The 70,950-nt window shown below is 45.3% G+C and overlaps 3 protein-coding genes across 11 annotated transcripts in view; 2 read left to right on the plus strand and 1 right to left on the minus strand.

Moving 5' to 3' along the window:
• FMNL3 (formin like 3) overlaps window positions 1-5,914 on the minus strand; it is a 62,861-nt gene extending 56,947 nt beyond the window's left edge. For all 7 annotated transcript variants that reach the window (XM_008003159.3, XM_008003158.3, XM_008003157.3 and 4 more), the window contains exon 1: window positions 5,501-5,914. In XM_008003159.3, the coding sequence (XP_008001350.1) occupies window positions 5,501-5,626 (126 nt within the window). In that variant the 5' untranslated portion in view covers window positions 5,627-5,914. The remainder of the gene's footprint in view (window positions 1-5,500) is intronic.
• Window positions 5,915-16,782: 10,868 nt separating this feature from the next.
• Window positions 16,783-17,322, plus strand: LOC103238280 (large ribosomal subunit protein uL15-like). Its single transcript, XM_008003174.3, has one exon. The coding sequence runs from the start codon at window positions 16,804-16,806 to the stop codon at window positions 17,248-17,250; it is 447 nt and encodes a 148-aa protein (XP_008001365.2). The 5' UTR covers window positions 16,783-16,803; the 3' UTR covers window positions 17,251-17,322.
• A 12,901-nt stretch (window positions 17,323-30,223) lies between these two features.
• On the plus strand, window positions 30,224-55,301 carry TMBIM6 (transmembrane BAX inhibitor motif containing 6). Of its 3 annotated transcripts, none has more exons than XM_008003175.3 (10): window positions 30,224-30,343; window positions 42,881-42,966; window positions 43,385-43,493; window positions 45,972-46,092; window positions 48,289-48,337; window positions 48,449-48,546; window positions 48,752-48,831; window positions 49,310-49,410; window positions 52,095-52,170; window positions 53,269-55,301. In XM_008003175.3, exons 2-10 carry the CDS (start codon window positions 42,911-42,913, stop codon window positions 53,290-53,292), a joined length of 714 nt encoding a protein of 237 aa, XP_008001366.1. In that variant the 5' UTR covers window positions 30,224-30,343; window positions 42,881-42,910; the 3' UTR covers window positions 53,293-55,301. The 3 variants fall into 3 exon arrangements, with proteins under 3 accessions (XP_008001366.1, XP_072876819.1, XP_072876818.1); XM_073020718.1 differs by lacking the exon at window positions 30,224-30,343 and adding an exon at window positions 30,800-30,820; XM_073020717.1 differs by lacking the exon at window positions 30,224-30,343 and adding an exon at window positions 36,103-36,123.
• Window positions 55,302-70,950: the final 15,649 nt, after the last annotated feature.

The raw sequence follows: 70,950 nt of genomic DNA on the forward strand, positions 1-70,950 counted from the left end.
AACACAAGCAAAAAACCTAAATGTCTAAGAAAAGGTGTATAGGTAAGCAAACAAAGGTACATTCACTTGATGTACCATCATACAAGCATTTAAATGTTTACAGGCCAGGCTCGGTGGCTCTTGCCTGTAATCCCAGCACTTTGGGAGGCCGAGGTGGGCAGATCACCTGAGGTCAGGAGTTTGAGACCAGCCTGGCCAACATGGTGAAACCCCGTCTCTACTAAAAATAGAAAAATTAGCCAGTCGTGGTGGCAGGTGCCTGGAATCCCACCTACTTGGGAGGCTGAGGCAGAAGAATCGCTTGAGCCCAGGAGGCAGAGGTTGCAGTAAGCAGAGATAGTACCACTGCACTCCAGCCTGGGTGACAGAGTAAGACTGTCTCAAAAACAAAACAAAACAAAACATTTACAATTACTAACCTGGGAAAACTAATGAAATAACAAAAGCAAAAAACAAACAAACAAACAGGATAAAAAACATATATACCGGCAGGGCATGGTGGCTCATGCCTAAAATCCCAATACTTTGGGTGACTGAGGTGGGAGAATCACTTAAGTCTAGGAGTTTGAAACCAATGTGGGCAACAAAGCAAGACCCCATCTCTACAAAAGATGAAAAAATTAGCCAGGCATGGTGGTGCACGCCTGTGGTCCAGCTACTCAGGAGGCTGAGGCAGGAGGCTTGCTCGAGTCTGGGAGTTCAAAGCTGCAGTGAGGCACAGTGAGCCGTGATCATGTCACTACACTCCACCATGGGTGACAGAGCGAGACTCTGTCTTAAATAAATAAATCAAGTATCAAAACATTGTATAAAACTCTATGCAGAGAAAAAAATATAAAGGTTTTAAAGCACATCAGCTGCATTTGGTAAATGAACTAAGAAAATATTTGCATTTGGTAAAGAAACTAGAGAAAATATGGATGTTTTTCTTTAACCTAAATCTTTAGTCTTTTCTTCTTTCTGAATTGTCCCACACTTTCTTTAGAGAATAAGTATTACTTTAAGAGGAAAAAAACAAAAAATGCTGAATCTCCCTCTGGGCAATGAAAACATTCCCAAATGACAGAGTCCACTCTATCAGTCCCTTCCCAACATGCAGGCTTCCCCCAGACTAAAGCAGGGTCATATCAGGAGGTCAAGGGAACAAGACTCCTCTCTGTGGCCTAGGGTCTTCTCTGTGGGGTCTCTGAACAAAAAGAAGGTTCCTCTGACCAGCTGCTGTCAAAGGCCCTTTCCCCGCCCCCTCCCAAGTTCTATTCCAGCCTGAACTAATTCACCACAATCCTGAGGGCTGGGAAAAAAATTTCCACCATGGCGATTTGGAACCTGATATTTAGTCCGTTTTTCCCAGCCCCTTTCTGTGTCAAAGGAGGCCCCTCAAAGCCTCTTAGACAACTAGCACCCAGGCCAACTTAGCTCCCACATCAATGCTACATTTACAGAAAAACCCCCAAGTTGTCAGTCATCACCAGGGAAATGTGAGAGGAGGAACTGCAGCAGGGATAGCCCCTGTCACACAACCCTACCCTCATGCCCTGAAAGCCTCCTCCTGAGGGATACGCAGGGCTTTTTCTGGCATCAGAACTTTTGAGACTCCATTTCAAGTCTGTACTAAATCAACAAAGAGAAAAATCAGAGTACAATCACAACAAAGACAGAGAGCTATCCTTTCAAAGACCTTAAAGCCCTCTGCCTCCTTTCTCTAGGGAAAATCCAGTACTGGCCAGAATACTAGCTTCTGAGCAACTGAGTTTGGGTAGTAATCTAGTTTGGACCAAAACACAGACTTGGACTGTATCAGACCAGAGATTGGCTCTCATTCTGGTAGTCATAAAGATGAACTCCATTAATTGCCCCAACCCCAAACTTCTCAATACCCAACAGAATGGGAAGTGCTGCTCAGATAGGGGGTAAGGAAGGATGCCAAGAAGCAGTGTAACACAGCAGCTTCACAACCTTTTTCACATCGAGGCACACCTAGAAAATAATACTGTTTGTACAGTACATGGAGTAGAAGCTGATCCCATCCAGAGGGAACTGACTGGGAACTTTAGCTGCCCCTAGGAATAAGGGGATCAGTATCCCAGCACACCTGTGACCCATCTGCAACACACCAGTAGGGAAGCCCTGAATTAAGGCACTGGGCTGGGTTAGGATTCTTGGAATCAATGTCCTCATCAAATCTTCTCATAGGCCTCATCTCAAGCTCTTCAACTTGGGCTGACAGATCATATGTCTGGAACAGAAAGCTGGGAGCCTGTGGTCTTGACTCAGCACTGATACAACTTCCCCAGCGGAGGATACTCTTCAGGGGGTTTTCCACAGACACACTGGGGCTGAGGAAGCCCTCCAGCTTACAGCAGCAGCCATATTCTGAGACTGGATATACACAACAGGGTAATTGGTTTTATCAGATTTCTAAACTTTAAAACCCCTTTTTGGGAACACAAGTGATCTCAGATCTGAGTCACTGCTGAGAGGTACAAACTTAAAAGCTACCATTTACTAAGCATATAGTAGATGCCAGACTCTGCTAAGTATTTGACTTCCAATTTCATTAAATCCACACAACAACCTCATGTGGCAAATGCTATTATTATCCCCATGTATAAGAGGAGACTGGAACTCAGATTAAGTAGCTTGCTTGAGGTCAAACACTCTTCTAACCGAAGACTATGGATGAAACAGTATTTGAATCCACTCTGATTTGAAAGTCCATATGCTTAACCAGGACACCACTATGTCACCTCAACAAACCTCCCAAATAGCTTTTTCAAAAAACCAAACCAATTATAATGAAGCTGACAATCCGGGAAAGAAAAAGGTGATAAAGGAACAACTTATCTGACTGTTTCAAGCCAACAACAAAAATAAGCTAATCTGGCCAGGCACCGTGGCTCATGCCTGTAATCCCAGCACTTTGGGAGGCCAAGGCGGGTGGATCGCCTGAGGTCAGGAGTTCGAGACCAGCCTGGTCAACATAGCAAAACCCCATCTCTACTAAAAATACAAAAATTAGCCAGGCATAGTGGCACGCGCCTGTAATCTCAGCTACTGCGGATGCTGAAGCAGAATTGCTTGAACCTGGGAGGCAGAGTTTGCAGTGAGCTGAGATCGTGCTGCTGCACTCCAGCCTAGGTGACAGAGTCAGACTCCATCTCAAAAAAAAAAAAAAAAAGCTAATCTATATTAAGTACTTACTGAGTACTTACTACATTGAGCACCTTATATACAGGGGCTCACCTAATTCTCACAATCTCACCAGAACAGGATTACCTCCATTTTACAGATGAGGAAAAAGTCTAGGCTCAGAGAAGTTAAGATACTTGCTAAGCCAGAGTCCTTGCTTTTTCAACTACACTATGCTTCTCCTGACTGTTCAGGAAATACACTTGAGCCTGTACCTGGGTCAAACATCTAACTCACAGCCAGTACTATTCCCAAAGCATGGTAGAAAAGGTACCTTTCAGAACAGTGGACACAGGGACACTTATGAGCCCCCAGAGAAGAACTCAAATCCCCAAGAAGGGATAATTTCCCTGTATTGGAAAACTGAAGTGAAATCTCGTCTCCTGAGACAACTAACTAGCTCTGGCCTGCCCTGTTCCAACCCTTCATCAGCAGCAGCTCAGGCACACAAAAACAAGACCAAAATAAAAGGCACAAGAAAACAAATCAAAATTTTATAAAGAAAAGCAGGCAGGCAAGTGGGTGGTCCAGTCCCCCGTTTGACCTGGGTTCTCCTGGTGCTCTGGTGTTCTGGTTAACTAGGACACCACGTGCATTTTGTGAATATTAAGCCATGCGTTTGCTAACTAAACAAATTGGTCAACCAAGGGCCAAGGAGAACATGATGGATTCTGGTTCTGAGCTCTCACAAAAAATGGCCTGGCAGCTCCTACCTAAGGCAGCCTTCCACCCAATCCACCTCACCCCATCCCTTTCTCCCCAATTTCTATAGCTAACTTGTGTCAGCTTGCTGGGGGTTTTCACACCCCCACTGGAGTGCAGATCCCCTCCCACTCTTTTCCCCAACAGTTGGGCTCTTGTTCTCAAGGCCACTAAGTCTGTCTCTCTTCCTCAGCCTGTGAGATGGTCACAGCACATTGGTAATCACTGACTCACCCGATCCCCCTGAGGAGGCTGGGGGAAATGCAGAGGGCCACAGGATGTATGGCCCACATCCCTTTGGCCCTTTGCAGAGCTGGCAGGCAGAGAGGTGCCAGCGACACCACTTCCCCTTGGAACACTGTAGACCCTCTTTGAGCCAGCTCTGGTACCAGTGGGCTGATGTCAGGCTCTCTACCCTCGAAGAGGCCAAGATCTCTAGACAGCTCCACTGTTGCCAATAGATCTAATCTCCTTATTCCAAGGCAGATGAAATCCAATAAGGCTGCTAAGTCCACAACTTATCCCTCCTCACGGGCAGAGGCAAAGGCAAAGTCGGCCCTTCAGGCCATACCAACAATAACGCCAGAATTATTACTGCTTCTCAGATAACTATTTGGGGAACTGAGAACTATTTCCCCAAGTTTCTCAAAGATTAACCCTGGTTTACCAATGTTTTCGCTCTGCAAAGATTCATTTTCAGCGGCAACATTTTCTCTGGCTTCTTCCCAGTGATACCAGCTCAGAACCTCTCGCTTCATAGAGCCACTGACATCAATGTCCAATTCCCATACCAAAGAAGAATCCCAAAGTCAGCTCTAAAAATCCATTTACACAGACCGTTTGAAATCTACAGAAAGACTAAAAAGCACAGGCTAAACAACACAAACCAGTCACTGTGGCTTAACATGAAAAGGGGGGGGGGGAGGAGGCGGGATGGTGTGTGTATTGTTTCACTTGGAAAAATACCCCAGTGAAATGGTTTATCCACATGTTCAGCCTTTTAGGCAAATCCACTATAACTTAGCAGGATGCCTGCAGGCCGTTCTGAAAAGAAGCAGAATGGCACACTCCTTATTCCACCCCTTCAGGAGCTGCCAGCCCCTTCCCTATCCCCCTGTCCCCCCAAACATCTGGTCTGGGCTGGGAGCGGGACCCACTCCCTGGGAAGCCTCCATGTTCGCAGGAGAGGCGGTGTCCTCACTCAGGGAAGCCTAAGAACCTGGCCGCGCTTCTGAACTCCCCCCACCGTGAGAGGCTCCTGGCTGAGAATGCTAGGGACAGGGAGCCTGGCGAGGAAGCAGGGAGACTGCAGAAGGGCAGCAGAAGGGGGAGGAAGAAGGAGGGAGAAGCCTGGTTCCCAGGACGGTCCCGAGCTGGGGACTTCTCCTAAGCGTCCAGCGGTGGAGGCGTCGGTCCCGAGATCCCCCACGGGACTGTCCGGGCCGGCCAGCAGCTGCTCAGAGGTTCCTGGGAAGAAACTGGAGGCTGAGATCCGTCCGGGACCCCGACTGAAAGGGTGGGCGGGACGGGGGCTCAGGACAAAGTCCCAGCTCGGGCGTCGGGACCTGAGGGGCGGTAGGCGGGGGAAGGGGCTGGGCTCAGCTCTCACCAGCACCAGGGCGAACCTTTCCTCCAGCTCACAGGGCTCAGGCATCGGCATCTTGCCGGGCGGCAGCAGCAAAGGGACAGAGGGCGGCTCTCCCGGGCCCCCCTCGGCGCTCTCCAGGTTGCCCATCGCTGCGGGGCCCCCTCAGGGGCCTCGGCCCCCCACCTCCACGCCCCGGAGCTTTCGGCTCCGCGGCTCCGACCAGGCTCCTCCTTCAGCGCCGGCTCCCCTAGTCCCGACTCCTCGGCCCCGTCGGGGTCGCCGGTGGTTCCCTGGAGTCCCTCAGGAGGCGGCGCGCGGCGAGGGCGAAGGCAGCGTAGCGGACAGCCGCACCGAAGCGAGGGGGACGGACGCAGCCGGCTCTTGCTCACACCCGCCGCCTCGCCGCGCTCGGCTAGCCGCCCGGGCGCTGCCCCTCCCCGCCCCCCGCGCTCTTTCCCTTCCCCCCCACCCAACGTCGCTTCCTCCCACCCACTCCCTGCCGGGACTCGGGCTTCCCCCGCGAGCGCCGACTGCAGCCAGCCCGCCGCGCGCCCCATTCATGCAGGCCCCGCCTCCCTCCCAGAGGCCTCCCAGGCGACCCGGCCCGACCCGCCTGCGCCCGATTGACGGCCGCTTCTGCCAATCACAGGTCCTCCCGCCCTTGACGGCCTCGTGCAGGGCGCCGAGCGCTCCCTGGCGGCCTCAGCCGGGTGGAATCACCGCGGTTCCCAGAGGGCGTGAGGCGCTGGCCTGGACACCCCGGGAATGGGCCGTACCCTTTTTCACAAGGAACTCATGATGTATACAAGTAAGTAAAATATTATACAAGGCATGGCGTACAAAACTACAAGAGAAGTAGAAACAAGCAGGATACTCAGAAGAGGGAGAGAGGCAGTATCCGTTAAGAGTCGGGGTGAGGGGCCGGGCGCGGTGGCTCAAGCCTGTAATCCCAGCACTTTGGGAGGCCGAGATGGGCGGATCACGAGGTCAGGAGATCGATACCATCCTGGCGAACACGGTGAAACCCCGTCTCTACTAAAAAATACAAAAAACTAGCCAGGCGAGGTGGCGGGCGCCTGTAGTCCCAGCTACTCGGGAGGCTGAGGCAGAAGAGTGGCGTAAACCCGGGAGGCGGAGCTTGCAGTGAGCTGAGATCGGGCCACGGCACTCCAGCCTGGGCGACAGAGCGAGACTCCGTCTCAAAAAAAAAAAAAAAAAAACCAGTCGGGGTGAGGGAGATCATAGTTGGACCAGGCATTGAGGGATGAGGAAGCCCTTGCCCGACAGAGGCAGGGGAAAAGACATTTAGGAGGAGAGGAGCTTAACCATGGTCACAGGCTCATCTGGCTGCGTGTGAAAATGGAGAGGCGGGAGAAGAACGCTGTTCTGGGCTCAGTCGGCGGGTGGGTCGTTGATGATGCGGTGGACATTTGTTGTCTAGCCGCCATCTTCTTCCAGTGATAGCATCCCCTTTTCTTTTAGGAAACCACCTCTCCCCTCTTCTCAGTCTAAATGGAGCTGAACTTTATCCCCGGTTCCGAAGGGCCCCAAGACCCAGGCCCAGTCAGTTACAACGTTTTCCTCCTCTACCCTTAGACTCTGTTTTAGGGATTGTCACTTGACCCAAACCCAGACAATATGATATATCCAAGGCTTTCTCTGTAACAATTAGGAAAGAGGCACTCACTCTTTCTCCGTTTAGGCTGCAAAATTGTTAGAATGTAAACCTGCAGCCGCTGGTGGTCTCTTATCATCACCTGTAACACATCAAGCCTGCTTGAGAATGAAGCCAATGCAGAGGAAAGGCTACGAGACAGAAGAAAATTCTAGTGACATGCCAAAAACCTGGATCTAACCATGCCTGAAGTTATCACCTAGATTTTTCATTGATTTATTCAACAAACATTTATTTGAAAAAGCTTATTCTATGCCAGATACTATTCTGGGCATTGAAGATACATCTGCAAACAGCATATACATTGTGTCCTCTTAGAATTCACAATCTGTGTAGAAGGAAAGATAGACAATAAACTAGATGAGTAAAATGTATAGATGTTAGTGATCAGTGGTATTAAAAATAAAACTGAAAGGGGATAGAGATGGAAGAGGCATTAAGATTTTAAATAGAGTTGCTTACTTGGGAGGCTGAGGCAGGAGGGTCAATTGAACCTAGGAGGTTGAGGCTGTAGTGAGCCATGTTCATGCCACTCCACTCTAGCCTGGGTGGCAGGGTGACTCTGTCTCAATAAATAAGTAAATAAAGCTGCTGCTTGTCACAGGCATGATGGCTTCCAGGTTAGTTTTCAGAGCTGGAGCGCCAGCCACATAGGCCTGAGGGCTTACAGCCCCAATGGGGTGGTTGCAGCATGCTTCATGGCATCTGGAGGTGGTGTTCCTACTGATGACGAGCAGATGACTGGGCTGGAGAGGGAGGTCATGATAGCCATGTATGAGACTGGACCCATACAATATACTACCCCAAAAGGCAGCTTCAGGCACCAGGGAAGACCCTAACAGCTCCCTCCATCACCAAGAGAATAGCGAGCTGCATCTGTGAAGAGGACAACAGTGCTGTCAACTGGTTCTGGCTGCACAAAGGCGAGACCCAGCAATGCTCTAAGTGTGAACCCATTACAAGCTGATGCCCCACCAGTTTGCCCAGTGAGCCCTGGCAGTAATTGCTCAAAAATGTGCTGTAAAGTATCTTCTCTCCAATAAAGACTAGCAATTGCATTGGCTCCTTCTTCCCCTCCCTCATAATAAATTTTTTAAATAGGATGATCAAGGAAGGACTCACTAATAAGATAGCATTTGGGTAAAGATCTGAAGAATGTAAGGAAATAAGCTATATGACTATCTAGCGAAGAATTATCCAGACAAAGGGAATGGCAAGTGCATACTATGCCTGATGTATTAGAAGAACAGCAAAGATGCCAGTGTAGCTGGAGTGCAATGTGCAAAGAAAAGAGTAGTGAAAGATGAAGTCAGAAAGGTAACCAGAAGCCATATTGTGTAGGATATTGTAGGTTATTGTGTGAGGACTTTGGTTTTCTCTAAGTAGGATAGGTAGCCATTGGAGGATTTTGAGCAGAGGAGTGATATGATCTAACATGTTTTCTAACAGGGATCATTCTGGCTCTTGCATTGAAAACAAACCAACTGAAGTATGCACAGGGAGACTAGTTAGCAGGCTAATCCAATCATTTGGGTGAGAGATGGTTTGCACCAGGGTGGTAGCTGTACCAGTGGAAAGAAATGGTCAGATTCCTTATAGACTTTAAAGTAAAGCTGATGGAATTTCTTGATAGTTTGAATGTGGAGGGTGAATGAAAGATAACTGCAAAGTATTTGACTTGAGCAACAAAGACGGTGGAGTTTTCACTAATTGAAATGGGGAAAATGATAGGAGGCCTAGGTTTGGTGAGGGGAATTGGAAAGGGAAGGTCAGGAACAAGTTTGGGCCATGTTGAGTTTGATTTGCCTTTCGAACATCCAAGTAAAGATAACCACTAAGCAATTGGATATATATGAGTTTGCTTTTCAGACTCATATATGTCTTATTGCAATTGCACCCTACTGGGACTGCAAGCCCTCAAAGCCTACATGGCCAGCGTTCCAGCTCTGCAAAGTAACCTTGAAGCCATCATGCCTGCGACAAGCAGCAGCTCTACTTATTAATTTCTGCAATTTGGCAATGTAAATTTGGAAATCATCATCATATAGATGCTATTAAAGCTAGTAAATTCTTTTTCTAACTCACTCTGCATTGGGTTCCTGTTGTTTACAACCAAGAGGTAGAAACTAGAGGTAGAAATGGTCTTTCCAAACCATTGAAACCCTTTTCTGTGAAGCTCAGCCTCTTCTAATCAGTGAAAAAATTAATCAGTTCACATCTTATCCCCTTTCTTCCTCTCTATTTCTTAGCCTAAATACGTGCTTTCCCAACTGCTGTAGCAGACTCATCTAAGCAGAGGTGTTATACCAAGACTGTAGACTTCCACTAGACAAAAATTGAGAATTCAAGAAGGGAATAATTCATCAGTCATTTATCATGGATGCACAAGGAACATATAGCAAAAAGAAGAAACTTGATAGGACAGCGAATAGCAGTGTATTCACCTTTGTGTGGTCTCTTGATCCCTAGCCTTTTAATTCTGTTTTTGCTTACCTCAAGCATAACCACCAGATTTATATACTCTAGGGTCTTTGGGGGTCTGCTAGATTACTGCTTTCATTGTTAACTCCCTGTTCACCCACCTTCAAATGCTTACTTTCTATAGGATAAAACTAAAACTCCTTACTCTGATATTCGAGGGTCTGTATTATCTCCAAACTCTAATGTATTCTAATCAAATCAGCCCTTTGCTTCAGCTGGAAAGGTCCATCTCCAAACATTAGTTGCTCATTCTTATGTCCAGCTTTGCTCTTTGTGGTAGACAGAATAATGGCTCCCAAAGTATCTGTATCCTAATCCCCAGAACCTGTGTATATGTTATCTTATGTGGCAAAAGGGACTTTGCAAATGTGATTAAGTTACAGATCTAGAGATAAGAGGATTATCCAGATGATCTCAATGTGATCACAACAGTCTGTATAAGAGGAAAGGCCAAAATGAGGGAGGGGGATGTGATGACAGAAGTAGGGGTCAGGGTGAGGTGGGGCCATAAGCCAAGGAATGCAGTAGCTTCTAGAAACTGAAAAAAGTCAAGGAAACAGATTCTCCTTTCAATTCTCTATAAGGAATATGACCCTGTCAACACTTTAATTTGAGCCCTGTTAGACCTAATTTCAGACTTCTGATCTCTAGAACTATAAAATCGTAAATCTGTGTTGTTCTTAGCTACCATTTGTGATAATTTGTTAGAGAAGCAACAGAGCCGGGCGCGGTGGCTCAAGCCTGTAATCCCAGCACTTTGGGAGGCCGAGACGGGCGGATCACGAGGTCAGGAGTTCGAGACCATCCTGGCTAACACGGTGAAACCCCGTCTCTACTAAAAAATACAAAAAACTAGCCGGGCGAGGTGGCGGGCGCCTGTAGTCCCGGCTACTCGGGAGGCTGAGGCAGGAGAATGGCGTAAAAACCCGGGAGGCGGAGCTTGCAGTGAGCTGAGATCCGGCCACTGCACTCCAGCCTGGGCGATACAGCGAGACTCCGTCTCAAAAAAAAAAAAAAAAAAAAAAAAAAAAGAGAAGCAACAGAAAACTAACACATTCTTGCTGCGTCCCTGATCTGGATTTCTTCTTCCTTCTACTCCATCTATCCAAATCCTACCCAGGCTTAATACAATCGTTAGGTTTATTGGGTGCTTATGTACAAAACATCTGGCTAGATACCAGTAGATAAAGAAAGAATTCAAGATAAAAAGATGAACAAGAGACCTGCTGCCAACTTCAAAAGAGCTCCAAGTCTGCAGCAGGGGAGGCAAGGTAGAGAGGAGGAGTATGGACCCAGTTTGAAGGAACCACATAAGATCATTGGTATTATATTGGTGGGTGCCAAGTTTCAAATCCCATCCTGGAGTTTCCCCAAATTCAAATGATCATGACTCTTGTTTCCTCTACTTTTCATTTAGAACTTATAGATATGCAACTCTTGGTTCCTTTACTTCCTTGTTGTTTAATTTTTTTTTTTTTTTGACAGAGTCTCACTCCGTTGCCCAGGCTGAAGTACAGTGGTGCAATCTTGGCTCACTGCAGCCTCCACCTCTGGGTTCAAGTGATTCTCCATCCTCAGCCTCCTGAGTAGCTGGGATTACAGGTGTGTACCACCACATCCAGCTAATTTTTGTATTTTTAGTAGAGACTGGGTTTCACCAATGTTGGCCAGGCTGGTCTCCAACTCCTGGTGATCCACCTGTGTAGGCCTCCTGAAGCTGTTTAATTTTTTGTCTATGTCTTGTCTGGTCTGTGGAGCTTATTTGTTTATTTAAACATATATATACATATATATATCCAGTACCTCTTTTGTTTCAGGTACTAAGGAAGATCCATCTATGAATAGGTGTCTTTCTTCCCTGTGCTCACAACCTAGTAGGAATCTAAAAGCCTCTCAAACTAATGTTTACAAAACAGTATGATAAGTATTGTCATAGAGGGGCATGCAAAGTGCTACTGAGAGAACTGGGGAGTGGATAACACTTGAGCCAGTGCTTATGGGCAAATAGATGTGCCAAATGGAAAAGAGAGAACAGTGTGATGAGAAGGTGATGCAAAGAAGGATGATCAGGAAGGAGAAAAGGCATTCCAGAAGGGGGAACGATACAGGTGAAAATGGATTGTTTGAGCAATAGTAAGAAATTCAGTGAAGCTGAAGAGTAGGGTGTGTAGCAGGAAGAGAGGAGATAAATCTAGAAAGACAGGTCAGATCAAGTTCAGAAAGAGCCCTATGCTAAGGTAAGAAGTTTGTCCTTTTTTTTTTTTTTTTTTTAGAGACAGGGTCTTGCTCTGTCACCCAGGCTGGAGTGCAGTGGCGTAATCTCTGCTCACTGCAACCTCAACCTCCTAGCTCAGGTGATCCTCCCACCTCAGCTTTCCTAGTACCTGTGACTACAGGTGTGTGCTATCATGCCCAGCTAATTTTTGTATTTTTTTGTAGAGATGGGGTTTCACCATATTGCTCAGGCTGGTCTCAAGCTCCTGGGGTCAAATGATCCTCCTGCCTCAGCCTCCCAAAGTGCTGGGATTATAGGCACAAGCTACCATGCCCGGTTGAGTTTGTCCTTTATTATGTAGATAGTAGCGTGTCCTAGACAGTTTTTAAGTAAGATCTATGGAAAAATTTCTTTAGGAGCACTTGAAAATATAGAGGGTCTACAGAAATGACATAGAGAAGATAGAAGCCTGAACCAAATTAGAGCAGGGGGATGAACAGAAGTAAAGCTGGGGAAGGAGATATACCTGAGATACAATCAACCAGACTTCATTGCTTATTACATAATAATACTGACTGGTGGGGCTGGGTATGGTGGCTCACGCCTATAATCCCAGCACTTTGAGAGGCAGAGGCAGGCAGATTGCTTAAGGCCAGGAGTTCGAGACCAGCCTGGCCAAAATGCTGAAACTCCGTCTTTACTAAAAATTAAAAAAATTAGCCAGGTGTGGTGGCGCACACCTGTAATCCCAGCTACTTGGGAGGCTGTGGCAGGAGACTCACTTGAACCCAAGAGGGGAAGGTTGCAGTGAGCTGGGATTGTGCCATTGCACTCCAGCCTGCACAACAGAGTGAGACTCGATCTCAAAAAACAAAAACAAAAACAACAAAAAAAATTTAACCCAGCAATCCCATTACTGAGTATATACCCAAAGGATTATAAGTCATTCTCCTATAAAGGTACAGGCACACGTATGTTTATTATGTGCACACTGATCGTTTGCAATAGCAAAGACTTGGGACCAACCCAAATGCCCATCAATGATAGCCTGTATAAAGAAAATGTGGCACATATACACCATGGAATACTATGCAGCCATAAAGATGAGTTCATGTCCTTCGCAGGGACATGGATGAAGCTGAAAACCATCATTCTCAGCAAACTAATACAAGAACAGAAAACCAAACACCGCATGTTCTCACTCGTAAGTGGGAGTTGAACAATGAGAACACTTGGACACAGGGAGGACACCGGGGCCTGTCTGGGGGTGGGGGGTTAGGGGAGGGATACCATTAGGAGAAACACCCAATGTAGATGATGGATTGATGGGTGCAGCAAACCACCATGGTACGTATATACCTATGTGACAAACCTGTACGTTGTGCACATGTACCTCCCCAGAACTTAAAGTATAATTTAAAAAAAAAAGTGACTGGTATTACTATAGTGTTTTACAATTTTCAACATTTTTTCACATCCATTATCTAATTAGATCTTTACAACACTATACAATGGAGATATTATCATTATCCTTATCTTATAGATGAGAAGGCAGATTTTAAAAAGTGAAGTCATATGAACAAGATCACCTAGTGAGTAAGTGGTATCCCTGGCTCTGAACCCAGGCTTTGTTTCAGAATTCCATGCCATCTGATTATCTAACGAGAACTGAGGAAGTAAAGAAGACTGAAGAGTTTAGGACAGGTTAAGGATGCCCTACCTTTAGTCTCTAGGGAAGCTCTTAGGTCAACTGCTTCCCTCTCCTTACTGATAGCACTTTCAAACTCCAGCCTCCACCCCTGTCCTACCCATCGAAGAAGCTTCTACATTGTCCCTACCTCCTAGTCTAGCGCCTAGTCTTTAGAAATACACACCTCCTCTCCCCATCTCTTTCCTAGGAAGGTGTGGGAGAAGCGTGAACACAGATATTTAAGAGTTTTACTTAATAATTTGCCCTAGCAAATTATTACAGGCGGTGGCTTACACCTGTAATCTCAGCACTTTGGGAGGCTGAGGAGGGAGGATGACTTGAGCCTAGGAGTTTGAGACCACCTTGGGCAACATGGTGAAACCCCGTCTCTACAAAAAATACAAAAATGAGCTGGGCATGGTGGCATGCACCTGTGGTCCCAGCTACTTAAGAGGCTGAGGTGGGAAGATCACTTGAGCCTGGGAGGTCTAGGCTGCAGTGAGCCATGACTGCACCACTGCACTCCAGCCTGGGGGACAGCAGAGATCCTGTCTCAAAAAATAGTAATAAAATAATTTTCCCTATTGCAGATAGAATGCTCTTCCCCTTCTTTGCTGGCCGATTCCTACTCATCTGTTAAAATCAAGCTTAGAGGTTACCTCTTTGATGACATCCTACCAAGTCTGATTGAGAACATCTCTGTGAGCATATAGTATTCTAACATATCTCTATCATCATACCATGAAATCATCAGGTCATGTAAGCTCCTTCAGGGAAGATAGGTATTCTTGATATCTAGCTATGGCACCCATTCCATGTCTGTTACATGCTTGTTGAACAAATGAATGCATTTCCACAGTCCCATTTTTCCCACGATAGAAGATGTTTTGTTCTTTTTTTTTTTTTTTTTTTTGAGACAGAGTTACTCTGTGGCACAGGCTGGAGTGCAGTGGCATGATCTCAGCTCACTGCAACCTCCACTTCCGGGGTTCAAGCGATTCTCATGCTTCAGCCTCCTGAGTAGCTGGGATTACAGGCACGTGCCACCAGGCCTGGCTAATTTTTGTATTTGTTTTTAGTAGAGATGGAGTTTCACGATGTTGACCAGGCTGGTCTCAAACTCCTGGCCTCAAGTGAACCGCCCACCTTGGTCTCCCAAAGTGCTGGGATTATAGGAATGAGCCACTGTGCCCAGCTGAAGATGTTGGATTCTTTATCATTCCTCCCAGATACATCCTGATTGCATGTATCACTCAGGATAGTTGGAGGGGATTTGGTGCAGAAAACAGAAACCCCTGCAACTATCTTAGGGATACAAAGAATTAAGTGCTTACAAAATCCTTCAGAAAGTCTAGAGGAGCGGCCGGGCACGGTGGCTCATGCCTGTAATCCCAGCACTTTGGGAGGCCGAGGCAGGTGGATCACGAGGCCAAGAAATGGAGATCATCCTGGCCAACATGATGAAACCCTGTCTCTACTAAAAATACAAAATTTAGCTGGGATTGGTGGTGCATGCCTGTAGTCCCAGCTACTCAGGAGGCTGAGGCAGGAGAACCTCTTGAACCCGAGAGGCAGGGGTTTCAATGAGCCGAGATCATGCCACTGCACTCCAGCCTGGTGACAGAGCAAGACTCCGTCTCAAAAGAAAAAAAAGAAAGAAAGAAAAGAAAGTCTAGAGGAGCTAGCTTTGGGTTGAAACTCCAAGAACAACCACCGGAACATAGTAAGGGAAGCTGCTACCTCTACCACTGTCAGGGAGGGTGAAGCACCTGAAAGTCTCCACTAATTGGGTTTAAGAATAAGGGGCTGCAGCTGTGATCCAGGGAGCTGGCAGCTGTATCAGGACATTGCCACTGCTACACTCTGATGCAACCACCTCTCAATATTTGCAAAGCTAGAGACCTAACAGTATCACTGCAATAGAAACATGACACTTCTCTACAACCTTGCTTGGCCAGGAGAAATAGTCAAAGTAGCAGGGTGATGGCCTTTGTCTCACTTCTACATTCTATTATATATATTTTTTGAGACAGAGCCTCACTCTGTCATCTAGGCTGGAGTGCAGTGGCGCAATCACAGCTCACTACAGCTTTGAACTCCTGGGCTCAAGCAATCCTCCCACCTCAGCCTCCCAAGTAGCTGGGACTACAGACATGTACCACCACACTGGCTAATTTAAAAAAAAAAAAAAAGTTTGTAATACAGGGTCCTATTGTGTTGTGCAGGCTGGTTTCAAACTCCTGGGCTCAAGCAACCATTCTGCCTCAGCCTCCCAAATTACTAGAATTACAGGTATGAGCCCAGCCTCACTTCTGCATTCGAAATCTCACCTAAGTACATGTGACTGGCTGTAAGGCATTCTGAGACATATAATCCTTAGCTTTTTAGCCTCTTCAGGAAAGTATGCTAAAAGGAGATGAAAATGGATGCTGAATGCTAACCAATCATATCTACCACATTGCTTGTCTGAAAATCCACCCAACTGTCTTACCATCCACAACTGAATCTCTTCCTCTACACCTACACCCCTTGCCCAGTACCTGCCCCGGTGGCTAGTTTAGTCTCTGATTCTTGCCCTTAGTCAGCTCCTTCAGGCTACAGTTTGATATTTTCTGCAACTTGGTTTAGGCAAAATGTCTTAGCTATGATTCCAGAAGCACAATCTGTAAAAGAGCAATTGATATATTGGACTCTATCAGAATTAAAAATTAATACTCTTTGAAAACTACTGTTAGGAGAACTAAAAACAAATCACAAGCTAGGACCGGGAGGAAATATTGCAAATCACCTATCTGACAAAGGATTTGTATCCAGAGTATATAATGAACTCTCAAAACCTGGCTGGGCACAACGGCTCACGCCTGTAATCCCACCACTTTGGTGAGGCTAAGGCAGGCGAATCACTTGAGGTCAGGAGTTCGAGACTGGCCTGGCCAACATGATGAAACCTCGTCTCTACTAAAAAATTCAAAAATTAGCTGGGGGTGGTGGTGCGCGCCTGTAATCCCAGCTACTCGGGAGACTGAGGCGGGAGAATCACTTGAACCTGGGAAGTGGAGGTTGCAGTGAGCTGAGATTGTACCAATGCACTCCAACCTGAGTGACAGAATGAGACTCCATCTCAAAAAAGAAAAAGAAAACAAACACCCAACTCAATAGCAGCAGGTATTAAGCAGCCTCTGCAAAAAAAAAAAAAAAAAAGAAAAAAAGAATAAACAAAGAGCTCAATTAAAAATGGGTGCTTTTTCGTCTGGGCTGCCAACATGCCATCCAGACTGAGGAAGACCCGGAAATTATGGGACCACGTGAGCCATGGCCACGGCCGCATAGGCAAGCACCACAAGCACCCCGGAGGCTGCGGTAATGCTGGTGGTCTGCATCACCACCGGATCAACTTCGACAAATACCACCCAGGCTACTTTGGGAAAGTTGGTATGAGGCATTACCACTTAAAGAGGAACCAGAGCTTCTGCCCAACTGTCAACCTTGACAAATTGTGGACTTTGGTCAGTGAGCAGACACGGGTGAATGCTGCTGAAAACAAGACTGGGGCTGCTCCCATTATTGATGTGGTGCAATCGGGCTACCACAAAGTTCTGGGAAAAGGAGAGCTCCCAAAGCAGCCTGTCATCGTGAAGGCCAAATTCTTCAGCAGAAGAGCTGAGGAGAAGATTAAGGGTGTTGGGGGAGCCTGTGTCCTGGTGGCTTGAGGTCACATGGAGGGAGATTCATTAAATGCTGACTACTTTAAAAAAAAAAAAAATGGGTAAGAAAAAAAAAATCGGCCAGACACAGTGGCTCATGCCTATAATCTTGGCACTCTGGGAGGCCAAGGCTGGAGAATTGCTTGAGTTGTTTAAGTCCAGGAGTTGAGGACCAGACTGGGCAAAAATGGAATCCCATCTCTATAAAAAAATTAAAAATAAAGTTAGCCAGGTCCATGGCACACACCTGTAGTCCCAGCTACTCAGGAGGCTGAGGTGGGAGGATCACTTGAGTCCAGGAATTTGAGACTGCAGTGAGCCATGATTGTACCACTTTACTCTAGCCTGGACAACAAAGTGAGACCCAGTCTTAAAAAATGATAGCAATTTTTCAAAAATTAAGTCTAAAATAAAGGCCGGGCGTGGTGGCTCACACCTGTAATCCCAGCACTTTGTGAGGCCGAGGCAGGTGGATCACGAGGGTCAGGAGTTCGAGACCAGCCTGGCCAACATGGTGAAACCCTGTCTCTACTAAAAATATGAAAAATTAGCTGGGCGTGGTGGCGGGTGCCTGTAGTCCCAGCTACTCGGGATGCTGAGGCAGGAGAATGGCGTAAACCTGGGAGGCGGAGCTTGCAGTGAGCTGAGATCCGGCCACTGCACTCCAGCCTGGGCGACAGAGCAAGACTCCGTCTCAAAAAAAAAAAAAAAAAATTGTTCAACATCACTAATTATCAGGGAAATGCAAATCAAAACCACTAATTATAAGGGAAATGCAGTACCACCTTACTCCTGCAAGAATGGCCATAATCAAAAAATCAAAAATAACAGATTTGGCATGGATGTGGTAAAATGGGAACACTTTTACACTGTTGGTTGAATACAACCACTATGGAAAACAGTGTGGAGAGTCCTTAAAGTGCTAAAAGTAGATCTATCATTTGATCCAGCAAACCCACTCCTGGGTGTCTACTTAGATGAAGTCATTATATGAAAAAGATACTGACACATACATGTTTATGGCAGCACAATTTGCAATTGCAAAAATATGGAACCAGACCAAATGCCCATCGATCAATGAGTGGAAAAAGAAAATAATACACACACACACACACACGCACACACACACACACACCATGGAATACTACTCAGCCATAAAAAGGAACTAAATAATTGTATTTGTAGCAACCTGGATGGAATTGGAGACCATTATTCTAAGTGAAGTAACTCAGGAATGGAAAATCAAACATCGTTATATTCTCCCTCATAAGTGGGAGCTAAGCTTTGAGGATACAAAGGCGGAAGAATGACACAGTTGGACTTTGTGGACTCGGGAAAGGGTAGGACAGGGGTGAGGGATAAAAGACTATACAGTGGTTACAATGTACACTGCTTTAGTGATGGGTGTACCAAAATCTCAGAAATCACCACTAAAAAACTTATTCATGTAACCAAATACCACCTATTCCCCCAAAACCTATTGAAATAAAAAATAAATAAATACAATTTTTAAAAAAGAGAGTACACTGTTTCAATATCTATGCAACCCCAAACTTGGTGGCATAAAACAACCACCATTTTATTTGGCTCATAGATTTTACGCAACAGGAATTTGGACTGGGCACAGCAGGGTATTAGCTGGAGGGACTCAGATGACCAGAATAATCTGGAGTCTCTTTCATTCACATGTGTAGCATCTGGGCTAGGATGACTCAAAAGCTGGGTTTAGTTGGGATTGTTGACCCGAGCACCTAAAGATGGCCTCTTCAAGTGGCTTGGGCTCACAAGTTCATGGCTGGGTTCTAAGAGGAAGTATCCTAAGAGCAAGCATGTTCCAAGAGACTTAGGCAGAAACTGAATAGCTTTTTATGACACAACCATGGAAGTCACACAGCATCACTTATTCTGTAGTCTGTTCATTGAAACAGCCACAAATTACCCACCTTCATGGAGAGAGGATATGGACTCAACTTCTCAATGAAATCTATGTCAAAGCATTGAAGATCATGTTTAAAAAACCATCTTGTGCGGGCCGGGCACGGTGGCTCAAGCCTGTAATCCCAGCACTTTGGGAGGCCGAGAAGGGTGGATCACGAGGTCAGGAGATCGAGACCATCCTGGCTAACACGGTGAAACCCCGTCTCTACTAAAAAATACAAAAAAAAAACTAGCCGGGCGAGGTGGCGGGCGCCTGTAGTCCCAGCTACTTGGGAGGCTGAGGCCGGAAAATGGCGTGAACCCAGGAGGCGGAGCTTGCAGTGAGCTGAGATCTGGCCACTGCACTCCAGCCGGCGACAGAGCGAGACTCTGTCTCAGGGAAAAAAAAAAAAAAAAAACTATCTTATTTGCCTGAGGTCAGGAGTTCGAGACAAGCCTGGCCAACATGGTAAAACCCCGTCTTGCCAGGCGTGGTGGCTCATGCCTGTAATCCCAGCACTTTGGGAGGCCAAGGCGGGTGGATCACGAGGTCAGGAGATCGAGACCATCCTGGCTAATATGGTGAAACTCCGTCTCTACTAAAAAAATACCAAAAAAATTAGCTGGACTTGGTGGCGGGCGCCTGTAGTCCCAGCTACTCGGGAGGCTGAGGCAGGACAATGGTGTGAACCCAAGAAGCGGAGCTTGCAGTAAGCCGAGATGGCACCACTGCACTCCAGCCTGGGTGACAGAGCAAGACTCCGCCTCAAAAAAAAAAAAAAAAAGAAACCTCGTCTCTACCAAAAATACAAAAATTAGCCAGGCATGGTGGTGGGCACCTGTAATCCCAGCTACTCGGGAGGCTGAAGCAGGGGAATCACTAGAACCTGGGAGGCAGAGGTTGCAGTAAGCCAAGATCGCACCACTGCACTCCAACCTGGGTGACAGAGTAAGACTCTGTCTCAAAAAAAAAAAAAAAAAAAGACAATAACAAATGTTGGCGAGGATTTGGATGGAGAAAGAATAATCCACATACTGTTAGAGGGAATGTATGTAAATTGGTGTAGCCACTATAGAGAACAGTATGGAGATTCCTTAAAAAAATTAAAATAGAGCTACCCCATATGACCCAGCAATTTGAAATCTGTTTTGTCTGATATAAGTATAGCTACTACTGCTGGCTTATACATCCAAAAGAAAAGAAATCAGTGTATTGAAGAGATATCTACACTCCCATATTTATTGCAGCACTATTCACAATAGCCAAGATATGGAATCAACTTAAGTGTCCATCAATAGACGAGTGAAAAAAGAAAATGTGATACTAATACACAATGTAATATCACATCATAAAAAGAACGAAATTTTATTATTTGCAACAACATGGATGGAACTAGAGGACATTATGTAAAATGAAATAAACCAGACACAGAAAGACAAAAAATAAATAAATAAATAAAACCATCTCAAATGTGGCTTCTAATTCTGCTGCTGAGAGAGTAACCAGGACTGGGAACAATTGAAGTACAGCATTTTGTATGCATAGTCAAAAGATGTTTATTATCTGTAGGACATTGTTTAGAAATTTGCTCTACTATTTAATTTGTGATAAATGATTAGTAAACATGTTTATCAGTGTAAAACTCATAGAATGACAAAAACAAAACAAAACAAAACAAAAAAACCTACCTCAAACAGTTTTAATTTCCGGAAGTATGCTTTCCCCCATTTGGGGGAAGCATTAGCCTTCCAAGTATTTTATTTTTTCCATTTGAAAAATCGGTGTAAAAAACTGCAGTTGATGGCAACTCCATCCTTCTAGGTGCTCAAGTGGTGGCTGTAAATATTTTCTTAGATTCTTTGATATCCCATCTTCAAAAGGTATAGTCTAATTCCCTTCCCTTCGAAAGTAGACAAAACTCAGTAATGGAAATAGGGCCAGTCTTACAGTGTGTGGGTCCCCAGGCAAATTTTTTTTTTATGAGATCCCATCTATATAAATGATTTGATTTAAACTGTATTACATTCTTAGATATGACACATAAAGCTCAAGCAGCACAGATTTTATCAAGCCACCAAAGAAAATGGATAAATTGGATTTCATCAATATTAAAAATGTTCTGGCCGGGCTCAGTGGCTCACGCCTGTAATCCCAGCACTTTGGGAGGCCAAGATGAGGGGATCACAAGGTCAGGAGTTCGAGGCCAGCCTGGTCAATATGGCGAAACCCCGACTGTATTAAAAATACAAAACAAAGGCTGGGCACAGTGGCTCACGCCTGTAATCCCAGCACTTTGGGAGGCCAAGGTGGGTGGATCATGGGGTCAGGAGATCGAGACCATCCTGGCGAACACGGTGAAACCCCATTTCTACTAAAAATACCAAAAAAAAAATTAGTCAGGCGTGGTGGTGGGAGCCTGCAGTCCCAGCTACTTGGGAGGCTGAGGCAGGAGAATTGCTTGAACCTGGGAGGCGGAGGTTGCAGTGAGCCAAGATTGCGCCACTGCACTCCAGCCTGGGTGATAGAGCAAGACTCCATCTCAAAAAAAAAAGGGCCAGGCCCAGTGGCTCACGCCTGTAATCTCACCACTTTGGGTGGCTGAGGCAGGCGGATCACGAGGTCGGGAGATCAAGACCATCCTGGCTAACACGGTGAAACCTTGCCTCTACTAAAAATGCAAAAAATTAGCTAGGCATGGTGGCACGTGCCTGTAGTCCCAGCTACACAGGAGGCTGAGGCAGGAGAATAGCTTGAACCCAGGAGGTGGAGGTTGCAGTGAGCCGAGATTGTGCCACTGCACTCCAGCCAGGGCAACAGAGTGAGACTCTGTCTCAAAAAAAAAAAAAAAAAAAAAAAAAAAGTTCTCATTTCAAAGAATCACTAAGAAGAACTTAAAAAACATCCCATGGAATGGGAGAAAAATATTTGCAAGCTATATATCTGATAAGTATCCAGAATATATAAAGAACTCTTAATATCTCAACAATAAAAAGACAACCCAAGTAAAAAATAATGGGCAAAAGTCTTGAATAGACATTTCTCCAAAGAAAATATACAATGGCCAATAAGATACTCGACATCGGCCGGGCGCGGTGGCTCACGCCTGTAATCCCAGCACTTTGGGAGGCTGAGACGGGCGAATCACGAGGTCAGGAGATCAAGACCATCCCGGCTAACATGGTGAAACCCCGTCTCTACTAAAAATACAAAAAAAATTAGCCAGGCGTAGTGGCGGGCGCCTGTAGTCCCAGCTACTCGGGAGGCTGAGGCAGGAGAATGGCGTGAACCCGGGAGGCGGAGCTTGCAGTGAGCTGAGATGGCGCCACCCGCACTCCAGCCTGGGCGACTGAGCAAGACACTGTGGCTCACGCTTGTAATCCCAGCACTTTGGGAGGCCGAGGCGGGCGGATCACAAGGTCAGGAGATCGAGACCATGGTGAAACCCCGTCTCTACTAAAAAATAGAAAAAAATTAGCCGGGCGCAGTGGCGGGCGCCTGTAGTCCCAGCTACTCGGAAGGCTGAGGCAGGAGAATGGCGTGAACCCGGAAGGCGGAGCTTGCAGTGAGCCGAGATTGCGCCACTGCACTCCAGCCTGGGGGACAGAGCGAGACTCCATCTCAAAAAAAAACAAAACAAAACAAAACAAAACAAAACAAACAAACAAACAAAAAAAGATACTCAATATCATTAGTCATTAGGGAAATGCAAAGCAAAAACACAGTGACATATCACTTCATATCTAATAAGATAACTGTAAACAAAACCATGGGTAATAAGGAATGTTGGCAAGGATGTAGAGAAATTAGTGACCAGAAACTGCTGATGAGAACATAAAATGGTACAGCAACTTTGGAAAACAGGTTGGCAATTCCTCAAAAAGTTAAATCTAAAGTTATCATATGGCCAGGCACGGTGGCTCATGCCTGTAACCCCATCACCTGAGTTTGGGAGTTCGAGACCAGCCTGGCCAACATGGCAAAACCTCATCTCTACTAAAAATACAAAAAAATTAGCTGGGCCTGGTGGCAGGCGTCTGTAATCCCGGCTACTTGGGAGGCTGAGGCAGGAGAATTGCTTGAACTCAGGAGGCAGAAGTTGCAGTGAGCCGAGATTGCACCATTGCACTTCAGCCTTGGCGACAGTGAGACTCTGTCTCAAAAATAAAATAAAATAAAGTTACCATATGATCCAGCAACTCTACTCCTAGGTATATATCCAAAATAAATGAAAGCATATGTCCACACAAAAATTTATACATGAATGCTCATAGCAGCATTATTCATAAAAGCCAAAAAGTGGAAATAACCCAAATATCCATCATTGGACATTTAAAGTGAATGGACAAACTAAATGTAGTATAGTCATACAATGGAATATGATTCAGCCATAAAAAGGAATGAAATACTGATACATGCTACAACATAGATGAACTTTAAAATATTATGCTAAGTTAAAGAAGTCAGATACCAAAAGCTACATATTGTATGATTCTATGAAATTTCCAGGATAGGCAAATCTAGAGACAGAAAGGAAATTAGTAATTGTTGGGGTTGTGGAGAAAGAGAGAAGGAAATTAACCCTGCTAATGAATGGAGGGATTTTTTTGGAGCGTAATAAAAACATTTTGGGGTCTGGGCATGGTGGCTCATGCCTGTAATACCAGAATTTTGGGACATCAAGGCTAGAGGATTGATTGAGTCCAGGAGTTCAAGACCAGCATAGGCAACATAGTGAGACCCTGTCTCTACAAAATTAAAAAAAAATTTTTTTTAATTAGCCAGGTATGGTGGTGCACACCTGTAGTCCCAGCTACTTGGGAGGCTGAGGTGGGAGGATTGCTTGAGCCCAGGAGGTCAAGGCTGCAGTAAGCCATTATTGTACCACTGTACTCTAACCTGGGCAACAGAGCGACTCCCTGTCTCAAATATTTTAATGTTAAAAATATTTTTAAAATGAAAATAAGGTTCTGGAATTAGTGGTGATTGCACAATCTTGGGAATATTCTAAAAATGACTAAAACGTACACTTTAAAGGGGTGAATTTCACATTGGGAGGCTGAAACAGGAGGATCACTTGAGTCCAGGAGTTGGAGACCAGCCTGGGCAACATGGCGAGATCCCATCTCTACAGAAAAAAAAAAAAAAAATTGTTTTGTTTTGTTTTTGAGATGGAGTCTTGCTCTGTCGCCAGGCTGGAGTGCAGTGGCACCATCTCGGCTCATTGCAACCTCTGACTCCCTGGTTCAAACAATCCTCCTGCCTCAGCCTCCCAAGTAGTTGGGATTACAGGCACACTCCACCACGCCCAGCTAATTTTTGTATTTTTAGTAGAGATGGGGTTTTGCCATGTTGGCCAGGATAGTCTCGATCTTCTGACCTCGTGATCCATTCGTCTCAGCCTCCCAAAGTGCTGGGATTACAAGTGTGAGCCACTGTGCCTGGCCAAAAAAAAAAATGTTTTAAATTGCAAGGCATGGTGGCACACACCTGTGGTTCCTGCTACTCGGGAGGCTGTGGCAGGAGGATTGCTAGAGCCCAGGAGTTCAAGGCTGCAGTGAGCCATGTTTGCACCACTGCACTCCAGCCTGGGTGACAGAACTAGACCCTACCTCAATTAAAAAAATAATTGGCCTGGTAATTTATAATAATTAAACAATAAATGGTAATTTTTTTTTTTTTTTTTTTTTTTTTCTGAGATAGACTCTCACTCTGTCACCCAGGCTGGGGGTAGAGTAGCACAATCTTGGCTCATTGCAATCTCCACCTACTGGGTTCAAGTGATTCTTGTGCCTCAGCCATCTGAGTAACAGGGATTACAGGTGTGTGCCACCATGCCCAGCTAATTGTTGTATTTTTAGTAGAGATGGGGTTTCACAACATTTTCCAGGCTGGTCTCAAACTGCTGGCCTCAAGTGATCCACTCACCTTGGCCTCCCAAAGTGCTGGGATTACAGGTGTGAGCCAATACACCTGGCCTAATTGGTAAATTTTATGATACGTGAATTATGTCTCAATTTTTAAATTTATTACAAATACATTTTAAATATTTTAAATGTATTAAAAAATTATAAATGTAAACAAAAGTTTATGAGGCTATGTGAAGCATAATGACATATAGCAAAATGATATATCAATGAAGACTTAGAATAATGGGTAGAAAAGAGGTATCAGCTTATTGTCCATATCAGAGCATATGATGATTCTTCATAGTGTGCAGGTACCACCTTTTCTTGTTCAGGTCCAAAAATCATGTTCTTCATGTTCTTTATTGTCAAATGTGCCATTCCTGGCTAATTTCATATCTCCCACCAAGAGAAAAAGGTAGTAACTCTGTTATTATAATTCCATGGGTCTTTGGAACCTGTTTGTATTGAAACAATATAGACATTTTTGTTTCTGGAGTTCCTTAATACTCTTGGTTACAACATTACTCATGATACATTATTCATGATGTTGTCCATGACTCTCTCAAAAATTATTATTGTATTTTCTTTTAAAATTTTTTATTTTATTTCATGTTATTTTATTACTGTGTTTTCTTGATTATGATCACAAATGCAAGTCTTATCTGGAGAATGCCCAAAAATGTGAACAATAATTTGTTTTATGGTCATGTTAAATTTTCACTCAGAATTTTATGTAATAAACATAGAGCATCACTTCTTCTAACCCTATCTTCTTTTGCACACTTTAAACCATAATTACAACATTCCTAGACTATCAGTTATTTGAATGTTGACCACATCCCTATCTTTTGGACACCATCAACAACCGGGAAGATGTGTGAAGGGCCCACAGGTGCAGCAAGAGGAGCGATCCCATTCCTGCATGCCTCATTTGGCATGACTTAAGACAAACATGGAGGGAGCATTGCATCACCACATCAGTCAGAAGCAAAAGAGGACATCGGTTGGAAAGGGCTCTTTGGCACTGTGTAGCAACAATACCAAAATCATTCATCTTGGAGGAGAAAGGTTATACTACCCCGGGAGGACTGCCTGACACCTGTCATGGAATCTTCTGTGGGGGTGGGGTAACTACCCTGGGTGCGAGTGATGGGGCAGAAGGGAGATGGCATGCAGTCATACATGGAATAAAAGATGTCTGCTACCACCCTGTAGTCCCCAGTTGCTGTGGACCACCAGCAGTTCCACAGTCAGAACACTGACAAGGGAGGGCCAGCACAAGGTCCCCAAAACATGGCTCATGACTGAGGGTTGGCCCTCTGAGTTCAGAGACCTGAACTTATCTTGAGTTTGACCCCAAATAAGCATGTCAACACTATTCTGGAGACCCAATTACACACTATTTTATGAAAGAACTGTGCTGGCCAGCAAGAGTGACTGACTGACTTACCTGCAAGGTGCTCTCAAATTCTTGTTTTCTTTTTTGTAGAGATGGCATCTCGCTTTGTTGCCCAGGCTGGTCTTGAACTCCTGGCTTTGAGGGATCCTCCGACCTCGGCCTCCAAAAGTGCTAGGATTACAGGCATGAGCCACCATGCCTTGCCTCAAAGATAACATAATGAATGATTATTGTTTTAAGCCACTGAGTTTAGTGCTCTGTTACAAAACAGTAGATAAATAATACATATGACTAAAAACCTAGGTGTCATCCTTGACTCCTCTTTCTCTTATATCCCACATCCAATCTGCCAGCAAATTATATTGGTTTTACCTTCAATATATATCCAGAATCTACTTCCCACCACCTCCACCACTACCACTTTAGTGTGAACCTTCTAACTGTACTGCTTCTACGCTTGAATCTCCACAATTTATTTTCAAACAGCAGCCAGTGTTACTGTAAGAAGGTAAGTCATATAATGTTAGTCCTCTGCTAAAAACCCTGCAGTGGTTACCTATTTTCCTTAGGAAAAAAAGCCAAGGTCCTAAGTCTTTCAAGCCCCTACATGATCTGCTCCCACTACACTACTTCTCTGACTGCATCTCTTGTCCTTCTGCCCTAATTTATACCACTGCAGCGGCCCTGGCCTTCCTACTGTTCTTCACCTGTGCCAGGCATGTTTCTACTTAAGGCTTTTGCCCTTACTGTTCCTCTGTCTGAAATACTCTTTCCTTGGATCCTGCGTTGCACAATCCTTCCCTCATCTCCTCCAAGTTATTGCTCAAGTCTTACTTCCCAATGAAGCCTACCAGCTCTGTAATTTCTACATGTTCATCTCTTTGAACCTTTTTTTTTTTTTTTTTTTTTTTTTTTTTTTTTTTTTTTTTTTGAGACAGTCTCACTTTGTCACCCAGGCTGGCGAGATCTCGGCTCACTGCAACCTCCACCTCCTGGAATCAAGTGATGCTCATGCCTCAGCCTCTGGAGTAGCTGGGATTACAGGCTCGTGCCGCCACACCTGGCTAATTTTTGTATTTTTAGTGGAGATGGGGTTTCACCATGTTGCCCAGGCTGGCCTTGAACTCCTGACCTCAGGTGATCCACCCACCTCAGCCTCCATCTCTCTGAACTTCCGATACCAATTATCCTACTCTATTTTACAGCACTTATACTCTAACAATACTACACAATTTACTTATTATGCTTATTATTTAGTTTTTCTCCCTCTGTTAGAATTTAAGCTCTATGAGGGCAGCGATTTTTGTATTTTGTTCACTGATATACCCACATATGCATAAAGCAGGCACGTCGTAGGTGCTCAATAAATGAATAACCTATGTCACTAAAAACTGTGCAGGCAGAACTCTTAGCAAGTTCTTGTTCTAGGCACATAATTTAAGCCTGACAAAAGGTCAATTGAACCTTAAGTATGGCATGAAAACAGAGCTGCAGCACCTGAAAGGGCCACACTGGTACAAACGTAAAAATCTTGGGGACAGGCGTGGTGGCTCACGTCTATAATCCCAACACTTTGGGAGGCCATGGCAGGTGGATCACCTGAGGTCAGGAGTTCAAGTCCAGCCTGGCCAACATGGTAAAACCCTGTCTCTATTAAAAATTTAAAAAATTAGCCAGGTGTGGTGGCATGCACCTGTAATCCCAGCTACTTGGGAGGCTGAGGCAGGAGAATCGCTTGAACTCGGGAGGCGGAGGTTGCAGTGATTGCGCCATTGCACTCCAGCCTGGGCGACAGACTCTGTCTCAAAAGAAAAAAAAAAAAAAAGTGGCTATATGATCAGGCCAGGCACGGGGGCTCAAGCCTGTAATCCCAGCACTTTGGGAGGCCAAGGTGGGTGGATCACTTGAGCTCAGGAGTTCAAGACCAGCCTGGGCTACCTAGTGAAACCCTGTCTCTACCCCCCCCCCAAAAAAAAAAAATTAGCCAGGCGTGGTGGCGTGCGTCTGTAGTCCCAGCTACTTAGGAGGCTATAGTGGGAGAATCACTTGAACCCAGGAGGTGGAGGTTGCAGCAAGCCAAGATTGTGCCACTGCACTCCAGCGTGGGTGACAGAACAAGACCCTGTCTCAGAAAAAAGAAAAAAAAAAAAAGAGTGGATATATGCTCTGTGGAGCCTGAAACGTATACAATTGTGGGGCTCTAAAATTATGTAATAAATTCAATATTTATTTAGAGTAAATAAATATGTAATAAAGAATTAAATGATGTCATAAAGTCAACATTTAGAATGAGAAGAATCATTGTAGATTTTGAAATACTGACAAAAACCACAGACATCACAAAGTCCAAAAAATAATGATAACTGCCTAGCAACTGCTATAAGTCTTCACCCAGCTTGCATTTTTTAGTCGCATACTCTTTGCAACTAAATGACCATTTTATACCATTTTTATAGAGATGTTAGAAAGTTAAATTAGTCAAAAATAGATTTTAAATAATTGATAGTCTCGAAACTTTGTAGTATCAGCTTTCCAACTCCTTACTATAATGTCTTGCACAGGTGGTGCTTCTCGCTGAGGAAAGCCCTGGGGAGAATTCCAGCCCTTTGACCTCCCTTGGCTTGGTCTCCAAAGGGGCTGCTAAGACAGCTCCGTCTGGTGGTCACTGCCCTCGTCCCCTAGCCCACCCACCCTAGTCCACCCTCAACTGCCACTTGGCCTGAGAGAGTGACCTCCATGCTGGGGACCAAGGGTCCGATGAAGAACTGGTAATACTTTTTTTTTTTCCATTCTGGTGGAATGAGGTTCAGAGTATGTATTAGGTTGTACTATAGCAAAAATTAGATTGTATTACAGAAAATTAACTTTTTTGGTTTTTTTGAGACGGGGTCTCGCTCTGTCTCCCAGGCTGTAGGGCAGTGGCACCGTCTCGGCTCACTGCAACCTCCACCTCCTGGGTTCAAGCGATTCTCCTGCCTTAGCCTCCCGAGTTGCTGGGATTGCAGGCACGTGCCACCATGCCCGGCTAATTTTTTAAATTTTTTATAGAGACGGAGTTTTACCATGTTGGCCAGATTGGTCTCGAATTTCTGGCCTCAAGTGAACTGCCCACCTCAGCCTCCCAAAGTGCTGGGATTACAGGCGTAAGCCACCAATCCCGGCCGAAAATTAACTTCTATTAATTGCATACCTGGGTTTGCGTACTGAGAATCATACCCTGGATATTTGTATTCCTTACTGAAAAGAACTGTTCTATCTTTCCAGAAAGTGGTTTCCTAAATTCTGGCTTTCCTCCTGTTCTCCTGGAATCTTGCTATTTCCTTCTCGCATACTCTAGAGAAGTGCTTTCAAAGGTGCTCTGAAGCTTACGCTTCACTGGTTTCACAGTAAATCGCCCCCTGTGAGGGCGCTTTTTCTTAATGTGTTCTCTGAATCGCCTTCCCAGTTTAACACTGCATGACAAGACTATAAAGCCAGAATCCCGAAACTGCGGCGCTACCCCTTCACAAGTCGTGGGGCTGTCCGGGGGGTAGCCTGCCCATTTTCACTTTCTCCACTAGAGGAAGCAGCGCACCGTGACCCTGGCTTACTACGGTAAGAAGGCGGAGACTTCTTGCTTCGACGGCGGTTGGTGGCCAGAGTCTTGATCGACAAGCTCAGGCCTCTGAACTAAGCAGCCGTTGTTTTTGCAAGTACAGCCAATGGAAAGGCAGAAGTGCGGTCAACGGCCAATGAGGACTGGTTTTAAGCGGACCACAGGGCGGGGCTTCCCTCGAGAGGCGGACGCCGGATAAAGGATCAGGAGCGGACGTGGGTGAGTCAGAGCACATCCGGTGTTAGAAACGCCTGTAGGCCTTGGAGAGGCTGGTTAGGAAGGTACGTCTGGAGTTAGTACTGGGCGAACTGGGAGTAAGAAATGGAAAGGGAGTTAGCAGTTACTGTCTGAGCAAGAGTGGGAGTAGCTTCCGTCTGCGGACAGGTGGCACCTGAAGGAACGAGGCCCTGCTCGGAGACCAGACTCGGGAAAACTGGGCGGAGAGGGAAGCTAGGGAACTAGTGCTGCGCATGCGCAACAGTGCTGAAGCGGGGGGTGGGGCGGAGGCGAGTCTGCGGGGTTTTGGGGGGGCGTCGAGAGCCCTATTCTGCCCCAGAGCGCTGGCGAAGGACCATTCTCAGCCCGCCTTTTCCTTTCTCCCGCTCCTCCTCCTCCACTAAGTGTAGACGCAGGGCCCCTTGGCCCAGCTTCGATCGCTCGAATTCAGAGCACGTCCTTCCGAGGTGAAGGAACGCGAAACCCCACCCAACCGATTGCTGTTTGGCTGCTGGCGGGTCCTCAGGTCGGGCTGACGCTGGGTGAGCAGCCCGGAGCCGAGTCTCGAGGTGGGGCCTGGCGGGTGGGTGATGTCACACTCTCTGTGACACGCGAGGCTCCTTAGTTACTTCTTAGCCAACGACAGAGGCGGGAGGCGAGAGGAGGCTGGGGCTGGGGCTGGGGCTGGGGCTGGGGCTGGGGCTGCGGCTGCCGCTGCCTTCCCAGGCCCACGAAGAGGCCCCGGTCTGTTCGGATTGGTTATCTTTGGGCAGGTGAGGTGGCTTTGGTTTGTTTGGTCTTGAGCTTTTGTGGGCGTCTAAGTCTGCTCAGGAAGGGCGTCGTTGGACAGTTTTTATCTTGGGCCTATTTGCTGGATCTGTGGTAACAGATAGGCTTTGGTATCTTTGTATATTTACTAAGTGTAGAATTACTATCCCGTGCCAGCCTGGGCTGCTTGGGGTCATCAGCCTTTCGTTGACCACCCCCACAACAAAAATCACTATGAACTTGAGACTGTGTTCCAGCAATTTGTGAATGTGTAACCCAGTAGAAGGGCTGACTGTGCTTGAAACAGACAAGGATTTTAAGGTCAAAGGTAAATAAATGGTAAATGGACTTTTCTAGTTACTTACTGATATTTACAGTTTTTCTTTTGTATGTGTGGTTTAAGAATTTAATTCTGAAACGATATCGGAATTGCACAAACACATTTCTTATGGCCTGTGTATACACTTTTTTTTCCTGTAATTATTGTATTTACACTCTTTGGTGTTTTCTTATTCCTTTTTGTTGTCTAATATTTTTTGTTCTGGCCTAAATATGTTGACGTTTAGATTGTCTGCCACTTTCCTCCAGTAGGGACAGAATAGTTGAACCCTTGAGAAATACAATCTGTACTGTGGATCCGGAGTTTCCTTCTTCCGTTATTCATCTGGTTGTGGAAACATGGCATAGTACCTTCCTTCTTTTTTTTTTTTTTTTGAGGCAGAGCCTCACTGTTGCCCAGGCTAGAGAGCAGTGGTACAATCATGGCTCACTTGAACCTTGACCTCCCCTGCCTTAGGTGATCCTCCCACCCCAGCCTCCTGAGTAGCTAGAACCACAGGTGGACGTCACCAACTCCAGCTAATTTTTGTGTTTTTTGTGGAGTTGGGGTTGCACCATGTTGCCCAGGATGACCAACTCCTGTACTCAAGCGATTTATTTATTATTATTACTATTATTATGGTTTTTTGAGACATCTCACTTCCTTACCCAAGCTGGAGTGCAGTGGTGCAATCTCAGATCACTGCAGCCTCCGCCTCCCGGGTTTTTGCAGTTCTCATGCCTCAGCCTCCTAAGCAGCTGAGATTACAGGCTCACCACCACGCCCAGCTAATTTTTGTATTTTTAGTAGAGACGGGCTTTTGCCATGTTGTCCAGCCTGGTCTCGAACTCCTGACCTCAAGTGATTCGCCCGCCTCGACCTCCCAAAATGCTAGGATTACAAGTGTAATCCTTTCCTAAAGAATAAGAGTCATCTCTCCTAAAGAATAAGAAAAGGTAAAATTAATCCAGATACTTAGCATTTTCAAGTTATTTCCCTGATTAAAGATATACTTCATGCTCTTTATGCAAACACTTAATATACAGAAAAAATGTCATAGGAATCAATGTATGTTTTGGGAGTTTTTTGTTTTAAAGATTTGTCTTCACCTATGGCTGAAACTTACTTTTGAAAGCTTATATAAATGAAAACTTATTTTTCTACTGTAGGATGGAATAGTAAAAAGAGCACTAGACTATAGTGGTCAGAAGACCCCAAATCTGGTTCTGACTCTGCTATTTAACTTTCTAATGTTGGTCAAATCAATACTAATGTTTGTTTTAGTAGTTTACGTTGATTTCACATAGATTTTCTTACTGGCATTCAGTAGAGCAGGTACTAATCATCATTATCTTACAGATGAGGAAGCTGAGATAACATTAAGTAAAATGATTTTTCCTAGGTTATGTGGTAGAAAGTGGCAGCACTTGTGACACCAAATCCTGTGCTCTTGCCACTATTGCATTGCCTTTTTGAACTTAAAAAAGATGTATATTTAAAGTGGGCCTAATCTTGCCCTTTCTTCGTGTGTTGATGCGTGAGGATTAAAAGGCATATGTATATAAGAGCACCTTAAAAGTTCTAAATTTTATATAAATGTAGTCAGGAGTATTAGTATAGAAGGTACTACTGCTGGCCTGACGAGTTTCATTTTATTTCGTAAACTACCCAAGGGTATTACTTTCCTTTCGGGAAACCATTGAATATTCTGATGCTCTAACTTCTAATGTTTTTTCCTTTACTACTTTGACCTGGTTGTAGAATCTGGTAGAAGTGTCTTCTGCCACTCTGTTTTGTGCCCCCAGAGTTTCTAACCAAACTGCATGCAGCCCTTCGTAGTTTTTATACACATTTTGTTTTCCAAAGATGGTGTTCGAGACCAAGGAGAAGCCTGTCTCCTTGACTTTAAGGTTACTTGAGTGACCCCTTGAGGTAGGTTCCACTCTGAGCCAGCTGGGGAATGTTGACTTAAGGTTACAGCACTCTTGATCTGATAATAGGTTCTAAATTTGCTCTAGAGACTCTGTAGTGCTTATATCTTGGGGATAGCTGAGCTGAACCAGATGCAGACTCTGCCCTCAGGGTGAGAAGTTTCTGCACAATTAACTGGAATCCAAAACACTTGAAAAATGAGCTTCAAGAGTGAGGGTGAAGTGGGTGTGCTGTTTGTCCTAATCTGTGTGTGCTCCCATTTGGGCTAAATATGGTGTTATTGGGGAGGGATTACTGGTTTATACTGGAAGAAGATTATTTAGGATTTTGGGGCCTTCTTAGGATTCAGTATCTGTCAAACAGTTGTTAATAGAGAAGGAGATGCAGTAGTGTCAAAGTTTGGTACAAAAAATAATTTATTGAAGGCAGTAGACATTTCATCTCCAGTTACCGGTTTGGTTTTGAGGAAGCGCCCTAGAGAGATGGATTCAGTATTAGCTAATCCAGGGATTTGGGTCCAAGTTAAGGGAGAGGCTGGGACATCTAGGGTGTCCACCTGGGAAGATCAAAGCTCAGCCCTAGTTTTTTTTTTGTTTTTTTTTTTTTTGAGACGGAGTCTCGCTCAGTCGCCCGGGCTGGAGTGCAGTGGCCGGATCACTGCAAGCTCCGCCTCCCGGGTTTACGCCATTCTCCTGCCTCAGCCTCTGGAGTAGCTGGGACTACAGGCGCCCACCACCTCGCCCGGCTATTTTTTTGTATTTTTTAGTAGAGACGGGGTTTCACCGTGTTAGACAGGATGGACTCGATCTCCTGACCTCGTGATCCGCCCATCTCGGCCTCCCAAAGTGCTGGGATTACAGGCTTGAGCCACCGCGCCCGGCCCAGCTCAGCCCTAGTTGAATGAAACACAATTCCTTGGATTGTTCCAAAACTGAACTGACCTATTTCCTGGGAGTGACAGGGAAAGCATCAAGCTATTAAGCATTTACTTCATCAAATCCTTTACCATATCAGATTATCACTTAGTGGCTATTAGGCTGTCTCAAAATGCCCATGGCCCTGTGGGAGAAGAGCGATAGTATAAATGTGCTAGAGGAAAGGTATGCCATTTAAACAAAAGTACAGACAGACCCCAATTATGATGATTTGACTTAAGGATTTTTTACTTTATAATGATGCAAAAGTTCTACTTGTTTGTTAGAAACTGTACTTCAGGCCAGGCACGGTGGCTCATGCCTGTAATCTCAGTACTTTGGGAGGCTGAGGTGGGCAGATCAGTTGAGGTCAGGAGTTCAAGACCAGCCTGGCCAACATGGCAAAACCCTGTCTCTACTTAAAATACAAAAATTAGCTGGGCGTGGTGGCACACACCTGTAATACCAGCTACTTGGGAGGCTAAGGCATGATAATCGCTTGAATCCGGGAGGCGGAGGTTACAGTGAGCTGAGACCATACCACTGCACTCCAGCCTGGGCGACTGAGCGAGACTGTCTCAAAAAAATTAAAAAAAAAAAAAAAAAAAGAAACTGTCCTTCAAATTTTGAATTTCCTTCTTTTCCCAGACTAGGGATATCTGGTATGATGCTTTTACATGAGATATTCAACACTTTATTATAAAGTAGGCTTTGTGTTAGATAGTTTTGCCCAACTTCAGACTAATGTAAGCGTTCTGGGCACATTTAAGGTAAGGTAGGCTAGGCTTAAGCTATAATGTTTGGTAGATTATGTGTAGTAAATGCATAAATTACGATATTTTTATTTTACAATGGGATTTTTGGGATGTAACTTCATTGTAAATCGAGCATCTGTACTTTTAACTAGTAATGAGATTTTTCAAGTGCCTTTACATTTCAGTTTATAATTTTCTTTTCTTTTTTCTTTTTTTTTTTTTTGAGATGGAGTCTCACTCTGTCACCCAGGCTGGAGTGCAATAGTGCCATCTTGGTTCACTGCAACCTCCGCCTTCCAGGTTCAAGCCATTCTCCTGCCTCAGCCTCCCAAGTAGCTGGGATTACAGGAGCCCCCACCACGCCCGGCTTATTTTTGTATTTTTAGTAGAGATGGGGTTTCACTATGTTGGCTAGGCTGGCCTCGAACTCCTGACCTTGTGATCCTCCCACCTTGGCCTCCCAAAGTGCTGGGATTACAGGTGTGAGGCACCGTGCCCAGCCTATAATTTTCTTACCACCATCCGCCTCCGAAGTTATTACTATTATTATTATTATTTTTTTTTTTTTGAGACAGGGTCTCACTCCCTCACCCAGGCTGGAGTGCAGTGGCACAGTCTTGGCTCACTGCAACCTCCACCTCCTGAGTTCACGCAATTCTCTGGTCTCAGCCTCCTGAGTAGCTGGAATTATACAGGCATGTGCCACCACACCCAACTAATTTTTATATTTTTAGTAGAGATGGGCTTTCGCTGTGTTGGCTAGGCTGGTCTTGAACTCCTGACCTCATGCAATTTGCCTGCCTCCACCTCCCAAAGTGCTGGAATTATAGGTGTGAACTACCACACCTGGCCCCTCCAAATTAATTTTACTTAATATTGGGGTAAATATTAAGCCTTCAGGATACAGCTACCTGTGAGTTAATGGTTGAGTAATTTTTTAAAAAGTTAATTTACATGATATGTAAATTAGCCTGGGATAAATGTATTCTAAAACTAGACTTTTTTTTTCTTTCCTTTTTTTTTTTTTTTTTTTAGACAGAGTCTTAATCTGTCACCCAGGCTGGAGTATAGTGGCGCGATCCCGGCTCACTGCAACCACAGCCTCCTGGGTTCAAGCGATTCTCCTGCTCCAGCCTCCCGAGTAGCTGGGACTACAGGCATGCATCACTACATCTGGCTGTTTATTGTGTTTTTAGTAGAGACAGGGTTTCACCATGTTGGCCAGGCTGCTCTTGAACTCCTAACCTCAAGTGATTCGCCTGCCTCAGTCTCCCAAAATGCTGGGATTACAGGCTAAAACTAGACTTTTAAAGGAGAGAATAATCTACTGAAGACATTGTAGTAATGAGTACACCAGTAATAACGTTAGTACACCAGTAATAACAATGGCTACCATGTATTGAACTCATCCTGTGTACAAAGAGCTATTTTAAGAACTTTATTTGTATTATCTCACCTAATCTTCAACCTTATGAAGTAAGGAATGTTATGTATTAGTGTTTTACAAATGGTAGGCGAAACTGAAGTACAGTGAGGTCATGTGCCAGAAGCTTGCTGCATGTCCCACTGCTAAGGAAATAACTAGGATTCATAAGTAGCAGGCACTCTAAACCACTATGCAGGGGACATGGTTATACAGTGTATGAACATTACTCAGTAGTAAAAACTAATGAATGGAAAGCTTTCTTGGCCAAAAACACAGAAGAAGAAAAGGAAGAGGAGGAAGAACTACTGAAAAATTACTAACAGTTCTTTCCCCTCCTTTTGTTTTTTTGAGACTGAGGCTGGCTGTCTGCCAAACTCTGCCTCCTGGGTTGAAACGATTTTCCTTTCCTAGCCTCCTGAGTAGCTGGGATTACAGGTGTCCACCACCATGCCAGGCTAATTTTTGTATTTTCTTAGTAGAGACTGGGTTTTATTTGGCCAGGCTGGTCTCGAACTCCTGACCTCAGGTGATCCACCCACTTAGACGTCCCAAAGTGCTGGGATTACAGGCACGAGCTGCCATGCCCAGCCCTTTCCCCTCTTTTAAACCATGTGAGATTTTTCTTCTAAGTATCAGTTTGGTCCTTTCTAGATATGTGAGAACAAGGTTCAAGATGGTTGAATTAATACAACAGGAAACAAGAACCATGTAATTGACAAACTTTTTTTTTTTTTTAATTTTATAAAATAGTTTTGCTGTGTTTCCCAGGCTGGGGTGCAATGACATTTTTGCTCTGTTACCAGGCTGGAGTGAAGCGACGTGATGATGGCTCGCTGCAGCCTAAAATTCCTGGGCTCAAGTAATTCTCCTTCCTCAGTCTCCCAAGTAGTTGGGACAATAGGCGCACACCACCACACCAAGCTAATTTTTTAATTTTTTGCAGAGATGAGGTCTTGCTGTGTTGTCCAGGCTGGTCTGGAACTCCTGGGCTCAAGCGACCCTCCCACCTTGGCTTCCCAAAGTGCTGGGCTCACAGGTGGGAGACACTGCCTGGCCTAATTTTTTTTTTTGGAAGTGAACATAACCTTGAGATTTTATTGCCTTCATAATAAAACATAAACATATTTAATTAAATGTATGAACAGTGTTTCTTTGACTTGCTGTTTTAATGTTGCTGTACACACTGAGGCTATGTCTGTCCTGCCTCCAGCATGCGTAGAATGCGTACTAAACTGAATCCATGATAGTTTTGTTTTGCATAGCTTTTGGCTACTTCAGCATGTTTCATATTGACTGTAGTTCCTAGGTGTGTGGGAATAGGATTGAAGAGAATGGGGGTGTGTGTGTGTGTTTTCTTTTAGAGACGTAGTCTCGCACTGTCTCCTGTGCTGGAGTGCAATGGCGTGATCTCAGTCCTGCCTCAGCCTCCCGAGTAACTGGGACTACAGGTGCCCACCACCACACCCAGCTAATTTTTGTGTGTGTGTGTTTTTTTTTTTTTAGAGAAGGAGTCTCACTCTGTCGCCCAGGCTGGAGTGCAGTGACTTGATCTCAGCTCACTGCAAGCTCCGCCTCCTAGGTTCATGCCATTCTCCTGGGAGGCTGGCTCAGCCTCCCGAGTAGCTGGGACTACAGGCGCCTGCCACCCCACTACGCCTGGCTAATTTTTTGGGTTTTTTTTTGTTTGTTTGTTTGTTTTTTTTAGTAGAGATGGGGTTTCACCGTGTTAGCCAGGATGATCTCGATCTCCTGACCTTGTGATCTGCCCGTCTCGGCCTCCCAAAGTGCTGGGATTACAGGCTCGAGCCACCGCGCCTCTCCTAATTTTTGTATTTTTAATAGAGACGGGGTTTCACCATGTTGGCCAGGCTGATCTCGAACTCCTGACCTCGTGATCTGCTCACCTTGGCCTCCCATAGTGCTGGGATTACAGGCCTGGTTTTTTGTTTGTTTGTTTGTTTTTTAAATTTAAGGCTGGACCCTTGATAATAGTCTTTCATTTTAGCACAAGGGTAAGGGAGATACCTAGAACAAAACAACAAGGCATTTAACATGACCTAGGTGTCCACTGCTAAGAATACCTGTCTCCTACCAGCCCCTGCTGTCCCTCACTTCCCAAGGAGAAGCAGACCACAGGAATATCTAACTCAAAATAATTATGTTTACTTGAGTTTTTTCTTGGGAGAGCTGTGTATTAAACTCTTAGCTTTTTGTTTTTGCATGGCTCTGGCAGAGGAGGCTGGTCATGGATACCACAGAATGACGACACTTCAGCAAAACTTTAGCAGTATGTACATGACATGTTGACAGCTTCAGGTTTTCCTCTCCTGGGATGAAGGCATAACAGGAGGCTCTGAATACAATGAGAGGAATTTGGTTATGATTAACACCTGAACATTTACTTCTCATTACAAATGCAGTATAGGCAAAATTTCCACAACTCCGAGAGGCACTACCCACACCGTATTCTATGTAAATAACCCCTCTTTATTTTAGGGTTGAATTAGTAAGTAATAGGCTTAGAGGTGTGAAAGGACTGCTGTATTGAATTTTTTAGCAGCTTGTAATTTACTTTTTTTCTTTATTGTGGTAAAATATACATGACATTTTAGTGTGTTTTTTTAAAAACAAAGATTTTCATTTATCTGTGGGTTCATCTGGGAAGTTAGTGAGTTACTTGGTTAATGGTGTTGAATATAGTACTTCAAACCCTGTTAAGAGATGATTGCTCCTAGGATGGAAAATACTTGATATGAGAGCTGCTATTTTTGAGTTAAGTGCAACTTAATCTCCTTTGGCTGAGTTTGCGTATCGGCCATTAAAATGTAGGTATCTTTTCTGAGCTTCACTAGTTGAAGCTAAGATTGAAACTTGGTAAGTTTATTTTATCTGGCAAAACTTGTCAGAACAGTTTGATCTCATTACTTACTTGTATATTGTTGTCTGTTTGGAACAGATCTGGAGCAAACTATCACATTTCTTTGATTCTAAGACCTATGTATTCCCTCTCATGTTTTAACGTTTTTGAAATTGTCATCAGTACATTGTATCATAAACGTTAAATGTATACAGATGCTCCTCAAGACAGGGCTGCATCTGGAAAATCCCCATTGTAATTTGAAAATACCCTAAGTTGAAAATGTTGAAAATACTGTAAGTCGAAAATGTAAGTCCTTTTCTTTTTGTAAGTCATTTTTGTTTGTTTTTTGAAATGGAGTCTCGCTTTGTTGCCCAGGCTGGAGTACAGTAGTGTGATCTCGGCTTACTACAACCTCCACCTCTCGGATTCAAGCGATTTTCCTGCCTCAGCCTCCCAAGTAGCTGGGACTACAGGGGCATGCCACCATGCCAAGCTAATTTTTTTATTTTTAATAGAGATAGGCTTTTGCTGTGTTGGCCAGACTGGTCTCAAACTCCTGACGTCAAAGTGATCTACCTGTCTCAGCCTCCCAAAGTACTGGAATTACAGGTGTGAGCCACCGTGCCCAACCTGTAAGTCATTTTAGAGTTAATGAACTTTTAATTTACAATGGGTGTATCCAGATGTAACCCATCGCAAATCAAGGAGTGTACTGAATGAGTATCAGTTTCTCCCAGTGATAGGTCAACCCTGGTAAGTCAGGGACCATCTCTGCTTTACCAGGTTTCTTTTTTTCTCCATAAAGCTATTAAAATTGCTGTGCACTTTTGCATCTACAATATTTTGTAGTTACATATTTTGCTTAAATTTTGAAATAGTGATATTGAAAAACAGACGCTTTGGTTATTTTTTAATGATTTCAAACCACAAGCTTCTATTAAAGTGAAATTGCTATTTCACATCCACGCTCCCGCCCCAACCAACACAGCCTTTGATAGTTTTGGATTTTCCATCAACAGTTGTTAAGAGAGAACCAGAAGGAGGCAGTCAGTACCCCCTGGGAAATGTCAGAGAGGTATCTGAGAAAGGGAAGTTTCTGCCATTCTCCCCTCAAACAGATTCCACTGAGCAGAGTCTGGTTACCTGAGTGTTGCCGCTTTCTTAGAATCCCCTGGGTGTTTGAGGATCCACCCCCTCCACCCCCCACCCTTCTTTAATTCTTGTAATTTGGAAGCAAGAGGTTCTTTAGCGTTGCTGTTGTAAATACTGAGAAACTTGGCTCTGAAGGTTGCTTCAGTATTGTTGTAAGTGCCGTCTAGGGATGTCATTAGGGATATTAATGGGAAACCTTAAACAAAGACACTTTCCAGGTGATGAATTCTGCCATGCTGTAAGTGTGCTCTCTAGAGGACATACTCATTCATCTTGGTTTTGGAAGGCTGTGGGTGGCCTTGTAACTACCTGCAATAATTGCACCATCTAGATCAAGAGGGCCCAGATCCCTGTAACTCAGAGGAGAGAGCAACAACCTTAGTAGGTTCTGCAGCTTCTCACTGTTATCTGTCCTGAAGAACTGAACTAACAAAAGTTCTGAGGTGAGTAGTGATGTTGATGAGAGAAGGAAAGGAGAAATCAGAGAAGGCAAGCCAGCCATTGTGAATATTTCATTTGTGGGAGAGAGCCTTAGGAAGCAAATGATGTTTCTATCTTTCCACTGGCCCAGGATTCCTTAGGAAATTTGTTTGGGGACTGTAACTTTTATTACCTGGATGAATTGTTCTGAGTGTTGCTCTAGGTGCTCATTAGAGTGCTTCATTCAGTAGGTGGCCTTTCACACAACTTGTCTTTTGTGTTTGAATCCCTTTCTCCCTGCCCCTCCTTTTCTGGTAGATTTAAAGTGGATGGGCATTAAGGCCCTGATAAGACTTTGGAGGATTTAGATTTAGAAAAGATGAAAGATCTTGACTCAATCTTTAGCACTGTAGATTGAACATGTTTACTTAGGATTGCATGTGAAATGGGGGAGGGAGCAAAACTTAAGAACTTGACTTTATGGTATTGATATGATCTAACCTGGATATAATTCAGTTTAAAAATGCTGTTTTTGACATTGAGACACTTGGCAAAAATCTGAATAAGGTCTGTAGATTAGAAATAGTATTGCATCGGTATTAATATCCTGATTTTGATCATTGCTTTCAGGATATACACACTGAAGTATTTAGGAGCACTGTGTCTGTGCGGTTAGGGAAAAATATTTTTACATCTCTCTATATATTGCTATATAGAGGGGGATGAAGCAAATATGGTGAAATATTAGCATTTAGGAAATCTGGGTGAAGGTTGTACAGGAATTCTTGGTACTGTTGCAGCCTTTCTGTAGGAAAGGTTCTGAAACTGTCAAAAAATACCCCCCAAAAATTCTCCTTTCTGCATAAATTCCTTTTTTATGGAGGTAGAAACCTTTCTTTTTATTAAAATTGTGAATCCTTTTCAGTTCAGTTCTTTTTTTTTTTTTTTTTTTTTTTTTTTTTGAGACGGAGTCTCGCTCTGTCGCCCAGGCTGGAGTGCAGCCCAGGCTGGAGTGCAGCGGCGGGATCTCAGCTCACTGCAAGCTCCGCCTCCCGGGTTCACACCTTTCTCCTGCCTCAGTCTCCCGAGTAGCTGGGACTACAGGCGCCCGCCACCTCGCCCGGCTAGTTTTTTTGTATTTTTTTAGTAGAGACGGGGTTTCACCGTGTTCGCCAGGATGGTCTCGATCTCCTGACCTCGTGATCCGCCCGTCTCGGCCTCCCAAAGTGCTGGGATTACAGGCTTGAGCCACCGCGCCCGGCCTCAGTTCAGTTCTTAAATGTATTAGGTGAGAAATTTTGATATGCATATATTTAAAATGGAAGTCTTAGTGCCAGACCCAGCTTTATATAGTCTTGTTTTGTTTTGTTTTGTTTTTGAGGCGGAGTCTTGCCCTGTTACCCAGGCTGGCGTGCAGTGGCGCATCTTGGCTCACTGCAATCTCTACCTCCCGGGTTCAAGCAATTCTTCTGTCTTAGCCTCCTGAGTAGCTGGGATTGCAGGTGTGCACCAACATACCCGGCTAATTTTTTGTATTTTCAGTAGAGACAGGGTTTCATCATGTTGGTCAGGCAAGTCTCGAACTCCTGACCTCAGGTGATCCGCCCACCTCAGCCTCTCAGAAGTGCTGGGATTACAGGCGTGAGCCACCATGCCCGACCGAGGGAATTCTTTAGCATCTTGAAACAATGACAAAATTGCTTTATGTACCAATGTCTAGGTGCTTTTAACTAGATTGTCAATTGAGAATCTCTCTTACAAACTTTCTGCCTTTTAAAGGGGCAAATTGCCTTCTGAAAGAATAGAAATCAAATGGTAGTAACAAAATAGTTTGGGGGAGAAGAGGATGCATTCAATTCCTCTGTCCTCTTTAAAATGGTTGGCTATGATTGCAAATAACATTGTAGGACACATAAAAATAAAAATGGTTGTGTTAGGGCTGTAGAATTTTAGGCAAGTTTTCATCTTTCTGAACTTATATGTTGCTTTTTTTTTTTTTAAATAAGCTGTTCGTGTGACTCCATGTGACTTAATAACTCTAACCTTTATTCTACAGAGTGGAGACTGTTGCACAGACTCTGGAAACATGAACATATTTGATCGAAAGATCAACTTTGATGCGCTTTTTAAATTTTCTCATATGTAAGTGTTTTGACGTTGACTGGTTTTGTACAGCATTTCTTGTCATATCTCTTTTTCCCTTTTCCGAATTTATAACTTTTGTGTGTATAAGCTAATAAATTGGCCAGAATCCAGAGGACCTGATGAAAATGTCCAGATTCTACAGGTTGCTGTGTGGTTATTGGAAAGGCATTTTTTCTAGTTTGGGTACTGATTATTCATAATCTTGGGCATTTGGTCTTCCTCAGCATTTAAGATTCTGTTAACCTATTTTCAAAATATTATTTTTTATTATAATATGCTTTCCTAAAAGTATTTCAGACTATTTATAACAGAACTTTTACATATTCCCAGAAAGGCAAAGAGATAAGTGATTCTTCTTAGCTTAAATATGAGATTGGTCTGGGAGTGATTGCTCTTACTCACATTCTTTTCTTAGAACCCCCTCAACGCAGCAGCACCTTAAGAAGGTCTATGCAAGTTTTGCCCTTTGTATGTTTGTGGCGGCTGCAGGGTCCTATGTCCATGTGGTCACTCATTTCATTCAGGTAAGAACGATTTTCTCTCCTGGTTGCTGTGGTACAAATTACATTAGGAAGAAACCAGCTCAGCAAGGTGGTCCAGGGGCCCTGTTCCTCTCTTTCATCTTTATCAGTAGTTTAGGATTTAAACTCAGCCATTAAATCAGGACATGTAAAGCCATTTTAATTTTCTGGCAACCGTGCCCCCTCTAGATACTGAAAACAGAATGCCTTAACCTTGGCACTGAATGGTGTGCTGCTGACGTACAAGACCCCCACCCACTGAGTAGACGCATGACGTGCATGCTGGGATTCTTTTGCGCAGAAACCTTTTTTATCTTTTCCACCATTCTTCCTTTGCAAAACTCTGATTGTGTGATTAACTGTCAGGAGAGGCAGGATTGAGATCTTTTTAAGGAATCAACCCCTTTTATTTTCTGATAACTGTTGCCTGCATGGTTGGGTAAAAACCTTCAACAATTTGTTTTCCTGTATTGAGAGAGAATTTGGGTTTGGTCAACAGGAGTAGAAGGTACAGTTTGAGGAATAACCAGAAAGTTTGAAGACTCCTAACATAGTCTTGTCCCTTTGTAGAATATTCCTTTTAGCATAAATGTAGAGGTGGGCCTCTGTTGGCATTTGCCACTGCTGAGAACTATCCTTATGTTCAGGCATCTCCTGGCAGGGATTGTGTGAAAAATTACTGTAGACACTCAAAAGATAGGGCTTTGATCGCTTGAGTTTTAGGCAAGGTTAGCCCTTAAATAAAGTAGTAAAATACAATCAATTCTTGTTATTCACAGATTCTATATTTGTGAATTCACCTACTTATTAAAATTTGTAACCCCAAAATCAATACTCATGGCACTTTTTGCAGACAGGCACAGAGTGGTGGAAAAGTTGAGTCACCCTGCTGTGCAGTGTTTTCAGCTGAGGTTGAACAAGACAGTGTTCTGCCTCCTTGTTTCAATTCTCATATTGTAAACAAATGTTCTTTTCATGATCATTTAGTGCCACTTTCTTTGTATTTTTGTGCTTTTAATTGGTGATTTTGCTGGGTTTCTTTGAGTGGAGGTCTTGGTGTGTTGTCCTGACTGGTCTCAAACTACTGGGCTCAAGTGATCCTCGCACCTTAGCCTCCCAAGTAGCTGGGATTACAAGCACATGCCACCATGCTTGGCTTAATTTTGCTGTTCAGAATGCAAATAGCATAGTGCTGAAGTGCTGTCTAGTATCCCTGAGTGCAGAAAGACCGTAATGTGCCTTATGAAGAAAATGTGTATATTAGATAAGCTTCATTCCGCCATGAGTTGTACTGCTGTTGTGACTGTGAGTTCAATGTTAAGGGATAAAAAATAATGTCAAATGAGGTGTCCTTAAACAGAAACACACATAAAACAAGGTATCTATTGATCATTTGATGAAAATGTTTTGACCTTAGGCTTGCAGGAACCTACCTACCTTTTATTTCCCTCAGGAACAAGGGCTTACTAATTCATTGTCCACTGTGACTTTATAACATAAACACTGTGAATAATGAGAATAAACTTCTTCCTTTAAAGGAAGGAAGGAACTTCAGTGTCTACATCCATCCTTAATGATTTCTCTTTTTTCTAATGCCTGTAGCTTGTCCCACTTGCGTTTTTAAAAAAAGAAACACTTTTTTCTTACTACAAAGCTAATATGCGTTCATTTTAGAAAATTCAGAAAACAGACTAGCAATGAGAAGGAAGTATTTTAAAAACTTCCATAATCCCATCATCCAGAAATAACTACGGTTAACATTTTAGTACTTTACAGTCTTCTGTATATGTATGTGTCTTGGTGTTTTGGTTTTGGGGGGTTTGTTTGTTTTTGTTTTTTTGAGACGGAGTTTCACTCTTGTTGCTCAGGCTGGAGTGCAGTGGCACGATCTTGGCTCACTGCAACCTCCACCTCCGCGGGTTCAAGCAATTCTGCTTCAACCTCCCGAGTAGCTGGGATTACAGGCATGCGCCACCACGCCCGGCTGATTTTGTATTTTTAGTAGAGACCAGATTTCTCCATGTTGGTCAGGCTGGTCTTGAACTCCAGACCTCAGGTGATTCGCCCACATTGGCCTCCTAAAGTGCTGGGATTACAGGCGTGAGCCACAATGTTTTTTTTAAGTGATCAAAAAGGGATCGTTTCTATTTATTCTACAGATGGAATCTACTTTAAGCACTTGTCACGTTGATTCATCCTTTCTGTTTTTTGGGCAGGACTCACTCATAGTTTGACTTGGGTAGTTGTACTGTAGTTGAAGCCAGAAGAGCCTCCAGTATCCACCATGGTCCTGACTCTGTGCTTCAGGGCTTCTGGGTTCTCTCTTTAGCCTCATCCCTGAGAAAATACTACTTTTTCTCCTGCCTCCAGGTTATAAGCAATTGTTAGGAAGTTCAGATGAGTATTTGAACCCAATAAAGATGTCTTGCAAAATAAATTTGAAACTTTCAAGTGTTTAATGACTGATTCTGACTCTGACAGGCTGGCCTACTGTCTGCCTTGGGCTCCCTGATATTGATGATTTGGCTGATGGCAACACCTCATAGCCATGAAACTGAGCAGAAAAGACTGGGACTTCTTGCTGGATTTGCTTTCCTTACAGGTACATTAAGGGATTTGTCTAATTTTGAGGGGTGAACTATATTTTCAGTATCTCTAAGCTCTGCACTCCTTTTTTTTTTTTTGAGACAGTCTCCCTCTGTCACCCAGGCTAGAGAGTGCAGTGGTGCGATCTCGCCTCACTGCAACCTCCGCCTCCCGGGTTCAAGTGATTCTCCTGCCTCAGCCTCCCAAGTAACTGGGATTACAGGCATGTGCCACCACACCCGGCTAATTTTTGTGTTTTTAGTAGAGACAGGGTTTCACCGTGTTGGCCAGGATGGTCTTGATCTCCTGACCTCATGATCTGCTTGCCTCGGCCTCCCAAAGTGCTGGGATTACAGACGTGAGCCACCACACCCAGCCTTTATTTATTTATTTTGAGACTGAGTTTCACTCTTGTTGCCCAGACTGGAGTGCGGTGGCACGATCTTGGCTCACTGCAACCTCCACCTCTGGGATTCAAGCGATTCTCTTGCCTCAGCCTCCTGAGTAGCTGGGATTACAGGCACCCACCACCACACTCGGCTAATTTTTTGTATTTTTAGTAGAGATGGGGTTTCACTATGTTGGCCAGGCTGATCTCGAACCTCTGACCTCACGATCCGCCCACCTCAGCCTCCCAAAGTGCTGGGATTACAGGCATGAGCCACTGCCCCGGCCCTAATTCTGTATTTTAGTAGAGACGGGGTTTCACTATGTTAGTCAGACTGGTCTCAAACTCCTGACCTCAGTAATCCACCTGCCTCAGCCTCCCAAAGTGCTGGGATTACAGACGTGAGCCACTGTGCCTGGCCTTCCTGGCCTGCTTTCTAATTTCACATAGGTTCATTTTGTTTCCCCATCTATTAGGGGAAACTCTTTGTGAGTAACCACTGTGACTCTACTTTTGTGTCCAAAAATAGCCATTGTGTACCTGAATGAATGAGGTTCAAGAGCTTAGGTGGCATAACCTGTTAATAGTAGACATAGAACTTTTAATAAACTAGACCTGAGAATCTGACTTAGTTGCACCCACACTGGCAATTATCTTCTGTTCTGAGTCTTACAGACAGTGCATTAAAGCTATACATTGAGATCCATTGTGCAGGACACTTTGCTGATTCTCAAAAAAAAAAAAAAAAGACACGGCTCTTGTAGAATTGTCATAAAGGAAGCAAGACTCAAGCTATGTAATAAAAATACTTGCAAAACATTTGAATTAGAACAGCTTGTTCTGAGTGATAGTCTAATATATGTAGTGTTGGAGAAATTTTAGAAAGGAAGAGATTTAGGGATTAAGATTTTTGCATCAGGGCAAGCTAATTTTTGAAGGCATTAAGGGGTGGAATTATCAGAAGGGAAGAGGAAAGTAATTAGAATGAAAGAAATGTTGAAGCTGGAACAGGTTGCCCTCCCGTTGGCAGGTGTCCACCTACAGAACCAGTCTGGCCTTTCTTTGCTACAAAGGGGAGTCGGTCCTCCATGACAATAAGGTTGCTGGCCACAAGGCACTGTTTTGCTCTTTATCTTTTTTTTCTAATTCCTGATCTGGCCTATATTACCATCTCACATCACTCTGACTCTGAAATGTTTGACATGCCTGCTTTATTTTCTTCTAATTTCTGTTCCCTCCCTGAGGTCATTCATGATTTTCAGCTAAGAGCACAATTTTGCAGCTATTTCTATTAAAAAAAAATAAAAAACAAAAACAAAAAAACACAGTCAAGTATACGTTTATTTATTTTTTTATTTTTGTTTTTTTTTTTTTTGAGACAGAGTCTCGCTCTGTCGCCCAGGCTGGAGTGCAGTGTCTGGATCTCAGCTCACTGCAAGCTCTGCCTCCCGGGTTTACACCATTCTCCTGCCTCAGCCTCCCGAGTAGCTGGTACTACAGGCGCCCGCCACCTCGCCCGGCTAGTTTTTTTGTATTTTTTTGTAGAAACAGGGTTTCACTCTGTTAGCTAGGATGGTCTCGAACTCCTGACCTCGTGATCCACCCGTCTCGGCCTCCCAAAGTGCTGGGATTACAGGCTTGAGCCACGGCGCCCAGCCAAGTATATATTTTATTGAAAACAATTACAGAGGGGAGACAGATTTAACTCTTAAGTCCACGTTTTTTAAGAGCATAAGTATGCCTATACTTTGGGATCAGCTTTTGGATGAGGATCCTATTCAAGAATTGATGGTAATACTGTTTTCTGGGTTTTTTGTTTTCTAGGAGTTGGCCTGGGCCCTGCCCTGGAATTTTGTATTGCTGTCAACCCCAGGTAACTCTTTTGGTCATGTCTAACGTGCTTTTATCTTTATGAATATACCTTCATATATATATACCTTCATAATATGTATACCCTTAATCTAATGGTCTTTTTCTCTAACAGCATCCTTCCCACCGCTTTCATGGGCACAGCAATGATCTTCACCTGCTTCACCCTCAGTGCACTCTATGCCAGGCGCCGTAGCTACCTCTTTCTGGGAGGTAAGAGTGAACTGGCAAACAGGGAATGGGGGCTCCTCTTTAGCCAGAATTCTCACTAGTACTCCTTCCTTACCCCTAACTCCTTTGCGACTATTGAATTGGGATTAAAAACCTTCATTCTGGGGAAAGTTAAGGAATGGCTTTAATGGGATTGCTTTACTTTGCTTTGGCTTTTCTCAAGACAGCTTTTTGCTGTGTCTTATAGGTATCTTGATGTCCGCCCTGAGCCTGTTGCTTTTGTCTTCCGTGGGGAATGTTTTCTTTGGATCCATTTGGCTTTTCCAGGTAAGACTTTGCCTAGAACTTGCTAGCAGCCGTTTGCCTCACACTTCTTTTCTTTTCTCTTTCTTTCTTTCTTTCCTTTTCTTTCCACTTCTTTCTGCACTACCTTGGGCAGTGCTCTCTAAGCCTTCCCATTCATTATCCTTCATAGGATGGAGCCTTCTGCCACAAGTGAAAACAGGCTGCACAAGGTTAGGCATTGCTCAGAGAGAGTGGTTTGCTCAAACACCATTTTTGTAAGGCCAGTCTGGCAGTGGCTGCTTGTTAAAATGATTGAAACTCTTCCAGTGACCAGTGCAGTGTTGTGCCTAGGGAAGTAATGTGGTCTTCCCTAGGCTGCAGTTCTCATGAATGGTAATGTTCTTAGGGTTCACATTTGATGTACGTTCAAGTGGCCATGAGCCAGAAAGTATGACTGTTTTTTTTTTTTTTTTCACTGCAACTTCTGCTGTATAGTAACTTCATCTCGTACATTTGTTAGGCAAACCTATATGTGGGACTGGTGGTCATGTGTGGCTTTGTCCTTTTTGATACTCAACTCATTATTGAAAAGGCCGAAAATGGAGATCAAGATTATATCTGGTGAGTGTGGGAACTAGTCTTTAACAAGCATGAAGGTTGAGGCATACCGTTCCACAGCTGAACTTAGGTTGGCGTTGGCTGAACATAGGTGGCCAAGCTTTGGGAGTGTATGTGGTAGGAAACCCACAGTTTTGGAACTATGTACCGTAATCTTCCTCAATTCCTGAAAGACTTCACATTTTTTAAAAATCTGGGCAAATAGGCCCGGTGTGGTGGCTCACACCTATAATCCCAGCACTTTGGGAGGCTGAGGCAGCTGGATCGCTTGAGCTCAGAAGTTTGAGACCAGCCTGGGCAACATGGCGAAATCCCATCTCTACTAAAAATATTAAACAATTAACTGGGCGTAGTGGCACATGTATATAATCCCAGCTACTCAGGATGCTGAGGCACAAGAATCATTTGAACCTAGGAGGTGGAGGTTGAAGTGAGCCAAGATTGCGCCACTGCACTCCAGCCTGGCAACAGAGCAAGACTCTGTCTCAAAAAAAAAAAAAAAAGGGTGGGGGGGACCAGGCGCAGTGGCTCACGCCTGTAATCCCAGCACTTTGGGAGACTGAGGTGGGCAGATCACAAGATCAGGAGATCAAGACCACCCTGGCTAACACAGTGAAACCCCGTCTCTACTGAAAATACAAAAAATTAGCCAGGTGTGGTGGCGGGCGCCTGTAGTCCCAGCTACTCAGGAGGCTGAGGCAGGAGAATGGTGTGAACCTGGGAGGCCAAGGTTGCAGTGAGTGGAGATCGCGCCACTGCTGTCCAGCCTGGACGACAGAGCGAGACTCTGTCTCAAAAAAAAAAAAAGTGTTGGCCGGGCGCGGTGGCTCACGCCTGTAATTCCAGCACTTTGGGAGGCCGAGGCGGGCGGATCACAAGGTCAGGAGATCGAGACCATGGTGAAACCCCGTCTCTACTAAAAAATAGAAAAAAATTAGCCGGGCGCAGTGGCGGGCGCCTGTAGTCCCAGCTACTTGGAAGGCTGAGGCAGGAGAATGGCGTGAACCCGGAAGGCGGAGCTTGCAGTGAGCCGAGATTGCGCCACTGCACTCCAGCCTGGGGGACAGAGCGAGACTCCGTCTCAAAAAAAAAAAAAAAAAAAAGTGTTGGAGGGTGGCTGATATATTTATATATCCATAGTGGCTGCCTCCAGACAGAAGCGAGGGAGATCTTTATCCTTTTCCTTTCTATACTTCTGTATTCTTTAAACAATGAGCAGAAGATACACTCTGTTTTTAGAGGCAGGGTCTCGCTCTGTTGCCTAGGCAGTAAGTAGTGTGGTGCTGTGAACACAGCTCGCTGCAGCCTGAATTTCCTGTGCTCAAGCAGTCCTTCTGCCTCAGCCTCTTGAGTATCTGGGACAACAGGCACATGTGACTATGCCAGGGTAATTTATTTTTTGTAGAGATGGGGTCTTACCATATTGCCCAGATTGGTCTCAAGCATTCCTCCTGCCTTGGTCTCCCAAGGTGTTGGGATTACAGGCTTGAGCCACCATACCCAGCCTCTTTTTTTTTTTTTTTTTTTAAGACAGAGTCTTGCTCTGTCACCCAGGGTGGAGTGCAGTGGCACAATCTCAGCTCACTGCAACCTCTGCCTCCTGGGTTCAAGCGATTCTCATGCCTCAGCCTCACTAGTAGCTGGGATTACAAGTGCTCTCCACCACGTCCAGCTAATTTTTGTAATTTTAGTAGAGATGAGGTTTTGCCATGTTGTCCCTTGAGGACATGGTCTCAAACTCTTGGCCTCAAGCAATCTGCCTTCCTCAGCCTCCCACAGTGGTGGGATTACAGGCATGGGCCACCATGCCCAGCTCACTTTTTTTTTTTTGAAACAGTTTCGCTCTTGTTGCCTAGGCTGGAGTGCGGTGTGCGATCTTGGCTCCCTGCAACCTTTGCCTCCTGGGTTCAGGTGATTCTCCTGCCTCAGCCTCCTGAGTAGCTGGGATTACAGGCATGTGCCACCATGCCTGGCTAATTTTGTGTTTTTGGTAGAGATGGAGTTTCTCCATGTTGGTCAGGCTGGTCTCGAACTCCGTACTCTGGTGATCCACCCACCTCAGCCTCCCAAAGTGCTGGGATTACAGGTGTGAGCCACTGCACCTGGCACTTTTTTCTTTTTTAATGTAGTGATTCTCTCAAAGTCTCATGACTAATTAGTGGTAGTTAAACGTTCAGACTTGGACCTCTGCAGAGTCCAAAGCTCTTGAGACAAGGCTTGCTCTGTCACCCAGGCTACAGTAGGAGAGGCACTGTCATGGCTGACTGCAGACTCAGTCTCCCTCGGTTCAGGTGTTCCTCCCACCTCACTCAGCCTCCTCAGTAGCTGGGATTGCAGGCGCGTGCCAGCATGCCCTGCTAATTTTTGTAGAGACGGGATTTTGCTGTGTTACCCAGGTTGGTGTCGAACTCCTGGGCTCAAGCAATCCACCTCCCTCAGCCTCCCAAGATGTTGGGATTACAGGCATGAGCCACTGTGCCCGGCCCAGTCTCTTTTCTGTATGCTGCATGACTTCGATGAGTCTGAAAGGATCTCAGACACCCAAGTTTTACTTCCTTAGTTGGGGGTAAAGTGTGGGAGATGCTGGCTCGTGGGGGTGGGAGTGGGGTTTATATTCTGCATCTTTGTGAGCTTGTGGATAAAAGAAAGTCTGAAGTACAGATCCTAATCTGGTTCTTGCCTTTCAGGCACTGCATTGATCTCTTCTTAGATTTTGTTACTCTCTTCAGAAAACTCATGATGATCCTGGCCATGAATGAAAAGGTTTGTTAGCCCTGTCACCCAAAGATGAGAGAATAATGGCTTCTGAGCTTAGCATGTGTGTATACTTCAGATTTGAAAACTTGCTCACACACTGTGTTAGGTCCAGGGTAACTGTAAGCAGGCCACTGAGTAAGAGGTAAACTATAAGTCTTCAGTTGTTAGAGAAAAAGCAACAAGTGAAAAAAAATTTTTTTTAACTAATTCCTGAGCTTAGCATAAAAGGGAAAAAAGCTTCAGTGGGCAGTAAACACAACCTACTATATGAGTAATTTAAAAGCTATATAGTTGTGACTCAGAAAGGTATTGTGGAGGACACTGTAAATTTCAGAAGTAGACTAATATTATCCATTTGTTAGTCTTTGTTTTTTTTCCAAGGAAGCATTCTATATGGGGCTAATGAGTATCCAACATAGTCTAGTTCAGCAGTGGGGGAAACAACTGAAATGAGCTTTTCTTTACAGACCTTATGGAGCTTAGAGATAGCACAGTGGTAGTGGGAGCAGCTGACCAGATAGGGTTGCTGGCTCTGTCTGGGCTGTGCGATGGTTGGACTGAGCACTAGGCAGATGTGCTAGTTTCAGAACAAGCAACCCAATTTTTATTCCTTTATACATTGGGCTTCCACCCAAGATTGAATGAAGAATTCTGCTGGACCAAATTATTTCTGAATGTCAGTTTATGCCAAAGAGTCATGCTCACTTTGCAGAGGGGAGCACTTCTCAGGCCTAATGGATGGTTGGTGGTCTTGGCCTCCAGTTTCACTCTTTTAGGATAGAGCGCCATCTGCAGTCTTCACTGTTGGGATCTGAGCTGTGGTGGCTGTGAATAGCCTAGAACGGTCAGGCAGCCCACCTAGGCACTCCTGGGGTTGGGGTGGGGACATCTGCTTAACCTTTATTTTCAGTTGGTCTGTTGGCAACTTTGGGAACCACCAGTAAGACGTGGTTAAGATTCAGTTTTTGCTGTGCTAAGGAAGCATTTCTCATTTCTTTTTAATTGTCTGGCTCACTTCTAGTCCCTAAGTACATGCTCACTCAAGAGTTTCAGCTTGAATGTCAAATGTCAAAAATTAATTGGGTGATTTTTCTCTATTTCTAGGATAAGAAGAAAGAGAAGAAATGAAGTGACCATCCAGCCTTTCCCAATTTGACTTCCTCTCCTTCCACCCCTCATTTCCTTTTTGCACACGTTACAGGTGGTGTGTTCTGTGATAATGAAAAGCATCCGAAAAGCTTTTGTACTTTGTGGTTTCCTCTATTTTGAATTTTTTGATCAAAAAACTGATTAGCAGAATATAGTTTGGAGTTTGGCTTCATCTTCCTAGGGTTCTCCTCACTCCCTTTTTTGTCAACCCCACCTGTAGCCTCTTCCTCTACTTAGGCAGTCGACACGCTGTGATGAGGAGTGGGACCAGCAGAGGGCGCTAATTTCAGAAGTCGCTTTCCCACCAGTGGACCTGAACTGTTCGGTAGGGCCACCCGGCCCTTCCTTCCTCATCGCTGTTTCGTATGCGCACAGTTCCTGTGGGACTGGGCCATGAGTTTTCCATTGGAAAGAAATTCAGTGGTCCCATTGTTAACTTAGCCTCATATCTGAACTGTCAGGCCCTACAAAGAAAATGGAGAGCCTCTTCTGGTGGATGCTTTGCTTCCTCTGAGCTGCCCATGCTGGTCTGGCAAACACACCTTTCTGCTTTGCCTTCACAAAAGTAATGTGTTCCCTTTCCCATCCCTTGCCTGATCCTCAGGGAGTCAGCCTGCTTCCATCCATGGGTGGGAAGACTTCAGCACAAAGGGAAGACTAATTGTTGTCAGGCATTTTTGAAAAGGCTGATTATGTGTATTAAGGTACAGCATCGTAGGGTTCCCCTAAACTTGCCCTGTTTTTGTTTTTTTAGTTGGTTATCCCCTTACTGAGTGGCCCCTACTAAGTGGCTGTGATTAAATGTCTGAGCAAGGATAGGGAAAGGGAATGGTTGAGCCTCTGGAGCTCATTGTAACCAATCCTGCCAGACCTGGTTTGGGGCAGCAGGGAACAGACCTAGATAAGGACCTGTTTGGGGCGGTGGGGAGCAAAATCTCATTTACCAACCAAGCAGTTCCTCGTTCACATCAACAGAATGGGGCTGTGATAACTTAGGAGGCAGCAATCCAATAGTCCTTCAGTGCATTTTAGTCTGTCCCCAACTGACCACCATAGGTAGTGTCAAGCCAGAGACTCAGGGCAGTAGATAAATGTTCATTTTACTGATACACTTTAGTTTTTGGTCTGTTACCTGTTTTCCAGAAATTTGCGGCCTTTTAGGCGGGAGTTAGGTGACCAAACCAGTGACAGCCCCAATCCCTCCAGTTTTGTGGCTTCCAGTGTGGGTGGACAGTCCTGATGGGGATCTCCAGCTCCTTCACTGTGGGCTGCCACAGACAGCTGCCCACAGAAGGGCCAGTGTTGGGAGTGGTTGTGGCTCTGAGCTGCTCTACAGAGCCTCAGTGTGAGGGGATTGAGTCATTGAAAGCTCATTACCAATAGGACATAATTTTTGGCTCTCTATTCACAACCAGTGCACAGATTGACACGGTGGCCTCTGGTTCACAGTGCACCGTGTTACTGTGCTATCCCATGAAACCATTTGTTCCCAAGTTGTGTTTATTCCTGAAGTGATACGCCACCCGGAAAGGCTCACTTTGACTGAGGATGCTGTCCTCTGATGTAGCTGCTGCCTCCAGCCTCTGGCTAGAGAACTTACTAAAGGGACTTCCTTCCTGTTAAACCCCTGTTAACAACTCTCCATAAATTTGGTGATTCTCTGCCAGGTCTAAAAATTTGAGTTACATCTCCTGAAGCCAAACTCCACCTTCTGTGCTTTTTTGCTTGGGATAATGGAGTTTTTCTTTTAGAAACAGTGCCAAGAATGACAAGATATTAAAAAACAAAAAAAACTACTTTTAAAGAAAATGCCTAACAGATTTTTAATACAGTTATCTCTAATTACCACTTTATTTTCTAGTTCCTTGATTTTCAGCTCAGGCTGCATTCTAACTCATACTGTGAAGACAAAGGTGTTTTTGATTCAGAAATATATGAAATCTACGTAGTCTTAATTTGTAAAAAATAAAGAAAATTCCTTAACCTTTCCTGGTGTTTGTGTTAAATTCAAGGGTACAGCTGGTCATGGAACTTGTGATACTGCCAGGTTTGCTAGTGGGGGCTGGGAGTGGGACACAATTGAGTTTGTGTCGTAAGTATGAATAGTGACAAAGACCACCACTTAGACCTGCCACTCTGTAGCCCCAACATGCCACAGATGTTGAGAATTTTCTCTGTCAAATACGTAGGCCAGTTTTGTTTCCAGTCCCCTCCACCCGCTGCCGCCTTTGCTGTATGTTGTTTGTGGTGGTATGTGCAGTTGGTTCAGATGTGCAGCCAAGCTTTGGAATTTGAGGATGCATAATGGAAAAAAAGGCAAATGATACCCCCTAATTCTGCAAGTATTTTGTTGACCCACTGCTGCCAGGCTGTATTTTAAGTGCATTAGTTAATAAAAGTGTAAAAGTTGGCCAGTCATGGTGGCTCACACCTGTAATCACAGCACTTTGGGAGGACAAGGTGGGCAGATCTCCTCAGGTCAGGAGTTAAAAAGACCAGCCTGGCCAACATGATGAAACCCCATCTCTACTAAATACACCAAAAAAAATAGTGGTGGGCACCTGTAAACCCAGCTACTTGGGAGGCTGAGGCAGGAGAATTACTTGAACCTGGGGAGGTGAAGGTTGCAGTGAGCTGAGATGCACCACTGCATTCCAGCCTGGGTGACAGACTTCGTCTCAAAAGAGTTGGCCAGGTGCGGTGGCTCACGCCTGTAATCCCAGCATCTTGGGAGATCGAGGTGGGTGGATCACCTGAGGTCAGGAGTTTTGAGACCAGCCTGGCCAATATGGTGAAACCGTCTCAACTAAAAATACAAAAAAAAAAAAAAAAAAAAAAAAACCCCGGCATGGTGGCAGGTGCCTTTAGTGCCAGCTACTCGGGAGGCTGAGGCAGGGGAATCGCTTGTGCCTGGGAGGCAGAGATTGCAGTGAGCCGAGATTGTGCCACTGCACTCCAGCCTGAGCGAGACTCCATCTCAAAAAGTCCTTGTCCTCATAGTTTAGATAGGAGATTATCAATTGGGACTTGGGTTACAATCAGGTTGCTCAATTCTGTGTGTGTGTGTGTTGATTTTTGAAGACAGGGTCATGGTCTTGCCCTGTCACCCAGGCTGTAGTGCAGTGATGCGATCATGGCTCAAAGCAACCTCAGTCACCTGAGCTCAAGTGATCCGCCTCAGCCTCCCGAGTAGCTGGGACCACAGGTGCACGCCACTGCACCCAGCTAATTTAATTTTTGTAGAGATGGGATCTACAACTCCTGTTCCTCAAACGATGCACCTTGGCCTCCCAAAGTGCTGGGATTATAGGCTTGAGTCACCATGCCCAGCCTAGTTGCTCAATTTTACCATGCTTGTTCTCGGCATATTCATTGTAGACCCAGGCCTTTATGTTAGAATTTGACCAGTCTGACTGGTTCATGTAAGTTACTCCCAGTTGACCTGTTTGGACTCCACATGTGCCCATGCCAACTAAGGATAGCCATTTTCCTTAAGCTTGGGAAATATTTCTTAAGCATCTTTTCTCTCTTGCTGACTTTGAGACACTCTCAAAGACTGGTCTTAAAGACTCTCTAAAGCCCCCATTTTATCCTTGCTGGGGGAGAAGTACAAGGTGCAACACGTTTTGAGTGTTTACAAGGTCAGGCAGTGTACAAAGTGCCTTAGAGGGAAGAAGATGGTGTATTTACTACATAACCGCCAGTTATTTCCAAGGTCATGCTGGCAGGCAGTGACTGGCAGATGTGTGTCCAGAAGGAATCTAGGCACACTGTCTCCAGAGCCCCTACCCTTCACTGTTTACCTATGTAAGCAGCATTAAGGTTAGTCCTGCTGCGCTGGAGTCACCTTTTCCACCCTGACCTGCATCCTGGCTATGGCTCTGGCCAAAGGTGGAAAGGGAAATTGTGAAGGGGTTTGAACAAAATCTCCCCACCCCAAACCAAAGAAACGTAGAAGAGTGAGCGACCTTTTTAGTCTTTTTTCCTCCAGCCAGCCTACCAATTACCAATTAAATGGAAGAGGATAACAAACAGCAGCTCTTTCCATGTATAGCAGACCTGCACGCCAAAACTAGACCAAGAAAGACCCTAGTGGGCGGCAAAAGTGGAAGGTCCTCTGGGTTGAAAGAAGAAACAGTATGGGTTTTGTTTGTTTGTTTGTTTGAGATGGAATCTCACTTTGTGGTCCAGGAAGGAGTACAGTGGCGCGATCTTGGCTCACTGCAACCTCCACCTCTTGGGTTCAAGCAATTCTGCCTCAGCCTTTCCAGTAGCTGAGATTACAGTGCATGCCACCAGGCCCAGCTAATTTTTCATATTTTTAGTAGAAAGGCGGTTTCCCCATGTTACTCAGGCTGGTCTTGAACTCCTGACCTCAAGTGATCTGCCCACTTGGGCCTCACAAAGTGCTGGGATTACTTACAGGCGTGAGCCACCGCGCCCGGCCAAGAAACAGTATGTTCTTTCTAAGCATGGTGAGCAAATGAGGGGATCCATTATGTTCAAGCTGGGGATAAAGATGTAGAAGACAGTTCCTGCTTTGTAGTCCTTCACCACTGAGCGGCGCTGGAGAGCCACATGTGAACATTACGTGTGACTAGGAGTTAAGCGTAGTACGTCATGAGACAACAGCAGGAGAGACAGCCTGGTCTGATGGGTCAGAGAAAGTGTTTTGGAGATGACACCTCAGCTAAGTCTAAATCTCAAAGTTTGAGTCAAAATGAGGCAAGTGAAGAGATGAAGAAAGGCAGTGGGAGTGGATGTTTCTGATCAAGGGATTAGCAGGAGAAAAGACAGGAGTAGGCTCCAGCACGGGGAGTGCAAGGAAGGAGCTGCAAAAACAGATTTTGCTGACTAGGAAACTTGGAGGAAACTAGTAGGAAATGGAGGGGGTAAGTCAACAGTTACTGAAGACCTGGTATGAGGCAGTGTTGCATCCAACCGCTGATGAAGCTGGGCACAGTGGCTCACACCTGTAATCCCAACAATATGCGAGACCCCAGGCGGGTGAATCACCTGAGGTCGGGAGTTTAAGACTAGCCTGACCAACATGGAGAAACCTAAAAACACAAAATTAGCCAGGCAAGGTGGTGCATGCCTGTAATCCCAGCTACTCCGGAGGCTGAAGCAGGAAAATCGCTTCAACCCGGGATGTGGAGATTGTGGTGAGCGGTGATCGCGCCATTGCACTCCAGTCTGGGCAACAAGAGCACAACTCTGTCTCAAAAACAAAACAAAAACAAAAACAAAAAAAACCTTTGATAATGAAGGTAGGTAATGATAATACAAGAAGGGACACTAGGCCGGGCGTGGTGGCTCACGCCTGTAATCCCAGCACTTTGGGAGGCCGAGACGGGTGGATCACGAGGTCAGGCAATCCAGACCATCCTGGCTAACACAGTGAAACCCCGTCTCTACTAAAAAATACAAAAAATTAGCCAGGAGTGGTGGTGGGCGCCTGTAGTCCCAGCTACTCGGGAGGCTGAGGCAGGAGAATGGCGTGAAACCGGGAGGCAGAGATTGCAGTAAGCGGAGATTGCGCCACTATACTCCAGCCTGGGCAACAGGGCAAGACTCCTTCTCAAAAAACAAACAAATAAATAAAAAGAAAAAATAAAAAGAAGGGCCACTAATGCTGGGCACAGCGGCTCAAGCCTGTCATCCCAGCATTTTGGGAGGCAGAGGGGGGCGGATCACAAGGTCCAGAGTTCAAACCCAGCCTCACCAACCTGGTGAAACCCCATCTACTAAAAATACAAAAATTAGCTGGGCATGGTGGCGCGCCCCTGTAATCCCAGCTACTCAGGAGGCTGAGGCAGGAGGACTGCTTCGACCCGGGAGGCAGAGGTTGCAGTGAGCTGAGATCGTGCCACTGCACTCTAGTCTAGGTGACACAGTGAGACTTTGTCTTTAAAAAAAAAAAAAAAAAAAAAAGGCCACTAAAATCATATTGAGACAGACAACCTGACATCACATACCTCCTGATGGAAGTAAACACTACCAATGAAGTGTGGGTTTTTTTGTTTTTGTTTTTTTGAGATGTCTCACTCTGTTGTCCAGGCTGGAGTGCAGTGGCACGATCTTGGCTCACTGCAGCCTCTGCCTCCCAGGTTCAAGTGATTCTCCTGCCTCAGCCTCCCGAGTAGCTGAGATTACAGGCACCTGCCACCACACCCAGCTAATTTTTTTATTTTTTTATTTTTTATTTTATTTTATTTTTTGAGATGGAGTCTCGCGCTGTCACCCAGGCAGTGGCGTGATCTCGGCTCACTGCAAGCTCCGCCTCCTGGGTTCACACCATTCTCCTGCCTCAGCCTCTCAAGTAGCTGGGACTACAGGCGCCTGCCACCGCGCCCGGCTAATTTTTTGTATTTTTAGTAGAGACGGGGTTTCACCGTGGTCTCGATCTCCTGACCTTGTGATCCGCCCACCTTGGCCTCCCAAAGTGCTGGGATTACAGGCGTAAGCCACCGCGCCCAGCTAATTTTTTTTATTTTTAATAGAGATGGGGTTTCACCATATTGGCCAGGCTGGTCTTGAACTCCTGACCTCAAGTGATCCGCCCACCTTGGCCTCCCAATGTGCTGGGATTTACAGGCGTGAGCCACTGCGCCCAGTCTACTAATGAAGTTTTCTTAACAAAAAAGAAAAAAAATTGAATCTGGCCTGGGCACAGTGGCTCACGCCTGTAAGTCCAGCACTTTGGGAGGCTGAAGTGGGTGAATTCCTTGAGTCCAGGAGTTCGAGACCAGCCTGGGCAACATGGCAAAACCCCATCTCTACAAAAAAAAAAATACAAAAATACAAAAATACACCTGTGGTCTCAGCTACTTGGGAGGCTGAGGTGGGAGAATCAGTTGAGCCTGGGAGGTTGAGGCTGCAGGGAGCCATAAACGCATTGCTGCACTCCAGCCTGGGGGAAAAATTGAATCTGAATCATATTAAGTTCTATGTGAGGTAATAATACATACGTCAGTTCACTAGATTTCATCATGCCACAATGTGTATACACTTCAAAAGATGTTGGACACATACATGGTTGTATCTGTCAATTAATAATAGAAAGAAAAATTTAAGTTCAAACAACTGGTTTCTTTTTTCAAAAAATATGGCAAAGAACAAATCCAAAAAGAGAGCGAAGGAAACCTAGACATTAAGAGACTTATAAGCCATATTGAGAAAATGTAGTCAATGATGTGATCTTGTTTGAATCCTGATTCAAATAAACCAAGTGTAGCAGGGTGCAGTGGCTCACGCCTGTAATTCCAGCACTTTGGGTGACTGACTGAAGCCGGTGGATCACTTGAGGTCACGAGTTCAAGATAAGCCGGATCAACACGGTGAAACTCTGTCTCTACTAAAAATACAAAAATTAGCTGGGCATGGTGGTGGGCACCTGTAATCCTAGCTACTCAGGAGGCAGAGGTGGGAGAATCGCTTGAACCTGGGAGGGGGAGGTTGTAGTGAGCTGAGATTGCACCACTGCACTCCAGCCTGGGCGACAAAGTGAGACTTCGTCTCAAACAAAAACAAAAATAAACAAAAACCCCAAGTGTGAAAGGAAAATAAAAAGGGAGACAATTTGAGCAATTTGAACCCCGATTTACATTCTCCAAGATGGCCCCCAAGGATCCTCACCTCGGTGTGCCCTGGTAGAGTTTTCCACATTGAGGCAGGCTGGCACGCATGACCAAAAGAACACCGCAGAAGTGTGTGTGTCTTCTGAGGCCAGATCTTCAGAGGAATTGCAGCTTCCTCCTTGGCTCCTTGGATCACTTGCTCTGAGTGAAACTAAGTACAGGTTCTGAGGCCATTCAAGCTGCCTTGTGTGGAGAGCCTCAAAGTGAAAACTGGAGCCCCCTGCCCACAGCCAGCACCAACTTGCCAGCCAATGGGAAGGAGCCACCATGAAAGCAGATCCTCCAGTTTCAAACTTTCAGGTGACTGTAGTTTCATGAGACACTGAGCCGGAACTGCCTCACCAATCTACCAACCTGTTTCTGAATGCCTGGCCCACAGAAACTGTGAGCAATTTATTGTTTTGTTTTTTTTTTTTTTTTTTTTTTTTGAGACGGAGTCTTTGCTCTGTCGCCCAGGCTGGAGTGCAGTGGCGCAATCTCGGCTCACTGCAAGCTCCGCCTCCCGGGTTCACGCCATTCTCCTACCTCAGCCTCCCGAGTAGCTGGGACTACAGGCGCCCGCCACTGCGCCCGGCTAATTTTTTTCTATTTTTTAGTAGAGACGGGGTTTCACCATGGTCTCGATCTCCTGACCTTGTGATCCGCCCGCCTCGGCCTCCCAAAGTGTTGGGATTACAGGCGTGAGCCACCGCGCCCGGCAATTTATTGTTGTTTTAAACCACTGTGTTATACAGCAATAGATAACAACTGAAACACTGACTACATGATAAAGAAATATTATTAATGCATAATGCTAATAATGTTATGATTGCATTCTTCAAAAGTTATCTTTTAAAGATGCATACTGGCCGGGCGTGGTGGCTCACGCCTGCAATCCCAGCACTTTGGGAGGCCGAGGCGGGCAGATCACCTGAGGTCAGGAGTTCGAGACCAGCCTGGCCAACATGGTGAAACCTGATCTGTACTAAAAATACAAAAATGAGCCAGGCATGGTGGTGGGCGCCTGTAGTCCCAGCTACTCGGGAGGCTGAGGCAGGAGAATCACTTGAACCTGGAAGTGGTGGTTGCAGTGAGCCGAGATCTCACCACTGCACTCCAGACTGGGCGACAGAGCGAGACTCCATCTCAAAAATAAAAATAAAAAATAAAAATTAAAGATGCATACTGAAATATGTATGGATGAATTACTATGAGGTCTAAGATTTGCATCAAAATACCCAGTTGGGCTTGTGGAGCGCCTGGAGTGAGGGTGCTGGATCCCACCCGTGAGATTTAGGATTGTTAAAATGAGTCTTCGGAAGCAAACCCCTAGTGACTTATTAAAGCAAATCATCAGACAACCAATTGTGGTAAAATTAAATTCTAGAGTGGATTATCGAGGGGTCCTGGCTTGCCTGGATGACTACATGAATATAGCCTTGGCATGTATAAATGGACAACTGAAGAATAAGTATGGGAGGCTGGGTACAGTAGCTCATGCCTGTAATTCCAGCACTTTGGGAGGCTGATTTGGGCAGATCACCTGAGGTCAGGAGTTTGAGACCAGCCTGGCCAACATGGTGAAACCCCTTCTGTACTTAAAAAAAAAAAAAAAAAAAAAAAGGTACAAAAATGGCCAGGCGCAGTGGTACACACCTGTAGTCCCAGCTATTCATGAAGCTGAGGCAGGAGAATTGCTTGAACCCGGGAGTGGAGACTGCGGTGAGCTGAGATCACACCACTGCACTCCAGCCTTGGTGACAGAGTAAGACTCTGTCTCAAAAAATAATAATAATAAATAAAAAAAAGAATGAGTACGGGCTACATTTATCCAAGAAAAGTACATCAGTACACAGAACAGAAAGATGTGAAGGCACCAAGACGGCCATACTTTTTATAGTTGGATATATTTTTATTATTTTTTTCTAATTTTTGCTTCTTTGTGATATACTTCATCCTGTTTTTTATAATAGTTGGTGATTTTTCACTGACATTTAAAATAAATGTATACAATTAATTGTGTTCTTTCACATTTAAGTTTCAGTCATTTTCTTTTATCACTGTGTCAGTGTACAAAATGCTAAAATAATTTTTTAAAAAGACAAAAAAAATACTCAATTGAATTGTGGCAGGGAGCAAAGGAAGTAGAAGGTATAGATAATATGAATGGTCATGAGTTTATATCGGTTGTGGCTAGGCAATGGACATTCATTGTATGATTCTCTCTCCTTCTGTGTTTGAAATGTTCTATCATGGAAAACTAAAGAAATAAAAAAGGTATAATGGTCCAGGCAAGAGAAAAGATGATGTGAAGTAGAGCAGTAGTCATAAGGACAGGAGACAATGGACTAAAATATTCTGGAGGTAAAATCTCCAGGCCTTAGTGATTAATTAGACATGGGGAAGTGAGAAAGACAGGAGATCAAGGATGATTCTCAGGGGGTCGGGATGGTCCTACCAGCTACTTGCTGACTGTGCAAGCTTGGGAGAGTTACTCAGCCTTTCTGTGTCTCATTTTCCCATGTGTAAAATGGAAGTAATAACAGTACTTCCTGTATAGAACTATTGTGAGAATTAAATTAATAAAATACAGTCATGTGCCATATGATGATGTTTTGGTCAATGACACACTGCTTATATGATGGTGATCCTATGCTCATGCCTGTAATCCCAGCACTTTGGGAGGCTGAGGCAGGCAGATCACGAGGTCAGGAGTTCAAGACCAGCCTTACCAACATAGTGAAACCCCGTCTCTACTAATAATACAAAAATTAGCGCCGGGCGCGGTGGCTCAAGCCTGTAATCCCAGCACTTTGGGAGGCCGAGACAGGCGGATCACGAGGTCAGGAGATCGAGACCATCCTGGTTAACACGGTGAAACCCCGTCTCTACTAAAAAATACAAAAAACTAGCCGGGTGAGGTGGCAGGCGCCTGTAGTCCCAGCTACTCGGGAGGCTGAGGCAGGAGAATGGCGTGAACCCGGGAGGCAGAGCTTGCAGTGAGCTGAGATCCGGCCACTGCACTCCAGCCTGGGCAACAGAGCGAGACTCTGTCTCCAAAAAAAAAAAAAAAAAAATTAGCTGGGCATGGTGGCACACACCTGTAGTCCCAGCTACTTGGGAGGCTGAGGCAGGAGAATAGCTAGAACCCCGGAGGCAGAGGCTGTAGTGAGGTGAGTTGAGATCATGTCACATCACTCCAACCTGGGCAACGGAGTGAGACTCTGTCTTACTTTGGGAGGCCGAGACGGGCGGATCACGAGGTCAGGAGATCGAGACCATCCTGGCTAACACAGTGAAACCCCGTCTCTACTAAAAACACAAAAAACTAGCCGGGCGAGGTGGCGGGCGCCTGTAGTCCCCGCTACTCGGGAGGCTGAGGCAGGAGAATGGCGTAAACCCGGGAGGCGGAGCTTGCAGTGAGCTGAGATCCGGCCACTGCACTCCAGCCCGGGCGACAGAGCAAGACTCCATCTCAAAAAAAAAAAAAAAAAAAAAAAAAAAAAAAAAAAAAAAAAAAAAAAAAATTATGATACTATATTTTTACTGTAGCTTTTCTGTTTGGATACACAAATGCTTATCGTGGTGTTACTATAATTGCCTATAGTATTCAGTATAGTCAGATGCCGCACAGGTTTGTAGCCTAGGAGCAACAGGTTATACCATAGAGCTTAAGTGTGTAGTAGGCTAAACCATCTAGGTTTGTGTAAGTGTATTTTACCATATTCACACAATGACAAGATCCCTGTCTTACTGTATGTAAACAATTTAGAAGCGTGTTCAGCCCATAATGAAACTTCTAAATGTGAGTTCTTCCACTGGGGAGGCCCAGCACTGCAGGTGAGATGGTAGTTATGGCTCTGACATGCTGAGATTGCAGTGGTGTGGGACACCCTTGCAGATGCCAGGGGACATTGGGATATGAATCTAAAGCTAAGGGAAGAAGTTAGGAATAGACGTATGGATGACTTGGAACTTTTTTCCTTTTTTTTTTTTTTTTTTTTTTTGAGACAGTCTCACTCTGTTGCCCTGGTTGGAGTGCAGTGGTGCGATCTCAGCTCACTGCAACCTCTACCTCCTGGGTTCAAGCAATTCTCCTGCCTCAGCCTCTCGCGTAGTTAGATTACAGGTACCCGCCACCACGCCCGGCTAATTTTTTGTACTTTTTTTTTTTTTTTTTTTTTTTTTTTTTTTAGTAGAGATGGTGTTTCACCATGTTGGCCACGCTGGTCTCGAACTCCTGACTTCAGATGATCCACCTGCCTTGACCTCCCAAAGTACTGAAATTACAGGCATGATGCACCACGCCCAGCCTGACTTGGCACATTTTTAACCATAAAAATGTCAGCGCCTTGAACTTCACTACTTCACCAAGGAAGATACACAAATGGCAAATCGCACATGAAAATATGTTCAAAATTTAAAAATTAGCTGGGTGCAGTGGGATGCACTTGTAGTTCCAGCTACTCAGGAGGCTGAGTTGGGAGGATCACTTGAGCCCAGGAGGCTGAGCTGCAGGGAGCTGTGATTGCCCTACTGCACCCCTGCCTGGACCACACAGCAAGACCCTGTCTCAAAAAAAAAAAGGGAAAAGAAAAAAAGTTGTTCAACATTATTAGACATTAAGGAAACGCAAATTAAAGTAACAATCAAATACTACTACACACCTACTAGAATGGCTAAAATTTTTTTGAAGTGATAATGAGAGGTGACAACGTGCTAGCAGCCCTCCTTCTCGGCGCCTCTTCGGGCTCGGTGTCCACTCTGGGGGCGCTTGAGGAGCCCTTCCGCCCGCCACGGCACAGTGGGAGCCCCTCTCTGGGCTGGCCGAGGCCAGAGCCGCCTCCCTCTGCTTGCGGGGAAGTGTGGAGGGGAGACGTGCGGGCGGGAACCGGGGCTGCGCGCGGCGCTCGCAGGCCAGCGCGAGTGCCGGCGGGCGCGGGCTCGGGCTCGGCGGGCTCTGCACACGGAGGGGCCGGCCGGCACCGCCGGCCCAGGGCAGTGAGGGGCTTAGCACCTGGGCCAGCAGCAGAAGTGGGTGCGCCGGGTCCCCCAACAGTGCCGGCCCGCCGGCACTGCGCTCGAGTTCTCGCGGGGCCTCAGCTGCCTCCCCGCGGGGCAGGGCTCGGGACCTGCAGCCCGCCATGCCCCAACCCCCTCCCCTCCGCGGTGGGCTCCCGCGCGGCCCGAGCCTCCCCGACAAGCGCCGCCCCCTGCTCCGCGGCGCTCGGTCCCATCAACCGCCCAGGGGCTGAGGAGTATGGGTGCGCAGCGCGGGACTAGCAGGCAGGTCGGCCTGCGGCCCCAGTGAGGAATCCACCAGATGAAGCCAGTTGGGCTCCTGAGTCTAGTGGGGACTTGGAGAACTTTTATGTCTAGCTAAGGGATTGTAAATACACCAATCAGCACTCTGCGTCTAGCTCAGGGTTTGTAAATACACCAATCAGTACTCTATGTGTAGCTCAAGGTTTGTAAATAAACCAGTTGGTACTCTGTATCTAGCTAACCTAGTGGGGACTCGGAGAACTTTTCTGTCTAGCTCTCTATGTCTAGCTAGAGGATTGTAAATGCACCAATCAGCACTCTGTGTCTAGCTCAAGGTTTGTAAATACACCAATCTGTACTCTGTATCTAGCTAACCTAGTGGGGACTTGGAGAACTTTTCTGTCTAGCATTCTGTGTCTAGCTAAAGTATTATAAACGCACCAATCAGCACCCTGTTAAAACGGTTCAATCAGCTCTCTGTAAAATGGACCAATCAGCAGGATGTGGGTGGGGCCAGACAACAACAAAAGCAGGCTGCCAGCGCTCCGCAGCAGTAACCAGGTTGGGTCCTCTTTCGCAGTGTGGATGCTTTGTTCTTTTGCTCTTTACAATAAATCTTGCTGCTGCTCAATGTTTGGGTCCACGCTGCCTTTAAGAGCTGTAACACCGGGAAGGTCTGTAGCTTCACTCCTGAAGCCAGCGAGACCACGAACCCACCCACCCACTGGGAGGAACAAACAACTCCAGATGCGCTGCCTTTAAGAGCTGTAACACCGCGAGGGTCTGTAGCTTCACTCCTGTCAGCGAGTCCACGAACCCACCAGCAAGAAATTCCAAGCACAAACTACGGACACACCATCTGTAAGAACTGTAACACTCAACGCGAGGGTCTGCGGCTTCATTCTTGAAGTCAGCGAGACCAAGAACCCGCCAATTCCGGACACAATAATACTGAGTGCTCCTGTGAATGTGGAGCAGCTGAATCTATTGTATGTCGCTGGTGGTAAGGTAACATGGTACAGACTCTCTGGAAAACAATTTGGCAGGTTCTTTTAAAATTAAACATATTAACCACACAACCCAGCAATTGTACTGCTGGGTATTTACCCTAGAGAAATAAAAATTTGTGTTCAGACAGAAACCTCTACATGGGGCCAGGCGCGGCATGCGTGTAGTCCCAGCACTTTGGGAGGCCGAGGCGGGCGGGTCACTTGAGATCAGGAGTTTAAGACCAGCCTGGCCAACAGGGTGAAACCCTGTCTCTAATAAGCGTAAAAATTAGCCAGATGATGTGGTGGGTACCTGTAATCCCAGCTACTTGGGAGGCTGAGGCAGGAGAATCACTTGAACCCAGGAGGCGGAGGTTGCAGTGAGTCCAGATTGTGTCACTTCACTCCAGCCTGGGCGACAGAGTGAGATTCCGTCTAAAAAAAAAAAAAAAAAAAGAAACCTGTACACAAGTTCAGAGAGGCTTTATTTTTATAGCCTACAACTAGAACAAACCCAAATATTCTTTAATATGTGAATGAATGAACAAGGTGGTACATCCATACAATGGAATACTACTCTGCAATAAAAGGAATGAACCACAGACACATACAACAACTTAGATGGATCTCAAAGGCTCCATCAGGAACCCAGGCACCTCACCTCTTAAGGAGTGTGTGGAAACTTATTCCGCGGTTCTCCATCTCCTCCGCCACTGCCTAGGTTTAGGCCCCACTGAATCTCACCTGGATGATTGTCCCAGCCTCCTCACCAGCCTTGGATTTCTGCAGTCCATCTGAGAGGTTTGCAGGCCTGAACTGCCACTCTGTGGCGAGAAGAGGAAATATGCAGAGTGCCATTCTTTCACCCTTTGTGAGCAATGCACCAAATCCTGACCGCAGTCTCCCCAACCCACTGCACTACTTCTGGAAGGACTTTTCTACACTGAACTTTTCAATGGCTTATCTTTGCTCTTTAGGTAAAATCCAAACTTCTCATCATACTTCCCAGGCTCTGGTTTACCTCTGTCCTCTCATCTTTCAGTGCCTCAGCCATGAGACTCATTTTTATGCTAGAATATTCCACTAGATCCCTTACTGTTACACATTGGTGTTTTTCATTATCTGCCTAGAACTGTCACTCCACTCTCTCTGCCTAGGTCAGTCGTGCTCACCCTGCAGATCTTAGGTTGTTTTGTGGGGTTTTTGTGTTTTTTTTTTTTTCAGACACTTGCATTCTGTCACCCAGGCTAGAGTGCAGTGGTGCAATCTAGGCTCACTGCAACCTCTGCCTCCCGGGTTCAAGCAATTCTTCTGCCTCAGCCTCCTGAGTAGCTGGTATTACAGGCGCCCGCCACCACGCCTAATTTTTGTATTTTTAGTAGAGACGGAGTTTCACCATGTTGGCCAGGCTGGTCTCCAGCTGCTGACTTCAAGTGATCCACCCGCCTTGGCCTCCCAAAGTGCTGGGATTATAGGTGTGAGCCACCTCGCTCGGCCAAAGGTCTTAGTTTTGATGTCGCCTCATCTAGGAAGTCTCCTCCGAGCCCTCAAGACTGTTAGAGGAGCCTCTTCTGGGGCCTTCCTCCATCACAGCACAGCTGGAGTAACCTGGGGGCTGTTGGCATCACCCACTGGAACTGGGAGCCACATTCACCTCTGAATTCCTGCTGTCTGGCTCAGCGTTTCACACCTACTTGGTGTGAAGGTTTGCAGATTAACAATGTGGTTGGATGAGAAAATGAAGGCCTGAAAATGGAGGCATGGCATGGGGAGGGAGGTCACCCAAAGTGCGTCCTGACTTCAGGAAGGCCAGGGTAGGAAAGGCAGACAAGGCTCACTATCCATCCTGCTCCCTTGCCAGTGCTCTGTACCTTGGGGCTGAGTGTAGGATAAGTGTTCCCCGCCCCCCATGCCAGGCTGTGGGAAGGACTGGCAGGGTTACTTCTGGGAGAAACAGATAAGGCCAGGGAAGAGTTTCTGTCCGTCAAGCCCATATGTTTGTATTCTCTGTACTTCCAAGACCTGCAGTGGGCTGGGGAGACTGGTCAGGATTTGGTGCATTGGTCACAAAGGGTGAAAGGAAGGTACTCTGGATATTTCCTCTTCCCACCACAGGGTGGCAGTTCAGGCCTGCAAACTTCTCGGATGGGTGCTGCCTCGGTTGCACCATCTGGTGGCTACATGTTTCACCATGTTGCACAGGCTGGTCTCTCTCCTGGCCTCAAGTGATGCACTCACCTCAGCCTCCCAAAGTGCTGGGATTACAGGTGTGAACCACTGCATCTCGCCAACAATATGTATTTTTTTAAGTTGAAGGAATTGAAAACAACATATGTGGCAAACTTATATCTGTTACTTAAAAAACAATTCCTGGGAACGCTCCTGCCTTAGAGATGGCCCCCAATACTATCTTCTTGGCTTCCCGAGTCAGCGGGAAAAACCTGATTTCTTGATGGCATTTGCCACCTGACTGGGCCTGCCTGCTCACTCTCTCGCATGAACTGTTCTCTGCATTTATCAGACCTGTATCCAGGTGTCCTCTCCCTCCTCGTTCATGTCACTTGGGATGCCCCAGGGCTCCTGTGGCTGACCCTCCCCCACCCAGCTTCTTGGTCTACTGCGGGGACGCTCATCTGCCCCAGCCCCATTTCATCATCTGCTCTCCTACTCTCACGTCACAGCCACGTTATTCAGTTCTCACTTCCTCTGCCCACTCCTCACCTACACTGGTTGCATTACAAGCCCAGTCCTGCCCCTTAATTCCTCCACTTTATCTTGCTGCTTTTTTTTTTTTGAGACGGAGTCTCACTCTGTCACTCATTTTGGAGTGCAATGGCTGGCACAATCTCAGCTCACTGCAACCTCCATCTCCTGGATTCAAGTGATTCTCCTGCCTCAGCCTCTCGAGTAGCTGGGATTACAGGCGCCTGCCACCACACTTGGCTAATTTTTATATTTTTAGTAGAGATGGGGTTTTACATGTTGCACAGGCTGGTCTCAAACTTCTGGGCTCAAGTGATCCTCTTGCCTCGGCCTCCCAAAGTGCTAGGATTTCAGGCATGAGCCACAGCACCCAGCTTGTGTTGTGATTTTGAATGCAGACTCTGGGGCTAAGCTGTCTGGGCTTGTCTCACAGCTCTTCCATAGACAAGCTTTGACATTGGGAAAGTTACTTAAGTTCTCTGATCCTCACTTTCTCCTAGTAAAACAAATAACAATAATACCTACCCATAAACATTGTGGTGAGGATTAATGGACTTAATCTGTATAAAGTGCTTAGAACAGTGCCTGGCACATCGTAAATATTATATATGCGTTTGCGCCTAGATATTAGTATTACTCGAGCTGGAGGCTTTGGGTCACTCCACTTAGCCTCTCGCCAATTCCCTCATGGGCAAAGCCCGACCTTGGATTAATCCTGCAATCTTCCTTCTCTAGTCCTAGAACCAGGCCTTTGCACCCTGCTGGAAGAAGCAGCAGCAACCACAGAAGTCGGACTTTCCTGCAGTCTGGTGCTAAGGAGATGCCTGGACTTCAGCCTCCACTGGGCTCCATTCTCTTTTGAAAACCCTTGATTTGTCCTTAGCCTGGCCCCTCTCCACTATCCCATCCCATATCCCCATCCACACGGTGTGAAATTAAAATGGTACAGAGATATAGAATGAAAGTGAGGGCCCCGTATGGTAAACTGATAGACAATGGCCACCATATTTTGTAGCTCCTCCATCAATGTGTGATGACCCCTCATCTCACATACTCTAATC

The sequence above is a fragment of the Chlorocebus sabaeus genome, chromosome 11 (genome assembly GCF_047675955.1).
Source record: "Chlorocebus sabaeus isolate Y175 chromosome 11, mChlSab1.0.hap1, whole genome shotgun sequence".
In the NCBI taxonomy this organism is placed as follows: Eukaryota; Metazoa; Chordata; class Mammalia; order Primates; family Cercopithecidae; genus Chlorocebus; species Chlorocebus sabaeus.

Coding starts and splice junctions, on each gene's coding strand:
- TMBIM6 (XM_008003175.3), top strand. CDS start 42,911: ATGAACATATTTGATCGAAAGATCAACTTTGATGCGCTTTTTAAATTT. Junction 48,547..48,751: donor TAGCTACCTCTTTCTGGGAG/GTAAGAGTGAAC, acceptor TGTGTCTTATAG/GTATCTTGATGTCCGCCCTG. Junction 48,832..49,309: donor GATCCATTTGGCTTTTCCAG/GTAAGACTTTGC, acceptor TACATTTGTTAG/GCAAACCTATATGTGGGACT.
- LOC103238280 (XM_008003174.3), top strand. CDS start 16,804: ATGCCATCCAGACTGAGGAAGACCCGGAAATTATGGGACCACGTGAGC.